This window comes from Erpetoichthys calabaricus, chromosome 10 (genome assembly GCF_900747795.2).
Source record: "Erpetoichthys calabaricus chromosome 10, fErpCal1.3, whole genome shotgun sequence".
Classification (NCBI taxonomy): domain Eukaryota; kingdom Metazoa; phylum Chordata; class Cladistia; order Polypteriformes; family Polypteridae; genus Erpetoichthys; species Erpetoichthys calabaricus.
In genome coordinates, this window is record NC_041403.2 from 48,703,113 (window position 1) to 48,775,201 (window position 72,089).

The window sequence follows — 72,089 nt, forward strand, 5'->3', positions numbered from 1 at the left end:
TGGGTTTTTACTGTATTTGAACCTTATGACTGAATACCAAGTGTATATAGGCTATTGTGCTGCTCACGTAAATAAAAACACGCAAATCCCTACTCGAATTATTGCTGTAAAAAAGTTCCATCTACATCGCTAATATACCGAAGTTACTAAATTAATGTTTATCCATCCATCCATTATCCAACCTACTATATCCTAACTACATGCCCCATAAATAAAATAAACATTGGTATTTGGTTGAATAACGTACTTCCATTCAATGTGTCTGTAGGTTGGTTCAGCTTTTCACGACACGGGTGGAGAGGATTATTTAGGGAATAGCCGTTCCTGCCTTTCACCAGGTGCACTTCGGATCGGTTCCGGCTACGTGCGACCCTAAATTTGGATTAAGCATATTCAGACTGTGAGGAAATCATGGCCCTGTTTAGACACTAGAGCACGGAAGTATCAGTCACATAGCTGCTGAAACAACTACTGGTTAGAAACGTAGTTTGGAATATATATTTTATATCTGTATAAAACAGAAACCTGATAACATGATTGAATATTAACACAACATGCTTGCGTTCGTGTTTTACATCTACGCTATGTGACATTTAACTAAGACATTAATTTTAACCGTTCTCAGATACCCTCAGCCTATAAAAGGGTCACGGTGAGCTGGAGCCAATATCGGAGAAACCGGGCGTAAATCTGGAAACAGTCCTGGCCAGATCACAGGGCCAACGCACAGCCAGTTTTGACTCGGAAGTTAACTTGACCTGCACCTCTTTGGAGATGAGGGAAGAGACCTCCCGTAAACATGGCAAGAAAGTGAAATGATCTCACATTCAACAGCCGACCTCCGGATTCTTGTCCAGCACCCTGGTTCTTCCGTGAGGCAGCAGCAGTAATCACAGGGTCATCGCAACGCTTATTTTATATGTATGTATGTATGTATGTATGTATGTATGTATGTATGTATGTATGTATGTATGTATGTATGTATGTATGTATGTATGTAGTTATTCCAGCCCGCTCGGTAAACCAACCTGAATGGAATTTTTGTATAATATTGAATGTGCTGTGCAATTCTTTCGCGTATGTATGTATGTATTATTATTATTATTATTATTATTATTATTATTATTATTATTATTATTATTATTAATAATAATAATAATAATAATAATACTTTGGTGCAGCTGTTGAGAGTTAAAACCAACACCTAAAACACTGAACGTTTGATTCAGGAGATGGTAAGTTGATCTACTTTAGTGTGATCATAGAAAGAAAAACCGTGTCCTGTGGTAAACTAATACAAAAAGATGTCGGATGTTTGTCTATTTATTTATGTGTAAAACATAACATTTCAAACCGGTATACAGTACATGATTATTCTGCTCGCGATTAAATTGATGACCAAGTGTATTTATTTAAAACATCAGCCACTGCAAAGACGTCATGAATTGATTTTCTTTTGTTATCGTCTCAGTGCACGGGTGTATCTCGCGATGGATTTACAACGATCGCTCCTGCTTTGAACCTCAGACTACCAAAGCGACCTTGAAAGACAAAGTGGATACAGAAGGTGGGTTGTTAGTTCAGCTTTAGTAGTTCAAAAACCAAGTAAAAGGAGTACAATATATCTTACTTCCACTAGAGGGAGGCATTTCTACATTTATTTAAAAAGAATAACTAGTCTGTTGGATTATACAGTATTGCAGCTTTCCTCGATTGCTTTGGTGCAACTCACACATCAGAAACGTAATTCTGCACACTCTTAATGTAGCTGTGAAATCAGTATCTCATTTTCCTTCACAAATCATCATTCCTCATTGTGTTTGTGCAAACTGCCATTGTGCCTACACATTTCACTACAAAAGACGCTCTGTCATTGTGTTGATGTATTTCTCATCTGATTCTGACAGCTCATGTACGTTCGTCAGCCAAAATCACACTCCTATCTCTCACCTTGATACTCTCCTGCTTTGCATTAGTGTTTTCAGTAAAATCACTATACATTTTCTTCAGATAAAGAGCACGGCCAGTCACACGACGTCAGTAGCATCACTAAAATTGTTTTCCATTTGAAAACAAACGTAATTGCATGCTCTAAGAACAGGTTCTATAGAAAAAAATAGAAACTCAAGTTATCAATCTTGTAACACAGATGCTTGTCATGGTGCTGCAGTAATTGCATACAATCATATGTGGATGCCCAGGTTTCACCCACTACATAGTGTTGAAAATGGAGCAGGAAGCAGGTTTTATGCAAGTGAAGGAGGACTTGTAAGTGGATTTGGTGTCCATATGCATGTTATGGCAAGAAGGAGAAGAGCACACAGGATAAGAAAGAGGCAGCGGTAGAGGGAGAGGAGTGAATAGGTACCAGAAGGTGTCTAATGAAATAAGGGCAACAATTGTGGAGTATGTTATTAACAGTGGTCTCAGCTTGGCTGAAGCTGGGTGACGGGTATAGCCTCAGGCGACACGGTCTGCTGTGGCATCTGTAGTATAGACATTCAGGAATGCAAACAAGAATCTGATCTCAGATTTTCATTAGTACTGTATTATATGAAATGTAACACATACATTTCTGTAGTATACAGTACAAAGTAGAATCAGCTGGTTGCCACAACTCAGTCTGTGACAATATACAGTACGATAAGTAACGTATTATCGTATATCTCTTCCAGAAAGAGACAAACTGAAGTCCACCCCTTAGTTGCTCAACACAAATTGAGTCAACTGACTCTTTAATCAACAGTCTTTTTTGATTAAAGGGCCAACGTAGGCTGGATATTTTGGTGATGGCCATATCAGAGTAGATCTGTTAAAATTTTAATTCATGTAAACCCCAAGAAGGATGTAGTTATGGATGCACTCACACAAGCACCATTGGACTCCACCTCATTTTGGTATTCAAAGCTAATTAAGCATTTCTTTTTGATCACTCACTGAAAAAAAGCATGTTATATTGAAATAAAAAATGTATATAATTTGAGTATAACAAAATTGTTTTAATCAAAAATTATTTTATTTTTCTTACTTTTTCTCCATTGTCTGTATGTGCTTTAGCCAAATTTAGTCAAATATTACAAATGTGGTGATGTAGTTATGAAAACGTCAAGTGCATTCACTGAACTTTGTATGATTTCTCATTCATGTCACAGAATTATTTCCACTTTTCACAAAACTAACACATGGAACACACAACTTGCAAAATAGTTTGTACAAATTACATCACAGAGTACTGTTTTCACCTGACAATTATTTGTTTGCAGTCCTTTCATAATCTTCTCAATTTAGAGAAATCTGTTGCAGCTGTGTAAGCTCGTATACTCTCTTTGAGATGGCAGAGGTACAAAGCTGTTGATTTGGATTTCATTACAAAGTCACACATAAAGAGGCACACCAGGGCAGTCACTTTGATCAAATACAGCAGAGCTTGTAGGCATAGGCGTAGGCGCAGAAGTAGGGTTATGAAAATGCAAGGTTGGAAGAGCTGGACAGGATCTTCAAAGACAAACTAGATATGTATCAAAAGAAATAATGGAAGAAATCATTGATAATGATAATTAACCATGGGCTGACTTTGAGTGAAGCAAGCAAAAGGGTTAAATCTAATCTGAGCAGATCAAGAGGTGGATCAACACAGACCAATGAAACAATTAGAATATTTATATATATATATATATATATATATATATATATATATATATATATATATATATATATATATATATATATATATATATATATATATATATATATATATATATATATATATATATATATATATATAATATATGTATATGTATGTATGTGTGTGTACGTGTGTGTGCATATACACACACATTATGGTCTGAACACACACCAGAATGAGTAAAAATGCACCCAGAACGTGTATAGTGGTGAGTGGGGGGATGCAAAAACCAGTGTGTCAATTTGTGTTGGTTCCACACCCAGATAAGTGGAGAGGGTTATGTCAGGAAGGGCATCTGGCGTAAAATTTCGCCAGATCAATATGCGGTCAACAATATAGATTTCCATACTGGATAGGTCAAGGCCTGGGTTAACAACGGCTGTCACTAGTACTGTTAACCAACAGGATGTTGAGGGAATTTGGGTTACTGTTAGCCAAAGGAGGAGGAAGTGTAGGAAAGTGGAAGTGAGGGTAGGAACTTTGAATGTTGTTAGTAAGATTGGTAAAGGGAGAGAGTTAGCCAATAGGATGGAGAGAAGGAAGGATTATGCTGTATATTGTTTGTGCAGGAGACCAGATGGAAGGCGAGGAAGGACAGGTGTATTGGAGGCAGGTTCAAATTATTCTACCATAGTGTTGATGGGAAGAGAAGTAGACTAGGGGTTATCCTGAAGTATGTCAAGAGTGTTTTGGAGGTGAAAAGGAAATTGAAGGAAGGAAATTGAAGGTGTGATGAAAAATGTTGTTACTGCATACACCCCACAAGTTGGGTGTGTGATGGATGAAAAAGAAGATTTCTGGAGTGAATTGGATGAAGTGGTAGAGAGTGTACCGAAGAGGGAGAGAGAGTGGTGATTGGAGCATTTTTCAATGGACAAGTTGGTGAAGAGAACAGAGGTGATGAGGGGGTGATGGGTAGGTATGGTGTCAAAGAGAGAAATGTAGAAGGTCAGGTGATAGCGGATTTTGTGAAAAGATGGACATGGCTGTGGTAAATAAATATTTGAAGAAGACGGAGGAACACAGAGTAACATACACAGTTGCCCACAGATAGATTGTATCCTATGCAGGAGATCTGGACAGATGGAGATTGGAGACTGCAAACTGGTGGCAGGGAACAGTGTACTTAAGCAGTATAGGATGGTGGTCTGCAGGATGACGTTGGAGATCAAGAAGAGAAGGAGAGTGAGGGTAGAACTAAGGATCAAATTGTGTTATTTGAAAAGACTGTAAGGTGGAGTTCAGGGAGGAGGTAAGACAGACACTGTGTGGCATTGAAGAGTTATCACATAGCTTGGCAACTACAGCAGAAGTGGTTAAAGGGACAGCTAGAAGGGTGCTTGGTGTGACATCTGGACAGAGAAATACAGGAGAATACACAGAGGAAAAGTTCGGAGAAGATGAAGTGGAATAATCAGAGAGATGAAGAAAGTAGACCGGTGTACAAGGAGATAAAGCATACGGTGAAGAGAGGGGTGGTGAAGGCTAAAATAAGGTGTTTGATTAGTTCTATAAGAGGCTGGACACTAAGGAGGAAGAAAAGGACCTGTACGGATTGGCTAGACAGAGGGGCCGAGTTGGGAAACATGAGCAGGAGGATAGGGTGATAAAGGATTATGATGGAAACATACTCACAAGTAAAGAGAGTATGTTGAATAGATGGAAGAGTACTTTAAGAGGTTGATGAGTGAAAAGAATAAGACAGAAAGAAAGTTCGATGATGTGGAGATAGTGAACAAGGAAATGCAATGGATTAGCAAGGAGGAAGTAAGGACAACTATGAAGAGGATGAAGAATGGGAAGGCTGTTGGTCCAGATGACATACCTGTGGAAGCATGGAGGTATTTGGAAGAAATGGCAGTGGAATTTTTAATCAGATTGTTTAGTGTAATCTTGGAAAGTGAGGGAGTGCCTGAGGTACCGATTTTTAAGAATAATGGTGATGTGCAGAGCTGTTTTAACTACAGAGAGATAAAATTGATCAGTCACAGCATGAGGTTATGGGAAAGAGTAGTGGATGCTAGGTTAAGAAGGTAGGTGATGATTAGTGAGCAGCAGTATGGTTTCTTGCCAGGAAAGAGCATTACATTTGCGATGTTTGCTCTGAGGGTGCTGATGGAGAAGTATAGAGAAGGTAAAAAGGAGCTGCATTGTGTCTTTGTGGACCTGGAAAAAGCATATGACAGGGTGCCTAGAGGAGAGTTGTGGTATTGTATGAGGAAGTTGGGAGTGTCAGAGAAGTATGTAAGAGTGATACAGGACATGTAAGAGGGAAGTGTGACAGTGGTGAGGTATGCAGTAGGAGTGATGGATGTGTTCATGGTGGAGGGGGAATTACATCAGGGATCAGCTCTGAGTTGTTTCTTGTTTACAATGGTGATGAACAGGTTGACAGAGGAGATTAAACAGGTGTCCCTGTGGACTGTGATGTTTGTGGATGACATTGTCATCTGTAACAAGAGTAGGGAACAAATTGAGGAGACCCGGGAGAGGTGGAGATATGCTCTAGAGAGGAGAGGAATGAAGGTCTGTAGGAACAAGACAGAATACATGTGTGTGAATGACAGGGAGGTCAAAGGAATGGTAAGAATGCAGCGAGCAGTGTTGGCAAAGGTGGATGAATTTAAATACTTGGGATCTACAGAAGAGACTAATAGAGAGTGTAGAAGAGAGGTGAAGAAGAGAGTGCAGGCAGGGTAGAGTGGATGGAGAAGAGTGTCAGGAGTGATTTGTGACAGACGGGTACCGGCAAGGGTGAAAGGGAAGTTCTACAAGATGGTAGTGAGACCAGCTATGTTATATGGGTTGGAGACGGTGGCACTGACTGAAAAACAGGAGACAAAGGTGGAGGTGGCAGAGTTAAGGAGTTGAAGATGCAGGGAGTAGTGTTGGCAAAGGTGGATGAGTTTAAATACTTGGGATCAACAGAAGAGAGTAATGGGGAGTGTAGAAGAGAGGTGAAGGAGAGAGTGCAGGCAGGGTAGAGTGGGTGGAGAAGAGTGTCAGGACTAAGGGAAGGTCTACAAGAAGGTATAATACGCTACCGTGGCTGTCTGTTTGTCTGTCCAGGATTTTAAATCACCTGTAGCTCGCAAACCATTTGACCTACTGACCTGAAATTTGGTACACATATACTACGTGACATAGTGCTGAGCGGTATGACCAAAATTCTATATCACGGTATTTTTCAAAATTATACCAGTTTCACGGTATTTGACGGTATTTTTTTCCCATGCATGAGTAGATGTTAACCACATTTTCCACTGCAATTACTGGCTAAGAATAAGCTATTCCACTGTCATGAGAATTGTACATTGTACAAAAAAACATTTTAATGTGCACATAAGTATTAATACAGGTTTGTATGGCCCCATAAAGTGATAGTTTTCAAGGTGGTGGCATTAATGAAGAGAAGGAATCACATTGCATGACAGATGCAGTCAAAATATAGAGCCTTTTTATTGAACAATGTTTGCAAACAACTTAAACTAAAATTTTGACAACATGTTTTCAACCATCCAAAGAGGCATTTAGACTTAGTAAAATATCCAGAGGTGTTTGTCAAAAGTTGTATTGCACTGAACATGTCTTAGAAAAGGAATAAATAGTAAATATTTTTTGTAAACCATCTACACTTTGTTAATGTTAACAATCTCTGTCCACTGACATGTTAAAGTGACTTTTTAAACATTTTTACCATCATTAAACTACATCATATTTAAACTAATAAATAATAAAAATAAAATAAATAATAGTGCAACTTCCAGTAATAATACTATTACTTCCAAGACTTCAAGCCCAGGTGCATTACACAGTATTCACCAAATTAAAATAAAATAAAATAAGTGCAGCTTTACCAACTGGATCATCATTAAGGCAAACTGCATTAATATGGACCTTGCTTCATGCTAAGCTATATACATAAATAATAAAACTGCAACTTGCATTTATGATGCTATTTGTGGTGTAGCCCTATGGAAGCGTATTAGGTCCACAGTGAAGAAAAAAACATATGGACAGTGAAGAAAAAAAAACTATATGTCGAGATTAAAGTCGACATTTCCACTTTATTCTCGTAGTTTATTTTGTCATTAAAGTAGAATGTCGTAAACTAAACTTCATCCTAAAATCAATGTTTAATTCACTAGATTTTTCTCAGACCCATCATAAGTTGTGTAGCACATTAAATGCTTTGTGTTAAGTGTTCCCCGACCCAGTTGTTAATCGCTGCGCTCTTCTTAAACTGACTTCCTCTTGCACTAAGAGGCAGCGATCGCCACACAGAATACATTCACTTCATGACATTCCTGCTCTCTGAAAATGTAGAATGCTAAGATTTTTCATGATGAAATGCATTAAAGCAGGTATTAAACGTGCACGGTAGTGTGGCGGTAGTGCTGCTCCGTCGCAGAAAGGGGTCCCCAGGTGTACGTTCAGTGTAGAGAACTTTATGGCAGGTGTGACGAGGCTCCAGAAAACTGGACGTATGAATGGGTATCGCACAAGTTTAACTTAAATATTGTGTAAATGTTGGGTTTGTGATCTGGTGGTTGAAGACACGAACATAGAATTCAATGGATGTTCTTCTGAGTGGGCTTTCTTTATTGCATGCGTGCTGTCTCTTTCTGATGTACCAAACTCCCAGCTCCTATCCTTCCTTTTTCTTTCTCCACATAACCACTCGCCATGCGATAAACGGCCTTGTGAAATTTAAACTAGTTATAAACTTAGACCACAGAGTGTTCAGAACTTTAAAAAAAAATCTTCGTTATACATGTTTAATTATGTCATCCATTCAGGGTTGCGCCCATCCCAGCAAGCACTGTGTGCAAGGCAGGAGGAAATCCTGAACATGGGGCCAGCACAATGCAGGGTGAATACGAGCAATACATACACTAGCACGGTCAATATAACAGAACAAAACCCGCCATCCTACATGATACAAAGGAAACTGAAGCACGCCGAGTAAACCCACCAGAAAAACATGCAAATTCAAAGCAGGGAACACCAGGGACCACCTTGCTGCGAGGCAGCAGTGCAACCTCCACGCCACCGTGCCCCCACATGATTAATACATGCTTTAATGCATTTCATCATGAAAATTATATCAAGTATTTATCTTAGCATTCGAAATGTTCAGGGAGCAAGAATAACATGAAATTAATGTATTCTGTGTGCTGTCTACGCCTCCTCTTAGTGCAAGAGGAAGTCAGTTTAAGAAGCACGTAGCAATTAACATGGCTCTGGGAACACAACACAAAGCATTTAATGTGCTACATAACTTATGATGGGGTTTGAGAAAATCTATTAAATTAAATATTCATTTTAAGATGAAGTTTAGTTTACGATGTTCTACTTTAATAACAAATTATGAGAATAAAGTAGAAATGTCGACTTTATTCTCGTCATAAGCGTCGAGATTAAAGTGGAAATGTTGAGAATAAAGTCAACATGTCGTCACACTATTACACAGTACCCAGGTACATACTGTAACACAGTATTGAAAAAAATAAAACAAGTACAACTTGACTTGCAGTATTGTCCAGTTGTATAGAAACAGTATTCACACATTTGAACATAATGGTCCACATCCGACCTTTTAAATCCAAAGTTTCTTCAGACAACAGACGTAACTCCTTTTTCCAGCAAAAGTTCTTCTGTGTCATCATGTTCAACTTTATCGTCTGCTACAGTTTCAGTTTCGGAATGTTCTCTGTCCATTTTCACCGTGCAATACCTCCACTAACACATGTACTCCGTTGTATGCTTGTTTAGTGGTGTAGCAGTGAAAAAGAGCCCCCGTGCAACACCTCCACTAATATATGTACTCCATTGCATGTGTTTAGCAGTATAGCAGTGAAAAATGTCCCCCTTAAACAGTTTCCCGCTGCGCCACGTTGCGAACGTTGTTTAGGCAATTTAAACCAGTGTTGCGGTATAAGAAATATCCATATCATAACAAAAATAAAAAACTGTTTTCGATATGAACTGGTATACCGCCCAGCACTAATGGGACGTCTACTATCCGCTTTCGGAGTGATGATTGACCTCTAACCTCTATAGGCATTTTTATGTAAACATTTCATGGCTTGTGTAGACTTCACACCATCCCCCTGTATTTCTAAGTGACTTTTTCTCTGAGTAGCTTATATCTCAAAGCCCTGCATGGTGGGTATCTTTAAATCAGCTCCGTATGAGTGAGTGAGGCTTTATTCAAGAGAGATTGTCTTTGAACACACTCGGGGCTCTTGTTCTTCATCCAATGTTGCTGGTTTATATTAAGCAGCTCTGAGAATAGATGAATTACATGAGCTTGAATATGTCAGTTACTAAAGTTGAAATAATAAGTACTCAGTACTAAGAAGAACAGCATAAGAAAAAACTTTCAAATTTTTCTTTATTCTTTGACTCTTTATTACACACATCAAATTATACGTGATAAGCAAATGTTAATTACAGAAATACTGCATGAGGCATGGAAGCCAAAACACTAATAGAATACATATGGTGTATAAATACATAATTGTTAACCTCTTATAAGATTAGTTTTTATTGTTGTAATAGGCTACTTCATTTGGTTAAATTGTGGGGTTGTCCTCTGATATCCTGTTTTACTTTGCACAACTTCTTTTTGTCACTCTGCATCAAAGTTTCCTTCATAAAGCTTCTCATTAGCAAATTGAGATGGCACTCTGAAAAAAGGAACAAAAATCAGTCATCTGTCTGATAGGATGAAGTTTCTACCATCATCCTCATTGTTTGCTTTCTGTTTTCCTGTTGAAATTCATATTAGGAACACACTGAGCTGGACTTATGAGGATATCTCATCCACATATCTACTGTATCTGCATTTTTATTTGACTCTTTAGCTAACCCAATGCTTTTTGAGAAACAGCAGGTGTTTTTAAAACAGAGAGGGATAACATTTTCAAATTTGGAATTTAATTGAGTATAAATGTATTCCGAGGAGATTTTTTTTTTTTGTGTGAGAAGATTTAAGAATGATTTGATAACTTTATAAAGCTTGCACCTCCAGCACATCTCCAGCTGCGAAAAGGAAAAAAAGTCCTTAGACCTTCAGGGATAGATTTGCTGCCTTGGTTTATTTTACATGCATTTTTATTCTTCATTTTCATTAATACAAAGTCATCCTTATGTGTTGTGTTATAGACACATCGGCCATGGAAACCATACAGTCATAATAAAAATGTTTTGTTTAATTGAACTAAAATTTTTTAAATTCTTTTTCAAAATTTTAATGTTTGATGTTTATGGAAAAAAAAACTTACCTTTCATTAAAACGCTTCTTTCCTGAAAAAGAAAGTGACCAAAGCCATTATTAATAAACCGTGGAAGAGGTAGCTTATGACATTGAATATAAAGTCATTCATTCACACTTCTAAAGCATTTTTTCCAGTGGACAATTGGTTGACCTGAATGCAATTTGAAATTGGACAGGAGAAAACTTTGACTATTCTCTGCAAATTGGCACTGAAATGCTATCCAAAGTATTCAGCCATGTTAGATGTGTTGGATTTGGTCCTTCAAAGGATACCATCAGCTGACTCTGCGGGGGCATAATCAGAAGGCCTATCTGATCTGATCTGTATGGAAATTATTTTGGGATACAAGTTGCTTTTACTGTAAGTGCATCTGGTGTAGATCAATGATTGACTTTTTAGTTATGTTGTTTGATCAGAGGAAGTACGTTCTGGACACTTGAGTGAAGAAAGGAGCTGTCAACCGATCACCACTTGGTAAAGAGCTGGCTCAAATCAGTGGAGCACCAGTTTGGCACATCTAAAACACCACCCAAGTAGTGAGGGTTTGCTGGGAATGACTAATAGATGATTCTGTTCAGAATGAGCTCAACCCCTGCCTCTCCAGTATCTTGAAAGAGGTCAAGAATGTTTTGAATTTTTGTCAAGATTTCATTTATTGAGTTATCTGAAAGGAAATGTGTCCAAATTCTTTTGTTGCAACTTTGCAAAATGGTTGTGGACAGCAGCAGTAACTGAACTGTCAAGCTGAAGGAAATGGTCTTTTATGCAATAATAGTAGGTGGAACCCAGATTTAAATGAGAGGTAATGTCATGTCAAAAATGTGGAAGCTTCAACGAGGTCTGAAATGGGTGAAGCTTGGTGAGGCCATAGACAATGGTTTTTGGACAGCTGCAAACCATTTTGCAATTCAGAAAAAGTAGTTGGGATATCAGCCCGCCATCTCAGTAAGAATGTACAAACACTGACCTTAACTAGGAATATCATTGAAAGGTGGAAGTAGCACTTTGAGGATCTCCTAAACCCAATGAATAAGTCCTACTTGGAGAAGGCAGTGTCTGAGGCATCGGATGGTGTTGGGCCCTTTTCTGTGACTAAGGTTTGAAAAGCTCTTGATGATTAAAAAGCTCTGGATGAAAACATTGAATATTGTGGGGGGTATTGTGCCCCTTGGGACAGGCAGACTTGAGTCAGAATGTGTGTTTTGGGTACAGAGGGATTACACTTCTCAGTCTCCTGGGAAAGCATATTTTAGGGTACTGAATCAGAAAACCCATCCATAGTTGAACCTCATATTCTGGAGAAGCAATTTGGATATATTCTGGCTGTAGAACAGTGAACCAATGTAAATGTGCTTTGTGTATTTGGATAAAGCTCAAGACCTTGTACCCTGCAATATTTTATGGAAGGTGCTTGTGAGAGTGTGGAGATCCAGAGTAGGTGCTGTATGCCAGTTTGTCTCTGCATTTACAGAGCAGGAGTTGTGTTTGTCACGCATGCTTTTTAGTCAAAACTATTCAAGGATCTCACAGTGTAGCCAAGGTTTGGAAGGTCTAAGAACATAAGTGTCCCATCCCATATGTTTGAAAATGCTGGTTGTCCTTTTGGCCTCATCAGACTGTAAACTATGGCATGCACTGCAACAGTTCTTAACTCATTTTGATGCACCTAGTATGGGAAATAGCACCTTGAAATCTGATGTTGTGTTTTTTTCCTGGAAAAGTATGACTTTTTCCCTGTGGGTATGAAGTGAACAATTCCTCAGGTGGAGGAGTTCATGATCGTGGCTCAATAGTAGCACTTGTCTTCATACTGTACTGGTGTGTTGTGATAAAGTGGGAGCTTGGTGTGTTGACTTAGTCAGTTTTCAGCCTCTGTTATCACTAATGGTCAAGAATTCTGAGTAAAGACTGCCAAATGATATTGTAAGTGCATGCAATCAAAATGAGGTTCCAGTGCAGGGTTGCTGGATTAACTTTCTATGATAGGGTAACCTTTAAATCTGTCTGTGATTAAACAAGCAGTGAAGGGCCGTAAAAACTGATTAACGTACAGAAAGTTTTCAAAACTCATATTTTTAAATAATGCATCTGCACAGTCTTGTTCGTATTAACTGAGAATATCTGAGAGCATATTTTAACAATAATTAAATTATTTAACTGTAAAGCCAAACAACAAAATCATTTAACAAGGACTTACTTTTTCTGTATATCATCAACAGAAGAAGTGTCACAAACGAACCCACAAGAGTGGTGGTGGTTCCTCCAATGACAGAGAGGGTCATGAATCTGACAGGAGAAATTTCACTTTGAGCTGAAAATAAGAACATATGAAAGATAACTTAAGATTGGAACATTAAGGTCTAATGCAAAATGGAATACAAAAACACTTTTTTGAGAAATATAGTACAAGGCATAAACATTTTTGGTGCTTTTGAAACATTAAGGGGGGAATTTGTATAATTGCTGAGAGGCCAATGGCTATTATTTATTAATTTTCTACAAGATAATGAATGAGAATAAGAATGATGCACACCTACCAGAAGTCAATGATTGTTCATACTTTTGGCATGTGGGCACTGGCAAAGACCATTTTCCAGATGCTGTGCACTCTGTCACATCATTCCCAATTAGAAGAAAGCCTTCTTTGCATTCAAATGTACAGTTTGTGGTGTAGGTAAAGTTTCCAAAAGGATGAGAGCAAGTCATGGTGCCATGATCAAGTGTCTTCAGAATGCTGCACGTTACAGCTGTAAAGCAGAAGAAAGCAGACAATAAGAGACTTTGTTGTGTAAAAGGAAAAGATCCAGGAAGATGTAACACACTTACTCAGACCTTTATTTTTTCAGTGTACTCCGTACCATTCATCCAATCATTTTCTTAACTTGCCTTTTCCTTTACATATTCATATATAACTAACTAGGGTTTAGTTCAGCAGCAACAGCTTTAAGACATTGTCTGCTTTGCATTTTTTCCTAATATTCTTGGCTTTAATTATTTCCAACTTACATTTATTTTATTATTTTATTTACTAGGTTATTTTGTTCCATTTATTTTTTTACACAAAACATTCTTTCCATGTTGGTATAAGAGAGTAATTGTGTTTGAGATGTAAGCAATTAATGTAAGTTCATCAAACTGTCTACCCTTGCGCATTTGTAGTAAACACTGTCTGAGCACCTCCACAAAGAAAACACCACAAGTAGGAAACAAATCTGGATCCAAGGTGCTTTAACAGTAATGGGACATGCCATTCAGATCAAAACTGAAGTTTAATCTGAAAATGGCCTGGAAGTAAATCCTGTCTTTTAAAATTTCAGTGCTGTTGACACTTCTGTCTGCTAATCATAAAAATATGAACACAATTGTTTCCCACTGCAGTCCAAACACATTTGAGGTTAAGTGAATTTGTGTTGCTAAATTAGTGTGTGTGTGTGTGTGTGTGTGTGTGTATGTCCTGCAATGGACTGGCTCCCTGTCCAGGGGCCTCCTTTATAAAACTTTGTGTGGATTTGAGCGTGTAAATATCTGTATGGCAAAAAAACAGGTCTCCAAACCGTCCAACCTGAGCTGATGCTCTAATATACTCATTTCTAATCCTGCTCATCCTCATCACATCCAATGCAAATCTTTAACATCAGGAAAATGCAGAAGCCAAAAAAAATCAAATTTATACAACCTGGCAAATGCACTTTTCTAGCCAATTTACCCTTTATAAATCACAATCAACCTAGTAAATATATGTATGGGAATGCACTTTGAACGATGACATCTATATATGGAGTATGCTAATCAACTTCATACATATGCAATCACAATGCTGCAGAACTTCATTGGATGATAGAGCAACCGCAGATACATTGAGACTCCATGTGAAAGAGAATATGCACTATCAAGCCCCGTCTACAGTTGGATGCCTATCCGAGACTCCTGCCTTCATGTCGATTTGGCTGCAATCCGCAAACGAGAGCGCAAGGTCATGCGTGCATTATAGCGCCTCATCTGTGTCCTCTGGGGGTCAGGGAAAGGCGTATGGCTGAGTGGGTAGCCCCAATTGTCTGGCACATGTAATGACAGGATTGCTGTTACAATGAATAGTACTTCTACTTCATCTTTCAGCTGCTCCCGTTAGGGGTTGCCACAGCAGATGATCTTTTTCCATATCTTACTGTCCTCTACATCATGCTCCATTACACCCACCACTTTCACATCCTCTCTCACCACATCCATAAACCTTCTCTTAGGCCTTCCTCTTTCCCTTTTGCCTGGCAGCTCTATCCTTAGCATTCTTCTCCCAATATACCCAGCATCTCCCCTTTTGCATGTGTCCAAACCAACGCAATCTTGCCTCTCTAGCTTTGTCTCCAAACTGTCCAACCTGAGCTGATGCTCTAATGTACTCATTTCTAATCCTGCTCATCCTCATCACATCCAATGCAAATCTTAACATCTTTAACTCTGCCACCTCCGGCTCTGTCTCCTGTTTTTCAGTCAGTGCCACCGTCTCCAACCCATATAACATAGCTGGTCTCACTACCATCTTGTAGACCTTCCCTTTCACCCTTGTCGGTACCTGTCTGTCACAAATCACTCCTTACAGTCCTCTCCACCCACTCCACCCTGCCTGCACTCTTTTCTTCACCTCTCACTCCCCTTTACTGTGTACTGTTGATCCCAAGTATTTAAACTCATCCACCTTCGCCAACTCTGCTCCCTGCATCCTCACCATTCCACTGACCTCCCTCTCATTCACACATATGTATTCTGTCTTGTTCCCACTGACCTTTATTCCTCTCCTTTCTAGAGCATATCTCCACCTCTCCAGGATTTCATCAATCTGCTCCCTACTCTCGCTGCAGATCACAATGTCATCCATAAACATCACAGTCCATGGGGACTCCTGTCTAATCTGATCTGTCAACCTGTCCATCACCATTGCAAAAAAAAAAAAAAAAAAAAAAAGAGAAATGGCCCAGAGCAGATCCCTGATATACTGTAATCCCACCTCTACCTTGAATGCATCTGTCACTCCTACCGCAGATCTCACTACTGTCACACTTCCCTCGTACATATCCTGTACCACTCTTACATACTTCTCTGCCACTCCCAACTTCCTCATACAGTACCTCAACACCTCTTGAGGCACCCGGTCATATGCTTTCTCCAGATCCACAAAGACACAATGCAACTCCTTCTGGCCTTCTCTAAACTTCTCCATCAATACCCTCAGAACAAACATTGCATCTGTAGAGCTCTTTCCTGGCATGAAACCATACTGCTGCTCACTAATCATCACCTCCCTCCTTAACCTAGCTTCCACTACTCTTTCTGACTTCTCTCGCATTGGCATGTCACCCTCGCCATCTGTGGACAAACTGCTCCTCCAGTAAAGTGTAACTGATCTGCTTAGGCTTTTGCAATTGCAGTGCAAGTAGCTGATTATGGGAGTATTTAATACACCACATTTTCATTTACTCAGTGTCTCTTACTGTTTCAGGTGTTACAGACATAAGGACCTCTTTGCTACTCCATCCAAATTCGCCACCCATTTGTAGTGGAGTCAAGACAAATCGGCACCTAGGTTTGCGTGCATTGCAATTCGTGGATAAATTTAAAATACTTTCAAAATCCATTTATCCGATTTCTAGTGGATACTCTCAGTGACAAGCCAGAAATCAGATCAATTCTAATTTTAAATAAGACTAGTAAGTTGTAAATAAGTTCAGAAAAGAAAAAAAAACAGTGAGAAATACAGAGCTTCTGTAAAAAGGCTGATGCTTGAACAGCACCTAAAAGTAGAATTATACCTGTGACTTATCGTTTAGCTGGTTTGGCTGTATTTCCCTACATGATCGAGGGTGTCCTCACTTCCCATTTCCTCCAAAATGCTGCATATGTATGGGTCAGAGTTGCTATAAGTATACACATGTTCCCCCATAAAAGTTTCTTCTATAAATCCTCATATTTGCATGAAAAATTGTGCATGCACATTTCAAGCCTCTTTTTGTGCATACGCAAGCTTTATAAATGAGGCCCATGGTACTGTTCCTGATTGTACACAATGATTGCTGATATCAGCCCAAAATACCCCACAACTGTGCCCTAGATAAGCAGGTTAAGGAAATTGATGAATGGATGAAGATAAGAACTCAGAGTCAAATACTGAAGAAGTAATGAGTGAAAGGGGGTCTAGACTGGCAGCAAGGATTGTTTTCACCCTCATTCTCCCAGGGGACAAACCTGAATTCGTATTCTACAGGTTGCACAACGTTTTACAAAAGATCTAGCAATATGAAATGATCCACACCACAGAGAGAGCTTGGGGGGCTCATTCCAAAGCTTTGCTTTAGTATGTCTGCTGAGAAGTTCTTTGTTAAATCACGTTTAACCCGATATACAACTTTTTAGAATAAAATATATGAAGTTTACCAAAAACATTCCCTTTTTTCAGGTGTTGCTGCAGTATCTGTTATAGATATGTCTAGAATATAAATTCCAGCTCACTATAACAATGGATGGAAGATGTGCTATGCTTAAATCAATTTTACTCATTTGCCATTTTTTCCTATTATCATTGTCCTGGATAATTTCATATTTCATGAGCCTTTTATTGATTCTCTTATCATTTTACATGCGCAAGACTTTCTTTCGACCTTTGCGCACTGGCACTTCTGCAAAGGCTTTACCATTTGTCCCATTCTGTTCAATTTAAAAACAACCCTTCTCCACATTGAATTGGCGTTCCAGCCACCATAAAAAAACAAAACAAAAAAACTTCACACTGTTCCATGCCATCTGAACTAGTGTGGTGCTGAGGTGTCAACTGTAGCATGGCTGCACTCAGGTCCTAATCTGGGATCCTGAGTTGGTTTGTCATGCGGTGTGTGCGGCAATGTGCTGTATCAGCTCAGTGGTGTGTGTGGCAAAGTGCTGTATCAGCGCATGCTCCTAACCTCTCCTCTCTCTCCTCCTCTTCACATTCAAAGATAAATACAGAGCCACAACTGAAGCATCCAAAATGATGAATGTAATCCATACTACTGAGGCTTTATCAGTGATTCATGGTGAAGTAAAGAACTGCTACACCACGTTACCTTTACATATCTGATTTTGTCTTTAGTGAAATGGGTGGGCTCTGTGTTCATGACAGCTGACAACCAATGACTGCTCATCCAGGAAGTACAATGCATAGAATGTACCAACCAGGAATAAGGAATGCTGGTGTTTTGAACTATGCAAATAAAAGAGAAGCTTGTCTTTCTGAGGCCTCATGTTTTACATACTGAAACAAAATAGAAAATAGAAAAAATGACAGAGACTGAGGTTGAACTTATCATTAACCTGTTAAACTGTTAGCACTTTTGTGCAGCGCTGGCTCTGTTAGGCAGCACTTTGGTCTTTGGACCTTACAAACAGAGGAAAAACTCAACTGTCTGATGTCTCCTGTGTTTTACATACCATGACAGAATGGAAAAAAGGAGAAAAGGAGCCAAGATTTCTTCTGAACTCACTGCAGCTGTTAACCCTTCATTCATCACCAGCTCGCTAACTAGATGTCAGAAAAATGGGCAAGCATGACAATTGTGGAAGATCAGCGCTAGGTCAATAAAGTAGACACAGGTAGTGATTTTCAGTTGTGTAAACTGATATGGTCCAGCAACAAGATCAGAGACTGTGGTCAGCAAATCTGATATACCCCATAACTAGAATCTGTGTAATGTGAGATCAGTTTAAGAGAAAGAAACAATATTTCAGTTGAGTAGTTGGATGGATGGATGGATCCCATTTATTGTCATTGTCACTTTTACAAAGGAACAACGAAATTGAAGGTGCAGTCGACTCAGTGTGAGGCATAAGAGTTAAAGTGTGAGGCATAAGAATTAGTTGCACCAGAAGCTAAATGTTGTTCCCATAAAAGCAGCAAAGAGTATTTGTTGAATGGCTTAAACAATAATGTTTCATGTAGTAAATGTAATGGGTTTGAAAACACAGTGGGAGATCTGAAACTTGAAAGTACATCTTATGAAAAGGACCTAGAAGTCATGATGGACTCATCACTATCTACATCCAGACAGTGTACAGAAATGTTAAAGAAAGCTAATGGGATGTTAGGTTATATATCACGATTTGTGGAGAACAAGTTAAGGAAGGTTATGCTTAAGTTCTATAATACACTAGGGAAGCTTCACTTAGAGTACTGTAAGCAGTTTTAGTCTCCATATTAGAAAAAACATATAGCAGCACTAGAGGAAGTCCAAAGAAGAGCAACTAAGCTGATTCCAGGACTAAAGGGTATGAACTATGAGGAGCTATCAAAGAAGTTTAATGTTTTCAGTTTAATAAAACAGAGATTAAGAAGGGGCATGATTGAAGTGTTTAAAATTAGGAAAGGAATAAGTACAGCGGACGCCAGCAATTACTTTAAAATAAATTCTACAACAAGAAAATGGGGACATGGCTGGAAACTTGTTATGGGCAGATTTCACACAAATGTTAGAAAGTTTTTCTACACGCAATGAACCATAGACACATGGAATAAATTACCAAGTGGTATGATGAAGAGTAGGACTTTAGTTAACTTCACATCTCAACTTTGTTATTTTGGACAATCTTAAGCAATATTTAGATAAGACCAGTGGAGGAGGCAATGGGTTAACAGCTGCCTGTGTCATTTAGTATCCTGGACAAAAGTAATGCCGGGAAGTTGTTTGCATAAAGCCTCTTCAAAACCAGAGGATATCTGAGTTTGGGGCTTGGAGAAGAGTTGGGGATAAATATTTGATTAATGGAAGGAAAAGAGGCCAGAGTGAAGGAAAGTAACAGTGATGAGTGATGGGTATGAGGAATACATGGGTGACTGGGCAAACAACTACTGTTAGCATGTAATTGTAAACTGCAAGGATGGTTGTTCTGTCTCTACTACTAATCATTAAATGACTGTAAACAAAAGTTACTGAATCTGTTTGAACTCCAAAAGTAAAATGGAAAAAATTGTACTATGTTCTGTATTTGTAAAGCACTTAAAAATTACAGTATGTTCACTGCAGAAATGGGCTACATAAGTGATGGTTTCTTTAAATGTATCCTCTGATTGAAATGTTCCATAAAATCATCTCAAAGTAAACTGCTCATAAAAACAAAGTTTTGTGTACTTGTTTTGCATTGAAATAAAACAAACACTGTCCCACCTTGGCACTCAGGCTGCAGAGTAGACCATTTTCCAGATTCTGTGCAGTACACTGTTCCATCGCCTTTTCTGATGAAGCCTTTGTTGCAATCAAAGTCACAGCTGGAGTTGTAGCTAAAGTTTCCAAATGGATGAGAACATTTTATGCTGCCATGATTAGGTGTGGTTAGACTTGTACACACTGACGCTATCAAATGAAAACAAATCAGAAGCATTCATTACTAAACCTCTATAATGGAGGGATTGTAAAGACTGCAACAGCTTTAAGGATTCACATCATAAGTCAAAGCACAGACTAAAACCTGAAACTACTGAACACCCTTACAGGATCAGACATTCGCTAGTGCAATTTAGTAAAATTTGCAAAGTGTGACATCAAGGCTTCTGTCTTAGACTTCTTGCTGTTTTGCCATTTTTGTTACTAAAATAGATAGTGTGTTACATTCATCTTCCTACAGCAAATATTTTTTTTTAGTTTAAATCTCTTTATCGAGTTTTTTAAGCATTGCTTTAACATTTGATGTGTTTTCATTAATGACACAATGACCTCTGCCAGTTCTGAAGACTGTTACTTTCAGCAGTAATCAGCATATTAATGTTATATGGGGGAAATACATCTTATAAGTCTTATAATGTAAATATGCTATCATGCACTGATAGTTGTGAAAGCATATAAAGCATATGGGAATCAAATTTTCACAGGGATCTGAATTTTTCACTACTCAGTCCTTTTGCAGAATTCACCACTGATGCGCACATGCGCAGTATAGTTGAAGGTGCTGTGTCATATGCATTTTCAGGCATTTCAGTACGGCCAGGGATTCTTTTGAAAATTATTAGAAAACTACAGTGTGGACAGATATTGTATTTGTTTAAATCTCAGTTTTTAAATGATTATGTGATAGAGTGGACATAGCCAAAGACAGAATTGTTTTAAGGTGCATTTGCATGCAGTATGAAAAGCACCTACTGTTGGTGTCACATCTGTCATTATAAAAAACCCAGTCTCAATGGACCAATCTGTTCAAATCTTTACTCTTCAAGGACATTTCATTAGAAAGTTTACTTCTGTTGAGATATCACAAACAGAGCTTGCTGTATATATTTTTGAAATTTCAAAACCTGCCATGATGAATTTTTAAATTTGACTGATAAGCGCTCGTGACAACCAAACAGATCACAAACAAAAATTGGTGAAATACCCAAAGAGTCTTGGCAATGACAGAGGTTTGTGCCTAATGCTGCACATAGAAGCATTGGCAGTGACTTGTGTGAATCTCTGCAACACAAACTCACTTCTCTTGCTGCTTGAATTTGTGCCAGTCTATGTCAGATAAATTATCTTTGTGGCCATAATAGTAAAAAATGCAAGTAAGGCAAGCAAAAACTCATTCAACTTATTCTAAAAATGAATAAGAAAAAATATAAGTTATGTAAGTCTGGCTCTGTAAGCACCGTGTATTTAAACATATACTTATTTACATTGCATATAAAACAACCCCATGGCTGTATTATCAGCAAATTGTAATGATTCAGTATTTCTCTAAAACTACAATTTATCAGGGAAGTGTAAAAACTATCTGCCATCCATTATAGCCTATCGTAGCCAACAATTTTAGTTTGAGACTTCAACAGAGATTTTAACTCTCCATGATTTTATGCTTAAGAAATATGAACTACAATTAGCCATAAACTATTCTCAAACAACAATTAGCAATAGTATAAAAAATTCAATTTTTAAATCCCTTGAGTTGTTGCCTTTGATAGATTTTTTCCAATACCAAGCCTATATCCTCCATGTTTAACTTCATGATACTATTAAATGCTATTACCAATCATGCGTTTTATGCTTTTTACTAACACATGTAATTACATGTTAATATTATTGTTGTTTTTGAAAGAATATTTAATAAACAGTAATGTGAAATCTGTCTCTTTGATGAAGTCAACAAAAAAAATTAAAAACGCTCCTACTTTCAAAACAATTGCCTAAGTCCCTGAATTGAACTTGTTTTGTTTTAATTGAGATAATTTCTTTTAATAGCACAACAGTGTTAAATGATACTTTTAATATGTAAAATTTCATTTTGGTGAATGAGTTAAACATTTATCCAACCTTGGCATGCAGGTGTCTGGCCAGACCACTCTCCAAATTCTGTGCATCGCAATGTTTTAGCACCTTTTCTGATGAAGCCATCATTGCAATCAAAATTACAGCTGGAGTTATAGCTAAAATTTCCAAACGGATGAGAGCAGTTCATGCGCCCATGTGCAAGTGTTGGTTGACTGGTGCATGCTGATACTATCAAATAAAGAAAAGAAAGGAAGAAACAAACATTACCAAACTTGTATAAGGGAAGGACAGACTTCAGTAGTTTAAAGGATCCATGCAGTAAATCAAAGTGCTATTCCTCTAAATGGCTGCTCTCACATTACAGGGTAACTAACAGCACAGCTTTATATTTAGAATAGCTCCAGAACCCACCAGAATACACATCAATCCAACATTCAACTTGTTTAATTCATTTTAGGGTCACAGGGGCAGAAGCCTATCCCAGCAGTATAGAGTTCAAGGCAAGATCCAACCATGAATAGGGCACATAGACTTGCTCTTATGGAGCAAATTAGGGATTGCCAGCCCAAACTCACCTAAAGTGTATATGATTGGGATGTGGGAGAAACACTGGACCACCTCAAGGAAAAAAAACCTCTACAGGTTCAGGGAGAATTTGTGGTGAGTAGGCCTGAGTTAGAAGCCTTCAGTAATGAGGCAGCAGTGCTAAATACTGTACCACAGTGTTGTCCTGATATAATAGTAAATTGTAGTTGTCACATTTAGTTAAACATTAAATTAGTATACTTAAAGTTTAAAGTAGTACTGAGAGAATTTATCTGAAATTGACATCTGCCTATGGTATTTAGTGTCCTACATAATTCATTATATATGACATTGTCGACCATTGCAGCTAAAGGAATACTGGAGGGAGTACTGTTTAAAAGAGTTAATCTGTCCCTTTTATGGTTCTAGATTGGAATTTTCCAATTCAATGTTTTATTTTTTATATTTACAGAATCATTAGAACTTGGGTCAGGTCTAGGAATACTGAGAAACTATTTAAGAAAGAGTAAAGCAGGCTCTTTTTCTCTAGGAGACTGCGTTCCTTTAATGTGAGTAGGGATATCCTTCACATCTTTTATAACTCTGCGATGGCCTCTGCAATTTTCTATGCTGTGTTGTGCTGGGCTGGTAACATCTCTTCATGAAAAGCCCACCGAATCAACAAGCAGACTCAGTTATGGGATGTACAATACAATACAATACAGTTTATTTTTGTATAGCCCAAAATCACACAGGAAGTGCCGCAATGGGCTTTAACAGGCCCTGCCTCTTGACAGCCCCCCAGCCTGGACTCTCTAAGAAGACAAGGGAAAAACTCCCAAAAAAAACCTAGTAGGGAAAAATGGAAGAAACCTTGGGAAAGGCAGTTCAAAGAGAGACCCCTTTCCAGGTAGGTTGGGCGTGGTGGGTGTCAAAAGAAGGGGGTACTCTGGATACCCTGAAGGTAGTAGTGAAAGAGAGAATTTAAACAAAACTGAGTGCCATTATGAACAATGCTGCACATCCTCTGTGTCACAAACTAACACTGAGGACTTTTAGGCAACAAATTATTCAGCAGAATAAACCCTATGGCGGCTCCTGTGACTGTGTCTGCTATATCAGAGTTTTCTTTCTTTTTAAATTTTCTTCCTTTTCTTTCATCCTGGTATGTGTTCTGACCATTGTGTGTGTGTGTGTATGCATGTATTTATCTATATACTTATATATCTATTTATTTATTTAAAGAGTTTCTGTAAAAAGCCAAATTTCCCCCCGGGGACAAGTAAAGTTCTATCTAATCTAATTACCTCTTTGCATCCTGGGTAACAGGATGGCTGAACTTGGCTGAACTTCCTGTCACCCTTTGCTGTACAGTAAGTTGGTTTTGTTGCCAATAAATAGAGTATCTGTGGTTACTTATAAGTTCCTATTCATGCTTTCTTCATATGCATTCATTCAACAAGTGCCATTTATTATCACTATGAAACATTTTATGTTGATTGCACATACTGGCCATGACCTTGTAATCAGCCATGGTTTATTGGTGTTTCCTGGATCTTCTTTTTTGCTCATTCTTGTATCCTTCTGACTGGAGTGCTTGACTTTATTTGTTTTTCCAAATTGTCATGTTCCTGACTTTTTCCTGACCTCTAAAATTGTTTTCACACGAGCTGTGATTTGTTACTTTGTACTTTTGCCCTACTATCCTTGTTTCTTCTTCTTGTCCCTATTTTAGGCAAATTCAAAAATGCATGCCTCAGTTGGCTGTTCTTTATATTCAGTTTACATCTTGATACCCATTAAGTCCCTAAAACTTAATTAACAATATTTCTTAAACAGTAAACCCAAATGAAGCAACTATATGTCAAGAGAGAATTCTGTTTCTACCACCACCATAACTAGAACTATAAGCGAGTGGCCACTTAGACTACAAAATGCTATACAATTAAAACACAGTTTAGGATGGGCTGCAGTTCTTCTAAAGCCAACGTCATTCATGTGTGCTATATGAAAAAGGTAATGTCTACTACTGAGACAAACAGTGTCCTACCAGCCTTAAATACCACATCAATCCACACTGTGATGTAGATGTTTAGTAGGCCCACTGGCTAGCCCAGTCTTCACTCTTCAGCTTTTACATCCCTAAAGAACCAAACCCTGAAAATGCTAAGCACCATATCAGCATCGGGCAGTCATTAATGCAAATAAGTGGCATGTGCAAGATACCATAACATGTTCATAACACTTCTGCTGCCTTGCAACTTTCTTTTATCAAGAACAAATGATGTGTTTAATTTTGAGGTAACTCTCTTCCTTCATTTCTAGCTCATATTTCTTCATTTGGAGTAGCAAAGCATTTCAGTTATATATTATATCACTAATTTTACTCATCTGATAAATCCAGTAGGTGCCTTCTCTTAATCCCTCCTCGTTTGCAAAAAAAGTTTGTAAGGAAGGCCAGGTCAGTTCTTTGCATTTTATTTGCTTTATTCCCCAGTTTCCCTTTTATGTGACATTTGTTTAATTTTGAAATATCACTTCTAAATAAATACTGTATAGTAGATTTAACTCTCTTTGATAATTCTTAATGTGAATAACTTTTTCACACTTGAGGCTAAAACGCACATTGGACTGAGTAATCTGAAGTATGCCGTGTCCACTTTAGATTTCAACTGATTGCTGGCACTTAGTGTAGACTTTGGCAAGCTGTGTACTCTACTAGTTACAGGCATTTAACAGGAAGCCATGACGATTCAGGTACTGTCCCACTGCAGAGTCGCTAAATGACTCTTAGCAAGTTACTTAACCACTTTGAGCCTCAAGTAGAAATAGTATGCATGTAATGGTAATAAACATCTCTATTTCTCCTTCCAAAATGGTTCACTATAGAAAGACAGAGATTATATGAAAACAAGGTTTGCATTAAAATAACGTCTGATTGATATATACATTAAGTCAAATATTCCATAAAATCAGGCAAAATTTAACTATATACAGTATAAAGATTAATGTGTTGTGATTATGAAATGGTTTTTCATAAAAATACAGAATCTGCAATTGGGCACATGTGCACTTAATGTTATCTCATTCTCCATCCATCCATTCTCTTCCGCTTATCCGAGGTCGGGTCGCGGGGGGCAGCAGCTTGAGCAGAGATGCCCAGACTTCCCTCTCTCCAGCCACTTCTTCTAGCTCTTCCGGGAGAATCCCAAGGCGTTCCCAGGCCAGCCAAGAGACATAGTCCCTCCAGCGTGTCCTGGGTCTTCCCCGGGGCCTCCTCCCGGTTGGACGTGCCCGGAACACCTCCCCAGGGAGGCGTCCAGGAGGCATCCTGATCAGATGCCAGAGCCACCTCATCTGACTCCTCTCGATGTGGAGGAGCAGCGGCTCTACTCTAAGTCCCTCCTGGATGACTGAGCTTCTCACCCTATCTTTAAGGGAAAGCCCATACACCCTGCGGAGGACACTCATTTCAGCCGCTTGTATTCGCGATCTCGTTCTTTTGGTCACTACTTAGCGCAAATAAACGGATATTATTACTCTGTGAAATAACGGTGCACAGTGGCTGGCTGAACTCTCAGTTTTTCATACTGCTTGTACTATTCATTGGAACAATGCTCTCAATTGTTTTTTTTGTTTCAATTGAGGACATTACATTCATCATATGGTACAGCAAATTCAAAAGGATAAAATTAATACTTAAACTTTATTTATGGAATCACACCTTCTACATATCAGTATTTAAGGGTCAATTAACATCTAACGTGACAAGAATTACTTTGACATGGTCAGTTTTTCCTGTGAAGAAGTAAAAATTTGTCCTACCTTGACACTTGGGTAGCAGATCAGACCACTTTCCAGATTCTGTGCATCGCAGTGTTCCCACACCTTTTCTGATGAAGCCTTTGTTACAGTCAAAATCACAGCTGGAGTTGTAGCTAAAGTTTTTAAATGGATGAAAGCAGTTCATGCTGCCATAAGCAGGTGCATGTAGAATGTTGCATTCTGATGCTGCCAAATGAAGACAAAGAGGAAGGATACATTAAAACTCAATAATGGAGGGAATAGATAAGTGGCAGGTTTAAGGATTCTAAAGTAACTCAAAGTGATAGTCCTCTGAAGGATAGCTCTCACATTATGGGTGATCAAGTACACCTTTATGATTAGTCCAGCTCCAGAAGCCATCAGAATTTACTTCCATCCATCATGTAATCTGTTTGATCCCCTTTAGAGTCACAGGTCATAAGTCTATTCCAGCACAATGTTTTCATTAGTATGAGTATAACCAAAATTTGAACATGTCATGAAATCACCATAAAGGTAACTATATATAAAAGTTAGTATTTTATGATTATGAAAGGTATTGGCATAAAAAGTTGCTCATATGCTCACTATATCACCTCATTGTCAAATTTGTTTTATCCAGTTAAGAGTTGAGGTGTGGGTATAAGTTGTTGATACCAATTTATAGGATTCACTGCTTAAGCAAAATCATCAGTGTTAGATTAATAATGAAAATATGTACATATGGAAACACTCATTCCGTAAATACACTTTAAAATGTTATTTAACTTGATAAAGAGTTAATTTGGCACTGGCAGTTTTTCCTGGAATGGAGTAAAACATTTGTCCCACCTAGGTACTTGGGCTGCAGATCAGATTTGTGCATTGCTATGTTCCAACACCTTTTCTGGTGAATCCCTCATTGCAGTCAAAAACAAAGCTGGAATTGTAGCTTAAGTTTCCAAATGGATGAATGCATTTCATGGTGCTATAATCAGATTTATTTAGAACTAGCCAGCGCCCCACTCCTGACGTCATGCTTCCCCCTCCCCTTGGGCCGCAGCCTCTGTCTCGGATCAGCGTGAATATATCGCCCCTATAGTGAACTATGATTCTTAGTGTGATGAGAGAAGTCACAAAATTAAATGGAATTTTCAAGCAAATTATAGAAAAAAACCCAATCTAAATCCATTAAGTAGTTCTCTTGTGAAAAGCGGACAGATATACAGACAGACAGACAGACAGATATTGGATTTTATACATATAGAGATGTTGCACTTTAATTCTGTCACATGTATACAAAGCAGAAAAATACATAATTACACTCCATAAATAAGAAAATAGGAACAATGCAATCGATTCAATGATGCATTACAACAAGTCAAAATGCAGTACTTCTACACAGCAGCTATTACATTATGGGTTCACATATTCTTGCTCTCAAAGCCATCAAAATTTAAATCCATCCATCATCTAATCTGTTCAATCCACTTTGGAGTCACAGGACAGAAATCTGTCTCAGAATCACGTTCTCATTGGTATACAAAATTTGAATATTTCATAAAATCAGCATAAAGTTAACCATATATAAAGGTTAATATGCTGTGATTATGAACTGTTTTTGTATTAAGATATAGCACCTCCAATTGGGCTTGTGCTCTTTATCGTCATTTCATTCTCAAAGCTGCTTTATTCAACTTAGGATTGAGGGGTGGGTACAGGTTGTTGATAACAATATGTAGCACTCACTGCTCAAGACAGAGTTTACTTTTTTGCTTTAATTGTGAACATTTCTTTAATTATTGAACACAGCAAAACCACCTGTTTTGACACATTCACGTTTAAGGATTATTTAAACTTTCAAGAGTTAACTTGGCACTGGCATTTTTTCCTGTGAAGAATAAAAACATTTAGCCCACCTTGACACACGGGCTGCAGGGCAGACCACTCTCTAAATTCTGTGCATCTTAATGTTCCTACACCTTTTCTGATGAAGCCTTTGTTACAGTCAAATTCACAGCTGGAGTTGTAGTTAAAGTTTCTGAATGGATGAGTGCAGTTCATTCTGCCATTAGCAGGTGTATGTAGAATGCTGCATGCTGATTCTTTTAAATCTATGCAAAACATAAAGTTACATCATTACTCTTTCACAAAGGTGGAAATGGATGCAGAACAGTGGGTTCAATGATGCATTATATTAAGTGAAAATGCAATTCCTCTAAAGGACAGCTCTCACGTTATGGGTAAGCACCGCACCTTTATATTTACACTAACTCCACCACCCATCAACGTTCCATTAAAATTTACAGTACATGTTTTCATTACATAACCTCTTTAATTCATTAGAAGTATTGTGAAGGCCTAACATTGAGTGCAAGGCAGGAATGAACCCTGAATAGGACACCAGTACATCATAGAGCCCATCCATAAACACAGCCACACTAACACTTACAAGGCAATAGCGAATGGTCAATGATCCTAAAGTACATTGCATTTCCTTGTGAGACAAAAAAATAGGTAACCTGATGGCAAACCACACAGACCCTGTAAGAATATGTAGACTACACATGGGTGATGTCTAGGCTATGATTCAAAGCCAGGACTTCAAAACGATATCAACTCTATGTTTCCAAAAAGGAGAAACTCAATCTGAAACAGTTTATCATCCAGCAATCCATTTATTCATGTTTACATTGTCAAGTCACATGAAGCCCAATCCTGTTTCAGGTGCAATGGAAATCAAATAGGAATCAATCTCGCTAAGACATTAATTCATTAGATAGATAGATAGATAGATAGATAGATAGATAGATAGATAGATAGATAGATAGATAGATAGATAGATAGATAGATAGATAGATAGATAGATAGATAGATAGATAGATAGATAGATAGATAGATAGATAGATAGATAGATACTTTATTAATCCCGATGGGAAATTCATTAATGGTACACTGACACATTGGACTACCTTTCATGTTGCTAGTTAACCTGACAGCATGTAACAAGAAGTGGGAATGCAAAAATGACAAAAGAAAAACTATAGAAACTTGATAAGAAATTGGGCAATTCCTGCTAAAGGCATTTCAGTGGCAAATTAACCTCAGATTAATCAGTTCACTCACAAATTTTCTAAATGCTGCACTCAGAAATGGTGGTATAATTTGCAAGAAACCAATTTAGTGAACCAGAATGGACATGTTACCAAATAATTACATTTGCATGTATGTTACCCACTACCACAGTGCTGTATATTAAATTCACCATACAAAGAAAGAGTCACAACTTCAAATGCTTATAGTGCTGCTGCAGAACACCCAAAGTGTTTTAACATATCATTCATCAGTTGTCAATCAATACATTGAGTAAGATTAGAAATAACTATTAGTTTTCATGGGACTGTGAGGTCAGCACAAAGTATTATGGAGCATGTTAGCTGAATGGATGTTTCAGTTGAATGGCTGGCAAGAATGTTTGCAGGAAGGCATCCATTTTTTGGGAATGATGTGAGAAGACTAATGGAACACCATGGATGGAGAAACAATTTGTACTCTATGAACTAGAATGTCCATTGATATTCTTCACTACTGTTGAAGGTAAGGAGCACTCAGCAGCCTTTCCTGAAATCAAAAAAGACCTGAAATAAGCCAAAAATTATTAAAAGAAGATGGGTTTATGCAATGCTTTAGAATTTATGACAAAAAGGAGGGAAAAACAATCTACTGCTCCCCAGCACCCTGTATAAATGATGCCGCTGTTAGGTGTAGAGTGTTTAGTCTACTTTTGCAGAAATATTACACAAAAACAGTATCTGCTTACCTTTCTTTATTACTCATGAATTTTATCTTCACATCTTGGCCTTAAACTTCTTCCCAGTGGTTGAACTCTTGCCAGATGCTCGCCTACAACTCCAAGTTCAATGACCACATAACTGGAAGGAACTTTTAAACCCCAGGGATGAATTTTCTCTGAGTGTAAACCTGGAATTGATTCCAGGATCCTGGATGCAGGCCCGGTCTTAGGTATTATGGGGCCCTAGGCGAAAGGGGGGTCCAGAGCCCCCCTGGAAGCTCTGTGAAATGCGTGAAAATTAGACCAAGGAGTCGATCCGGGGCCCCCCAGTCGCCTACTTCGCCTATGCCTAAGGCCGGGCCTGATTGGGACAAATAATGCTGTAGTATATTTAAGTATATATGACATTGCTCACTCGGACAATTTGTTTTGGGGGCCCCCAAGAAGGCGGGGGCCCTAAGCTATAGCTTGTGTAGCTTATACGTAAATCCTGCACTGCCTGGATGCTATGTGAAAGCCCTGTGGCCATCAGTCTAGACCTGTATGGGTGCTCCTACATTTCTGTGCCACATCCACCACAGAATGTTAGTGGTGAGCCCGAAAATGTTTGCCCTCATGAGGATCCTAAGGAAAAGAAATATATAGCAAAGGAGCTCTGCCATGCTCTCTGCTATTTTAGGTATTCCAATGACATTAAGGGGTTAATAATACTATTAATGATTTTATTGGTTTTATATTATGCTACTTTTTAGTTATAACTAGTCCTACTACACTGGACCATCTATACTATCTATAAAGATATGGTATCTTATATGTATCAACAGGTAATATGGCAGACACTGGAGCTACTGTAGAACTTGCAAAGTTGGGTCATTACAGTATCTGCTTTAGACTAATCACCACTGAGGATTAATCTTCACTGGTGCTGGGCTGGAGAGGACAAGACTGCTGTGGTTAGATTTTGGTCATGTTAAGAGATTAATCCTGCTTGTCTGTTGGGGCAAATTGTTAGTAACAACATCTATGGACACTGAATGGTGCAATTCTGACAATAATCACATACGGTATATTACCAGAATATCAGATATTATGGTATGGGGTCGCAACTCATACAATAACAGAGTGTTTAGTTTGTCAGAGGTCATGTCCCAAGATTTTATTTTTTATCAGTTTTGAATTGGGTTTCCCTGTTTTTGTTACATTCTACTCTTTATGTTGTATTTCTGTTAATTGTTTTTTATTACAGGTTATATACTGATGTTTTCTTTCATTAGTTTAACTTCCACAGTTCATGTCTTGATAATTTAGATAATTTATTAATTGTTAAATTGTGGAGTGAGACCCTTGATTTGGTAATTGACCCTCAGTGCTATGGCCATTGCAGGCTAAAGTAGCATTTGGTCTCCATTCTGTGTTTTCTGCTCTCTTTTTCAGTCATTTCTAGTTAAGCACTCTTTTGAACATTTAATTTGCCCTTCCAGTATTGAAATGTTGTCCTTTTTAAGATGGAATCTTTGGACTTTGTTATTTGGAGTTTGTTTTTTTTTTTTTTTTATTTCATACCTTTTTGATATTTTGCTATTGTTTCTTTAAAATCTCTTCTTTGTCTTTTTGATTCTTGGATTTATTTTTGTATTTTTGGTTTGTACTCTTGTTTCTGAATTTTGCATTTTGATTCTTTTATTTTGTAAATGAATATTTTGATAACTAGATTGCATCTGTATTTTGTACTCTCATTTCCTTTTTGAATTTGCATTGCTTTTGTTAACTATTTAATTAATAAATTAAATAACTCAAATTTGTGCTATTTTGATCAGTTTTCTATCTACTCATTGGCATTTCACAACTTTTGCTTATTGTGAGGGACAGTTTAACTATACAAAGAAACGTCATGAAGATGCTATCAATCAAAAACACCCTTTTGTTGCAGACCTAGATGATGTCATTTTCCAACATAACAATGCCTGACAGCACAGGGCAGTTATCTCTACAAATGGAAATGCTGTATTAGCAGCCTTCTGTGGCCAGCAGCGAACTCAGACATGTGCCTGATAAGCAGAGGTGGCCTTAGGGGTGTGCTGGGCCTAGGGCTGACCAAACCCATGTGGGGCTGGGTAACATCAAATGCTGTTACAGGTATTGGTAGACTGTATGAACTTGCGCGCAAATTTAATAAAAAAAGATGTTAACATACACTGGATTTTCTCATTACGGTATTCAGCTAAATTTTTGCAAGATAACATGTGGCATTTATCAAAATATAACTGGAGAATATAACTTGACAAGTCCGATCGAACGTGACACGCAGACCTCAAAAGCGGGGCCCTCTTAGGTGTGGGGCCTGGGGCGGTTGCCCCACTTGCTACCCCCAAACGCCACTCTTGCTGATAAGGCATGTGTTCTTGAGTGCCAGTTACAGCCCATCCTGCACCCTTTGGGACCTTTGATGAATTGGGGAGGTGGAGGGGGGGGGGGGGGGGGGGGGTGTACAGCTGTACATTACTTCTCAGATATCCAACAATTATTGATTTAATGCTTCAATACACAGCCAACCATTTCAACAACAAAGAAGGTTATAACTATAATTTTCTCTGTCAATTGACCATTCGCTGTTTAATTATGAAAACATTTCTTTCATGCAAGTCACTTACGGTTGATAATTGTCTTTAAACCAATGCTGCTGTAATACAGTAGACTCTGTCTCCCATTAGCTAATCAAGAAAATATAATGGATGGCTGGATATATGGAAGTGACTTAGTCTATATGTCAGTTATCCTGCAAAATGGAAAACTGTTTCCGTGCAAGTATTTCTTCTTCATAATTTATATATTTTATATTTTTATTTAAAATTTACAGGTGATCGAAACCCTTCTCAGCTATATTGTAATATGAATGTTACTATATGGAAACAAAGTAACTGTTGTTTTGTCATGAAAGGGTGGCAGGGAAAAATAAACAAATATTTCATTATGGACTACAAATCTTTAAGACACATTATTTTCAATTTTTAAAAAAGTCATTTTTATACTTTGGTAAGAGTTATATGGTATTGTGGTGATCCATTTTCAGCTCCACTTGTCTTGATCAGGTGGCAGAAGGCCAATATAAAAGCATCAGGAGCTCAGTGTGGAGGAGATGCATGACCAGATTAGAAATGATAATTTACCAAAGTGATCCATACTACTTTATGGAAGAGAAACTTAAATGCCTGAACACAGGAAAAAAACAGCAAGAAAAACAACACAGGATTTAGGTTCCTGCCACTTTTTACAATTTAGCGTTATTTACAAGTGAAATTCATCCAACCTGCATCTTGAAAATTAGGACATTTTTTTTGAGTTAATTGCTTAAAGAAAGAGAATAGCAATATATTCTTTGTATTGTAACTGGCAATGTACATTTCACATAACAACCACTAATCACAATCCTACCAAAATACTTTCCACTTACACTCAAAAACACAAAGTTTTTTAAAAAAAACAGCTGTGTATGCATACTTACTGTACTGACATATAGGTCCAAAAAATCCTTCATGGCACCTGCATGTGTAATTGTTTATTTTTTCTTCACAGACACCATTACCACTGCATGAAGAGTTGTTGCAGTCAGCTATGAGATAAACAAAGTACATTTTAATTATAAGCCATTACTAAATGTTTGGTGATAAAGAATTATTTGCTTTTTAAGATACACTGATGGAGCAAACCCCACTTTATGCATTCAGTTTTTTTTGTCTTTCTATTTTGTTAATTAGTTGTTATTAATAATATGTAACATGTGAACCCTTCCATTGTTCCATAGCAGCATTTATCACAAACTCCTAATATAATTTAACTGTGCATATGACTTCTTGGCATACTACATTCTTAATTTAACTTTACCCAAGCCGTATACGTTACATATTGGTTTGTAATGCGCTGTTGGATGCAGGTGGACTTTAACCTCCTATACTTCATAGTCTTCTTTGACCCTAGTATTTATTATATATCACCTTTCTGCACCCTGAACACCCCCAGACACACTGAGCTGCACTTAACTGGGAAAGCAATATTTGAAGGTAAATATTTCACCGAAAAAGATTGCAAGGCAACTTTGGAAGGTCATTGTCACTGCACACACATGGCTGGTTGAAGATCTTGCAACTGGTTGGTGCTCTTATTATTTCTTTTTACATAATTGGTTACCTAAAGATAATTTTATTAATACCTCTCATCCTGAAAACCCTTCTGGACTGTGTCTGCTCTATCAATCATCTGAATGCATTTTATGTAGTATTAGAGTATTTTGTAAATTGATTTACTTTTTATTATTGAGTTGTTGATCTGACACGGTTTGCCATGACATCACTGATCATGATGAGTACAATCACACCATCTATCTGTGCTATTAAAAAGCAATGTTACATGTGACCATTTATCGCAGAGGCCATTTATCCCTACCACATATAGCAGGCTTGCACAATTTTAAGATACTTAGGAGTTTACGACTAATATCAAGGATTAATCAACTGACTTTGATCAAAACATTACAGTTCAGTTAGCATGTTTAAAGAGCAAAACAAATGAAAAGTCACAAAACAGTGACAGAGTACTCTGTTTTCAATCTTGTGACCAAGAATGGAAGTTCTTCTTTAAAAAGGTGCTTCAGAATATGATTCCTTAGCAAGGCCTTTATTTTTGCAAAGTTCTGATGCCAACTGACACAGAACAATACCAACTGCAAAAGGGGGCAGAAGTGTAAAGTAAGACAGAATCAAAAGATGGATTGAAATATTAAATTACAATCCTAGGTCATAACTGGGAAGACGGGAATGAAATAAACAGGCCAGGATGTGAGACAATTTTGTAGACTGAGAAACATAATGAGTTAACAACTAAAATGTTTCATGTAGCTTGAGTCAATATACTGTAACTAAACAGTAAAAAGTTTGTGAGGGATGTTGTATGTGTAACAATAGAAACACTTTGTTTTCCCTTTGTTGCCTTTTTTTACATTGTAAATAGAGGAGCTGGATAAACCTCTTGTGAAATTGAAGATGCTATTAAATCCTTACAAAGCATAAAAGTCACAGGCCAATCAGGGTATCCAGCTGTATTCTATGTGGCACTCCATTAATGCTAGGTATGCTTAAGGAAACTAGGAAATAAAATATACTATCAAAACTATGATACAGTGGAACCTCGGTTCAACTAATGTCTCGGTACACGTACAAATCAGTTTACGACCAAAAAGTTCGCCAAACTTTTGCCTCGGTTCACGACCACACACTTGGTATACGAACAAGCCAGTTTTCCTTTAGGTTTGTGCGTGCCGATAATTTCCACATGTGTTGCATTGTTCTCGGTCAGACGTGTGTGCTTGCACATGCTTGCGTGCTTTCGCTGTGAACTCTTTCTGCTCTATTTCATTTCCCTTCCGGTTCATATGCGCCAATTATTGTATTTAAGCACATGTTCAGCCTCTCCCTGTTCATTGTTCTCAGTCAGATGTGCGTGCTTTACCTGTGAACTCTTTGTGCTCTACAGTATTTTGTGTGCTTTTGCAGTTAACCATGGCTTCTAAGCAAGTGAAGAGTGGTGAGAAGAAAGTTTTGCAGAAAATTGAAATCGAAGTAAAGAAAGAAATTATTGAAAAGTATGAGCGTGGTGTTCATGTTACTGATCTTGCCACCGAGTACAAGAAGTCAAAATCTATGATTTCGACTATTCTAAAGCAGAAAGAATCTATTAAAGCAGCTGATGTTGCAAAAGGAGTTACAGTGTTAACCAGGCAAAGGCCTCAAGTGCTGGAAGAGGTGGAAAAACTGTTGCTAGTGTGGCTGAACGAGAAGCAACTTGCAGGGGATAGCGTAAGCGAGGTGATGTTATGCGAGAAAGCCAGGAAGATTCATGGTGATTTGCTGCAAAACTATCCTTCTATGAGTGGTGAAAGTGAAGAATGTAAAGCCAGTAGAGGATGGTTTTGAAAAGTTTCGCAAGAGAAGTGGCATTCATAGTGTGGTAAGGCATGGAGAAGCTGCTAGTTCCGATGCTGAAGCTGCGAAAGAATTCGTGAAAAATTTCACAATATTATTGGAGGACGAAGGCTACATCCCGCAACAAGTCTTCAACTGCAACAAGACCAGATTGTTCTCCACCCAGTTCTTCCTCACTTCATGCCAGAACTCAACTCATGAAAGGTTAGTTTTCTTGGTGGTTTATGGTTAGTTTTTGTATTACGGATTTTTCAAATGTTCATTTCTCAATTCGTAGTGTGAATTGTTGCAATGTTACTTTTCTCTTTTTTCAAATGTTCCTTTTTCCCCTGTGCTTAAAACTCATTTAAAAAGAGTGTTTACAGCGATTGGGTTGTAAGGCTATTAGCGTGAACTCCTGCAATGTTACTTTCTTGGTGGTTTATGGTTGGTTTTATAAATAAAGTTTGGATTTGTTCAAATGTTTCTTTTTTTCCCAGTGCTTAAAACTCAAAAAAAAAAAGTGTTTACAGTGATCGGGTCATAAGGCTACAGTATAGCGCGAACTCTTGCAATGTTAGTTTTCTCTGTTGTTCAAGGTTTTCTCAGTGTTATTCAATGTTTTTACATTTAGTTTACTATTACGCTGTGCATTCTATGGTTTAATTAACTATATTTGTGCTTAAAAACTTAAAAAAATATATATATTTACAAACAGTTTGTATGGTCTGGAATGGATTAATTGTATTTACATACAATCATACGAGGGGAATTGCTTTGGTTCCACTGTATTAGGTGTCATGCATTGTTCTTTCCAAAGAATAAAAAACCCTCATAATTTGCAAAATGATGACTTTGCTGGCCAAAGATAACACAATTTCGGTGAAAACATTAACTAAAGGAATACAGAAAATACCTTATCTGTAACATTATAAGATTGCCCAGATTTGTTAAAGGATTGGGCAATGAAGAATAAATGTCATAATTAAATATATATAAATAAATGTTTCAATCCAACAAAGTATTTCTTTGTAGGTTTGGTGGGGGTGGGTGTGCAGGCAGCAAAGCTGAGCCGCCCCTCAGTATTGATGGGGAAATTGGCTGATTGCGCACTCTTGAAGATGGTTTCCATTTTGGCGCTCTGTAGGTCATTATCAAGGCTCTTGCAAGTACACAGTATAAAAAAGCCTGGGAAAGAACTAGGAAGGGAGTACCAGAAAGGTGGATCAATGGAAAAAGAAAGAGCGTGAAGGCAAGAAAGTATTACCAGAGGTAAAAAAAAAAAATCAAAGGATGGAGATAAGAAAGAGACAGTTAGGGCCAAGACAGAGTCAGTGTGGCAGAAAGAAGGCATGACAGTTGGAGAAGAAACCTCATGTGGAGCAGTAGTTCTCTGGGAGTAGGGTCGCTCCTGCTGAGCAATAAAGTAAAGCAGGAGCAGGCAACCACTCCGGGAAGTTCTGTGGACACTGAGGGGGATTGGGAGAAGGGTGGAAGGCTTTCAGGGTCCTCCACAGACTCTGAGGAATGGTGGTGGTGACATGAGCTAGTAAGCTATTAAAGGGATGACCACTCTTGCCGGAGGCCATCACCTGCTGCTGACTAGACATTAAGGATGAGCAGTAGAAGAAGATGGAATCATTCGGTAAGGCTCGTGATTTTTTCTTAAAGAACTCATCATGACTATTGTCACACACGTGCACTTAGGAGGAAGCTGAATGGACCTAATGAAGATATTTCTTCATCAGGTCAGAGGGATGCAGGGTTCACTAAACCTTCTGTTATTTCTGGTTCCGGACCCCAAGAAAGATGTCACTTCTGATTCCGGACCCCAAGAAAGACGTCACTTCCGTTTCCAGCCTCAAGAGTGACATCACTTCCAGTGACATCACTTCCTTTAAAGACCTTTAAAGCCGCCATCTTTAGCTTAACTAATCAGTTCAGTTTTGGACTCCAACCCATGCACATCAGTGCTCTTCATCAAACCCTTTTGCAGCCAGAAAAATTATACGGGTGGTTGCCCCAAACCTTTTTGAGTGTGTCGAGTCTGGTTATTTCACACTATGTATTAACCTTGATTTTAACGGAGCCAATTTAAAAGGCCTCTCTGGGTATAGTTTTGTTTAACATGAATCAATCAATTTTTATTTGGGGTAATATAAATTTGAAAAATTCCTTACAACAATTAATAGAAAATGCCTCTATGAGTTTTCAAAAAAACCTCTTGATATTTTTAATCTCCTTTTACTGCGTGCTTTCAAAAAACATTTGTCTTTTGTGTGGTGTGTATATTAACATATACAGTATAATGTGTTTTTTCTTTTTAGTTTTAATTTGGTAACTTCAAATATACTGTATATCTGTCTAGCTAATCCTACTTAAAGTAGCTCAAGGTCAGATAAATTAATTTTATTCTGCAACACTTCAAATCAAGTCATGATCCTAGAAGTCTAGCCAGCCACTTGGAAAAACAGTCATCTCTAAAAGGAATGTCTTGTATTGCATCTGCAGCTTTGAGAGGAATTAAAGTGAGAGAAGATATAGAACTGCTAAATGACACAAGAAACCAATTACAAGAAAACAGAACTGCTGATTCCTCTCTCTCTCTTCAGTGTTTTTGTTTTACCAGGAATTGGCTAATTTATTTAATCTGTCACAAGGATTTCAGCCTTACTAGACATAATCTTTTCAGAACATCTGCACAATTTGCCCTTTATAAATCACAATCATCTTGTAAATGTGCATTCGTGAAGGCACCTCAAACGCCACCCGGTTCCACCCACAAAAAACCATATATGAATCATGCTAATCAACCTCATAAATATGCAATTACAATGCTACAGACCTTTATTGGCTGGTAGAGCAGCCTCACTCATGACGCATCCAGTAGTGTGAGACAGAAGTTCTCATCTCAAAATTAGAGGCATGCAAAGAACTTTTGAGTCAAATGAGTCATCATTTACCTGCTTTGGTCAGCAACAAGCACAAATATGTTAAATGGCAACATGTTACTGCTGCTGTAAATGCCATGATATCCAGCCACACCACGCCTGATATAAAAAAAGATCTGATCTCACTAGTCACTGACAGAGTGTGCGTGTAACAGGACGAGGAAGAAAACACATCCTATGTACTCTGTTTTCGATCTGCAAATGTAATCTGTAATTGGAGATGCTTTTTATGCAGCATTATGCTAAAGCAGTGCTGACGATTGTCAGTCCTATCTTGTCATCACTGATGACTTGCATGTTAATAGAATGCACCTGCTTACGGTTAACAAAAGCAGCTTCATTCTTGCTAGGTGCCCTCATTGCAATATGAGTGCATTAAAGTGATCTGATTTCTTTAGGAAAGCAGATACTGCTGCAAATTGCATTTTTATGTTGGTAACAACAAGTTGTGTTATATGTATATGCATCCACAACATGGGTGGGTTTGTGTGTGTGTGTGTGTGCCCTGCAGTGGGCTGGCGCCCTGCCTGGGGTTTATTCCTGCCTTGCGCCCTGTGCTGGTTGAGACTGGCTCCAGCAGACCCCCGTGACCCTGTGTTAGGATATAGCGGGTTGGAGAATGACTGACTGACTGACTGACTGACTGACCCACAACATACAAAATCCGCATGTAACACTTCGTCAGGTAGTTAAAGACTCCCAGCAGAGGAGGCATGACAAAGTAAAGTTTGGCTGCGATATTCCTGACCTGTCAGCTGATTCTCTGCGAAGTGACAAGAAGCAGTCTAAACTGACAAAAAAAATTTCTTCAGTCCAAATATGCAGCATTGGCCCTCTTACAATGGAACTAAAATACAGTCAGTGCATCATATTCATCACCCATGAGCTTTAATACGTTTATCATGTCAACACACATTATAGTAAAAGCTTGGTGATATGAATTATGCATGTGAGTCATCATTTATCTGATTTGGCTGCATTTCCCTACTTCTGGCAAAAGAAGAATGAAACAATTTGAAATTCTATAAAAAATGTCATTGTGTTAATATGTATGTAAGAACAAGTTTTGTGAGGGTTGCAACATATTTACATGTAGACCTCATCCTGAAGTTAAGGTCACTGCTGAAATTAATTGCACAATTGCAACATTACGAAACCAACTAAGACACAGTGTATGATATTACACCGTGAATCATATACATACAGCTTCAGATACAGATGAAGATAGATAGATAGATAGATAGATAGATAGATAGATAGATAGATAGATAGATAGATAGATAGATAGATAGATAGATAGATAGATACTTTATTAATCCCAATGGGAAATTCACAAGAATCTAAATCTGCACCTTTGATTTGGATTGTAAATGTGAATAGGTGTTTTGATTTAATATTTAAAGGGTACAATTTATTTGCTGCTCCTTTATGCTCTTTCAGTCAGTATTGTCCTGAATTTCTTTTCTTGAATTAGTTTTTTAAAAAGTTGCAAATGTCATAGTTTAAAGATATATTTTTTTATTTTTTACACAGCTATATGCTGAAGAGGACAAGGATTCAGGGTTAAAACGAATTTGCAATTCTGAATGATTTGAAATTCGTATGTGAATTTGCATTTGCAATTTGCTACTTTTAAATTAAATCATGCGGATTTCAACAAGACCTAATGATTCTCAAGGGAAACTGGACATGGAAAGCATGCTTAGAAAAGTAACAATCCACATAAGACACATTCAAATAATTAACGTGCTACTGTAGTAGGCAGCATGATAGTGCACTTGTCGCTGCTTTAACTTCATGGATCCCAAATTCCTGTTTTGAAACATATGCTTGTTTGCAGTCAGTGTGAAATACTCACATTTTACCCATAATCTGTGTGTATTTTTTCAGAGTACAGTATTCCTGTTTTCCTCTGATATCCCAAATATATCTACCCATTTTAATGCAAATGGTGATTCTCGATTGAGCATGTGTAATTAAACAGGCCCTGTGATATATTTACTAGCTTCTCTCACCTTCTCCACAGGGGCTCAGAGTCAAATCAACTATTTACTGTACTTCTGCAGAGGAGAAGCTGACAACGCAACCCAACAAAATGCTTGTAAATACACCAAATTCTTACTGATTCTGCTACAAATGCTCAAACATTATGTTTGCCTTGGCAGCTAACAGTGTAACTGTGGAACTTTCTTATGTATAAACGGTAGTCAGGTGCTAAGCACGAGTTTCACCTAACAAACAGGAATACTTCTCTCAAAGTCATTAAATAATCATAAATCTCATCTAACTTCAGCAATAGCTAAAGATGGAACTTTTTCCTCCTTTCTTCCTTCTGTTGAAAGCTTTTCATTACAGCAACTAAAATGTTTCTCTGTATCTTCCACTTGAAGACATTCACTTGTTAAACATCTCAATAACAAATCTAGCAGCCCCAATGGATTTTGGCTTAATGCAAGCCTGAAATAAATTCAGTGGTTTTGAGAATGTTACTGTATATTATACTACTGCTGCATGCTCCTCTCAAAAACAATAAACTACAAAACACAGTTATGCTCTCCTATCACTTAATAAGAGATAGCTATTTAAAGACAGGGCACGTTTACTTGCCAGTACAATAACGCAAGTATCAACCACTTGTTGAACTCATTTATAAAAGTGGAATTAACAATGAGTATTGTGTAATTCTTCTTTCTCAAGACCGTGCACAGGGCAATTAAGTCGTTACAGTTAAATTGTGAAAGATCACAAAGAAATTGTGAAAATAGAGAAACAATTATCTTTACCTTGACCCCAAAAACACAGTTTTCATAAGACCTCACTCTAAATGCCCAGTCAATTCTTAACAGTAATTATTGAATCCATTTAAATAGTTCAGGCTCATAAGGGTTGTGCTTATCTCAGCAGCATTAAATGTTAATCCTCTACACACAGGACTTGCTGTGTTGCATTTAAAACTGGTACTGATTCCTGCACCTTTAGATACCATTATAAATGGGTATTTTTTTACTGGGTCTTTTAAAATATGCAAATGGCTGGAAAAAGCAACAAGAGATCACAGCAAAGAGTGCAGGGCAATTTGGAGAAAAGCTGCACGTCAGGGTTATACTGTCCTGGCATGAAGTCTAAACATGAAAAACAATCCGAATGCACTTGGATGTTGATTGTGATAGACTACAGTTAGGCATCAGCACAGAATAGGCACAAGAGAATATTCTCAGACAACCAGCTTAATCAAATTAATGGTTGTGGGAGCTGGAGCCTGTTTTTATTTTAGTATATCTGTGCAGTGCTCATAACCTGACCAACAAAAAAGGGTTTTATGTATTAAATGAACTGCCTTAAATATAAAAATGTCTAGCTAGTCCTTGGAAAGTGTACTTTCCTAGTATTATCCACTTCAGAATTTCCTTCCCTTTTGAAAGAGAACACAGATTCCTAAAAGTAAAAAACAGAATATTACATCCACAGAATTCAGAGATTAGAAAAGAAATCTTTGCATCAAACATGTTTTCACATCCCTAACTGTTCAAATGCATATGCCCTGCTTTGCCACACAGATAAGCACCACATTTCTTACCTTGGTAACAAAGGGCGTGCTTTTTTATGGTGCAGAGTTCATCATTCCACTTTCCTTGATCTGTGTTTCGCTTGATGTAGATTTCTACACAGTCCTCCCCTAACTTTTGGTTATTAGGTTCCCTAGAGGCCCAGTTTTCTGCCTCTTTTACTAAGGGTTTCTTGGTCCCTACCCAAGTCCAGATGCCATCTATCTTCCTGAGGCCAATCCAGTAATAAACCTTCATACGTGGGATCACTTTGTTGAGATATTCAATTTCTTCCTGGTTTTGGATGGCCACCAGGTCTGTGTAATTTTCTGTGCACCATTTTCTTGCATGATCATAGTCCATTGTGTCTTCTGAATAAAAATATTTCCAACCTTCACAGCACCCTAGCAGAGCAAGCCCGGAAAGCAAGAAGACTGTGTAAGCTGGCCTTACATTGAACCATAGCATTGTATAATGGACACAGTAGACCATTCAGCTATCAATCTGTAATCTGGTGTGAGGGTTGCACTTCCAGCTAGAATGAAAAGTGAGTAATACCCTGTGAAGTGGCTATATAGGAACTGGCAAGAAAGGGGCAATCCTACATGAAGTCATCTGACTAGGGCAGTGCAGAAAGGAGGAAAAGCAAGAAGTGTGATGAATAAAGTCTAAGGGAAGTGCCAAGAAAAAAAGTAGAAACTTTAGCTGCAGCCCAAAAACTCATTATATCTGAGTGCTTAGGAGATGAAGTTTTTTTTAAATGTGTTTTCATATAAGTTTTATTGTATCTGTTTTATTTTAGTGACATTCATTCACATAATGAGATACAAGGAAAAGAGCTTTGTTCATCACTCACCCATCCATCCATCAATGACTTTTTCAACCTGCAGTTATCTTTAATCTGATCAAACTATTGCCATTTTATTCACAAGTTTTTCCATGTCAAAGCAAGGAGTTTTGTTGCAATATTCCTTATAATGAATTATTGTAAGAGCTGGTATCCCACTTATGAGGCTGATTCCTGCTTTGCAGATTTCCTACTATCAGAAAATGGCTACATTATTATACAGTATAATACAATTACTGAAAATGGAAGTAAAATTGCAGTGTAAACCTAAGAAAAATGTATAATTAGGACTAGTACTGTAACTTAAAATTTACTTAGAGTCCTAAAACTTCTACTGAGAACAAACTAAAGCTTTATTTATCTTATTAGCAGCTTTTCTCAGTGGGTTATTAAAAGTGTCTTTACATTTACAATAACAGACAAATTAAATGTTTGATTTAAAACGTAAAGAGCATTTTTTTACTGGATTTTTTCATTACAGAGACACAAATAGCTGCAGCCTGTCCAGGCAGCATTGGCTAATAGGCAGGAAAGCAACCCTTGGCTGGACATGAGTGTATAGCAGAGTGATCCTGCACATCCACACATACACAGACACACACCTCCCTGCAAGACCAGTTTATACATGTTGATTAACGTGACGTGCACAATCACCAAATGTGTGGGGCACTTGGGACAACCTGACTTTGACACTGAAGTATCCAACAACATAGAGGATGGGATGGGATAGAACAGAGTTAAGTGCGTGGCTGCTTCACTAACCCCTATGCCATTCATTTTGAAAGGTAATATCAAGTGTGAAATAAGGATTGTTTAATTGCTTGATAGACAAGAACATTTTCCAAGCCCTTGGCTCAACTGTTTTCTGTTGTTTTGTATGCTTCCTGTTTTTAACTGTTCTTTCCCATTCTCAGGGTTTTGTACATTTCCTTCAGAGCTACAATGAAGAGAGATTGATGGTGTCTGCCATGTACTGCCAATTCATAATGCAATTAAAGTACGGAATAGGTGTCAATGCTTGGTCAGAAGGGATTCAATACTATATATGCAGGGCCGGATTTTCCTATAGGCTAACTAGGCTTCAGCCTAGGGCCTCAAGATCAAGAGGGGCCTACATTCAAATTGTTAGCAAAATTTTATTATCTCTCATGTAATTTACAAACTTAAAAATGGAAGGTGAAAGGGCCTCATAAGTGGAATAGCCTAGGGCCTCTTTTCATATAAATCCGGCCCTGTATATATGATTTTAATCTGCTTTTCTGCAGGTGTTAAGCACTCATCAGAGCACATATTCAGCATTTTTTGGTGTGACTGGTGACTTACTGTTATGTCTTATTCACCAGTATCTTCACACTTTATTTTTAGTATTTGTCATTAAAGTATGTTTCACTAATAAGCCACACTGTTACACCTATTCATTTGATTTAGATTAAAGATTGGAATCTTCATAGCCAATATCAGGTCTACTCAGCGATTAAAAGCATTCTTTGAGCTTAGACACAGAGCACACATACTGTAACAGAATTTTAATGTACAACTTATCTTTCATCAGTTTTGCTCATATTGGATTTTTTCTAGTTTGGTCGTGAGGCCTGGGTTTAGTTTGCACCACAGTTGCTGTATGGAGTTGGCATGTTGCCCTTATGTCAATGTATGTTCTCATGTGGTACTCTGGATTTCTCTTCCATCCAGACATATGTATATTAGGTCAGTGGTTTTCAATCAAGGGAGCCCACTAGGGGCACATGGAAAATTGCCAGTGGGGCTACATGATGCCTTAAAATAGCAGCAAAATGCTTAAACCACTAAAATTCAAGCTACAGCCTTTAAAGAGTGTTTTTACTACACATTGCACCCATATGTTGTAGCTCTATTACATTTATGCTGGCATTAAAACTTGTCTATTGTCCGCATCATCTCCAGATAGAGATCAGATGAATTCCCCACATGTGCACAGCTACTTGGACAGCATAGTGCACTGCAGCCACTAACCTGTAGTTAAAATGACCCAAAAATAAAAAGTGGAAAAGGGTGATGTGCCCCACTGGCACAGAGAAGTTTAACATTTAAGCAAGATGGCAAAGAATTGACAGCCTCATTAAAGAAATGGTAACTCGACTTAACACATACCACTACTGCTGTTGTGCTCACTTTTTAATGCTGCACAGATATCAGGACTGGCCACCTTTCTCTGGCTTACCTGACTGCAAGCCACAGCCCTACATGAAGACTTTTCTGAACACTCAATTGTTGCATTTGGAAAGAAAACATATTTGCATTTCCACTTATGTTAAATGTGGCTATTGCCGATGGAAAAGCTCTGGTACTGAATTCTTGAATGGCCTATTCATTTTGTATTATGATTTAATAACAGACAGACAGTGTAATAGCACTAGCATCAAATATGTGTTTGTTAATAAATTTAAGTTCAAAAACAAACATATTTGTCAAGACTGCAGCATCATTGCAAGAGGGTAAATATTATGGCCCATGTAGGGAGAGTTCTTGCATATTCTTGTGGTACACTGAAGGGCCTTGGAGGAATAAAGGTTAAAAATCACTGTATTAGGCGATATGAAATGTGAGCATGTCCTCTATATTTCCTCCTTTTCTGCACATTCCTAACATCTAATACTTTAGAGTCCCAATATTGAACAGCAGGTTTGCACTGCAAGTAGAGAAGCTGTGCTGCAGATCTCAGTTTGATCTGCAGCACACGTGACAGTGAATGTGAAATGAAAGTTGTCTGTATCCTCTTCCTGCACACTTCTATAAATATCTTGGCTGTTTCAAACTATCCTGCAAACTAAAAGGCACCAGCCCTTTAATCTAAATATGCGTGATGTGAACTTAAGAGACTTAACAGACATGGTCACTTGAGGACTGTATCCTTCTGGGTTGTTACAATGCAATGTGATGTGCGTGGGCACTAACCTGTCGAAAACTGTGCAATTCCCATCCATTGTTGTTCACCATCATCAATGAGTTAGTGATTATACTCTTCTCATTTGTTGTTATTGTATTTTTACCATTGTGACTTTTCTGTGGCACTGCTCCAGTATTTCTCATTATTTCTAAAGGTAGAATTGAAAAAAGGACTTGATGTTTATGTAATAATAATTCTTTGCATTTATATAGCACTTTTCTCACTACTCAAAGTGCTTAGCAATTGCAGGTTAAGGGCTTTGCTCAAGGGCCCAACAGAGCAGAGTCCCTTTTGGCATTTTTGGTTCTTATGGTTCATAACTAACTTTTTTAATTTGCTATTTTGTAATGGTTAAAAACAAAGTTTCATAACAATGACTAAGATAATTGCTTCATCATCTAACTCCAAGCCTGACAGCATTGGTTGGAGGGCTTTGTATGATATTTTGTTGGGGGGTGGGGGGGGCTTAGCCTGGTTAAATGACCCCTTGATGTTGGGCCTGACATCAGTTTGCTCACCAGCCAACAATCACGCCTAATACCAGAAAAACCTTTAGGAAAAACTACAAATACAAAAGAAAAAGGGCAGAAAAGAGTGAGCACAGTGGATAGACTGGTGACCCAAATAGTAAGTTAATGTCAGCCCTCCCTAATAGAAGTGAAGTACGTCAAATACTGTGCAGTTTACTCACCAGATGATGTTCCGTTATCATTAAGTGCTTGTTTATTTTTTGTCTGACAGAAATCTTACAAAACAATGGGAGTTTTTTGATATTTAGTTACAGTACATAAACCACAAGTTCATGACTAAGTTTTATTTCATTAATATAAATTGCAGAAAAAAAAACACTAATAGAAAACCTTTCTGGTGAGCCTGTGCGTGAAAACAAAAAGCAGTTAAACAATAAATATATGTTTATTGATATTGTAGTACCTTTCCATGACAATACCCATCTGTACCTGCCAGCACTAATCCAGCAGATTCTCACCCTTAACATCTCTCTTTTAGGTGGTTCACTGTCCTTAGAAAGAGTCCCTGCTATTGCTGCACAGGTAGGAATTTGTGTGATTTTGCAGGCTTGCCAATTTTATAGACTCTCCAGCAGCTGGTTCTGAAGCAGCTCTTTTAAAAGACAAAATGCAAACTCATATGGTGGCTCCTCACCAATGCCATCCCCAGTCTGAAGCAACTTATCAGGTTTGTTACATAGTGCGTCCTTCAAAGATAGGCTTATGAATGGCTTATAGTTAATTTCTGTTTATTGTTACAGCTTTGGAATGCAATGTGCAATGTTGCTAGTTAAAACACACCAATGATTTAATAAGTAAATGTTAGTTTTCTCATATACCGTGTACTACGGTATATATATTTACAGTGGATTCAGAAAGTATTTAGACTTCTTCACTTCTTTCACAATATTACTGTGTTGTAGATCTATCTATCTATCTATCTATCTATCTATCTATCTATCTATCTATCTATCTATCTATCTATCTATCTATCTATCTATCTACTGTATATACAGTACTGTATTCCTTATTATATATATATATATATATATATATAATAAGGAGAAAAAGCAGTTCATGAAGATGTTGGGCATCAAAGTGATTCCCATACAATTGCTAGATCTTAAATCAAAGTACAAAGCAGCTGGGAAGCAGAAGAGGTTCATGTGACTTGAAACTGGAAGAAATGCCACAGGTGGCCAGAGAAAGAGTAAAGGTATTAATTAACACTGACTCATTTGGAATGAAATTTCAGTCAGTTAAGCCCTGAAGTTGTCCCCTAATATATATATTGTATGTGCCAGAGAGGAAGGACAGGCCATAATGGAAAGAATAGCCGAATGAGCTCACCAGGAACAGATCATTCCACCACACGACAGGTGGCAGTGCCCCTCCGCCCTAAACCTGATTAGGATACCTGCAGGGTGGCATGGGAGTTGGAGTCTGGAAATGAAGCCCTGTCGGGGTCTTTGGGGACCACCAGAGGGAGCTGCCGGGGGAGGACTGTCCTGGTCCTGGACAGTGGGCAACACTCAACTGGAGGACAAAAGGAGGAAGATTCATTGATTTATTGTAGATTTTATTTGTGGTTGATTATTGGAAACAGATCTGTGGAAACATGCTTTGGAAAGGATAAAAGTCCTTTATTTTATTCATATATTTTCTACTGTATTGCCGTTTCTGTGGTTTGGGGCTTTCTGGAACCTCCTTGTGGTTATAATATATATATATTGTCACAGGTGCCTGGGGGGGGGGCGACCCGGCCGGGACGCCCCGGAGGACCGGAGGAGGGGTTACATCTCCCCCAGACCACGTGGGGGCGACCGCCCTGGTGGCTATAGGGACCACGGGTACAGCGCTTTGAAGCTCAACCCTGTAGGGGCCCATGGTCATCGCCAGGGGGTGCCCCAATTCCTTTGGAGCCCAGGACCTCAGCACTTCTGCCACACCCGGAAGTGCTGGGGGGAAGAGGATCGGGGACACCCAGAGTGTTTCCGAGTGCACAGCCGGCACTTCCGCCACACTGGGGAGTGCCGGCAAAAGATTTTCGGGAGGCACCTGGAGCACTTCCAAGTGATTATAAAAGGGGCTGCCTCCCTCCGTTCTGGGGCTGGAGTCGGGGCTGGAGTCGGGAGTGAAGGAAGGACGAGGTCTTGGAGGAAGCAAGGTGGTGGCCTGAAGAGAGTGAGGCATTTGATAGTTGGCCTGGACTTTTGGGGACTTTGGGGTTTGTGTGTCACTTATTGTAAGTATGGCTAATAAACGTGTTGTGGGTGACTTAAACGTGTCCGCCTGTCTGTGTCCGCGTCAAGCTCCACAATATATATAGTTGGAAGTAATCATCAGAAGTTGGGACACCTATAGGAATTGTTTCCATCAATTTTCAAAGCTTAATTAACTTTCTTTTCTACAAAAAGTTGTGAGTTGTTGACCCATTACTTTTTTGCTGAAAATGTTTTTTTGTATAACTCCAAAAATTATCTTATTTTTCAGCTTTTGGTAACCTGTGCTTTTTTTTTTTTACCTCTGGCAGTTCCACTGTTCACATAGCCCAAAATATTAGTATTTGAAGTTTTATCTGGACTTTAGTTAAGGAAGCTGTTATTTCTCAGCTTCTTTGTTTTCGTATCAATTCAGAAATCATAAAACTGAAATATATCATTTATATATGTTACCTTGGGATAAATTTGTATATTTTGTGTTGTGGTTTTTAAAATGTCCATCATCATCATCATTATGATTTTCGTTCTGCTTTTCTGGGTATTCCAGTTATTTAAACCATTATTTACTGTTGAGTACACTAGTGGCTAAGACATTGAAGTAGTGGCAAAGCTTTCAGTGTTCAGTGTGATCTGCCTGTGTGTCTATACTACTCATCGTTGTCATTAATTGGACAGAATTGGAGAAGTAAGCACTACAGAAAAAAATGTGAATTCATAGAAACATGACAAAAGAGAGTTAAGAATTGAAACTATAGAAAAATACATTTCCAAATTTCCTACAAATGCAAATTGTGTTTTTTTCTGAATGCAGAATAATTGAAGGAAAAAAGACTTTCTAATTTAACAATGAGGTCAATTAAAACGAATAACCATAAGGAAATATTTTTCATTGAAGTGCAAACATAATATATTGATTTAAATTGAATTACAGCAGTGAATAACAGGTACTTCTGTGTGAAGCATTGTAATACGTCACAAAAACACAAAAACAAACTGGATGTAATAATTAATTTTTTATTGTACTCTGTTGTATACACAAAATGAAAAAAACAAATTGAAATAAATAAATAAATACAAAATTCATACAAATCCACAATATATACAGTGTATTAAAGTATAAAACACATTTTCAGTACAGTACCATTAAAACCTGCTGCACAGGCACTAAAAGTCATGTCATCATATAATGGGAAAGAAAATGCAAGAATCTACTTGCACTTTTTGTTTCATTGGAGACATCACTCCATTGCTTATGATTAGAAAAATCTTTGCAATAAATACAGTATTACTCTACAGTTCATGCCCTGAGCATCATTTGGCTGCTACAAGAGTTATATTCTCAAAGAAAAAATGGATTCATTGACAAAATTAAGAAAGAACACTGTCCAGCAGTTACTAGCACACACAAAATAAGGAAATGGCCAGTGCCATCACAACCAGATGCCAACGTGCTGAATTTAAGGCTTTACCTACTAAGTGACATCTGCCAAAAATAAGCACCTTGCATTTTCACATTTAGCAGGTCAGTCTTCCATGTTGACAGTACTTGAAAGCAAAGTCCTTAGTATTTAACTTGAGCAGGCTCAAAGTATTGTTTTGTAGTTCAGCATTAGTTTCATATTGCTCCATTCAATAATTTTAAATACTGCATGTTCCTCTTTAATATTCTTTTAGGGAGGTAGCAATAAATCTGTGAATCCCCATTATTTTTGTAACATTCATTTTTAGGAGAAAGAACTCTGTAACATAAAAATGACACAAATATGTAAGATTTTAAAATGTTTATGGTTTTGTAAATATATATATATATAAATTTAAGAGATAACATTGGACACACCATACGGAAATTATTTTATAATAGATTACTTTGCATATGTTAAAAATGTGTCCTTTAATTCCATATTTTTTTAGTTAATCAAACAAGCCAAAATGTAAATGCACATTTTGAACACATTTCTAAACAAGTATTGTTTTAATCTTTAAAAAACTGCAAGGAAGAAAATGCAAAGACCCCTTACCTCCTTAAATGTGGCTGAGCAAAGGGGATGTTAAAGGTGCAGTTTTGTATGTGCCCACACCAGCCTTATTTGTAAAGTTACTGGAAAAAAAAGTAAACACAGAAAACACATTTTTAGTTTGTCAAGTTTTAAAAAATAAAATGAACAACTGTAATATTATAGATAGATGGATAGATAGATCAACATCAATCAACATACCTTTCTAAGTCGAATGTCTTGCCTGCAAAAAACAATATTTAAAAAATTAATTGGTAAACTTTGAATCTGCAGTTTATAGAACTACAGTATTTATTACAAAGGCTTCTATATAAATTTATAGGTATAAAGCACGTTATTGAAAAGAAAGACTAAATTGTATTAATTCATACAATTTCAAGATAAACAAAAATCTAATTACAATACAGCCAACTCTATAATGGAAGCTAAATGCATACATGCAGTAATAAGGTTTTGGAATATGATAATCTATCCGCAGGGCGGTAGGGTGGCACAGTGGGTAGCGCTGCTGCCTCACAGTAACGAGACCTGGGTTCACTTCCCGGGTCCTCCCTGCGTGGAGTTTGCATGTTCTCCTCGTGTCTGTGTGGGTTTCCTCCCACAGTCCAAAGACAAGCAGATTAAGTGGACTGGCAACATTAATTTGTCCCAAGAGTGAATGTGCATGTGTGAGGATGCGTTCCCCTGTGATGGACTGATTGCCCTGTCCAGAGATTAATCCTGGCTTGTGCCCTATGTTTACTGGGATATCCTCCAGCTCCCTGCAACCCTGCTCAGGGTTAAACAGGTTTGAAATATGGTCATTAACTTGTATAAGAAACTGTGGCATGTATTGTTTATAGAAAAATTTTAACACTCATATAATTTGTTGTTGAAAAGATTAAGGTTAATCTTGAGTCATTTCAGTACTGAATTAAATGTATTCATCTTTGCAAAAATATGATTTAAAAATAAGACTAAAGATAATTACCTTTCTGACGAAGGCGCTTCATGAGCCATGCTGCAAACATCAGTCCTGAAGACAGAATGGCTGGAACTACAGCCAGACAAACAGTAGCAGTGTCCTGGATCGAAGCAGGTGGTAAATGAAGGTCTGCGTAAGAATAGGACTGGTATTAAAGCAACACACTGTGCAGATGAGCATTTGATTTACACATCTACCTCTGCATTGTTTTCATAGGCATACTGTACATGATGAATTGAAAAGTAGGAATATGCAAAATGTATTTATATTGAATACACTGAATGGAAAGGATTTAGTGTGTATCCTTCCTAGAACAATGGCAGAGCCAATGCCAACTCACCTTCACAAGTGGGTACTTGTCCTGTCCATTGGCCAGAAGCAGTACAGAGTATCATCTCATTGCCCATCAATGTGAAATTGTTTTTACAAGAAAACTCACATCTGGTATTATAGCTGAAGTTACCAGCAGCAGGAGAACAGTTCATTATCACATTCTCTCTTTCAGTTGGTGCCTCACACAATAAAGCTGTAAAGAAGAATATGAAGCACTTAAATTGACTCGCAGATGCAAGTAGTGGACAGAACAATCAAAGAGTACCAAGAAGAAGTCATGAACTCAGTTATTGACAATTCTGTTCAAGGTGCTTTAGGACAGACAAAAACAGACTGAAATGCAAAAACTGGAATACCTGGAAGAATATCTGGAAAATCTACATTGTTACAACATGCAGAATGCACATTGATAGTCACCAGGTTAGCAATAAAGCTTCGCCCTCGGAGGCGTAAAGAAATAGTCTTCACCACTACGCTACCAAGACACACTTGGGTGAAACCTTTTATGCTCTACTTTTACAACACCGTGACATTTATTCAATTAATCTTTTGTGACTTATGCGGCCTACTTACTTACTTTACTTCATTTTTCACTCCAGTTCACTTCATGCCTCAACCTTTAATGAGGAGCATTTAAAACCCCAACCTAGAGCTATTTTAAAGGAAATCTTTAGAATTACTTCAGGGGTAAATCAAGTGACTACAAAATCCCATTGGAAATACTGCTTCACTGAACCCTCTTAAGACACCAGGCTGCTTGCTTTCTGTTCATCATGGAGAGAAAAATCCAAGATGGCCAAGGTGGGATCCATTTACTAGTGACTGGCCTATAAAAATTCAGCTGTCTCTGCTGGTCATTGTTGTGGGAACTGTTCTCAGTAGATGACCTCCCTGCACATTTCTGAGTATGTACGTATGTATACAGAAGTACTATGTAATTGACTACTGTATGCATTGTTAAAACATTTCTATTAAATGATATTCCTGTTTTTTTGTGTCTTTTTTTACCTTTGCAATGAGGCTCTTCTGCAGACCACAATCCAGACGCTGTACACTGAAGATTATCTCTTCCGCTCAATGCAAAACCTTTTTCGCAGCTAAACTTGCATGAAGAGTTAAACATGAGAGCATCTGTGGGTTCAGTACAGTTGACAATCCGGTGTGGAGCAGGATTCGGCCCTTTACATCTGACAGCTGTACAGAATGACAGAATGATTTAATAGCTAACTTCAATAAAAGCTTGGATATTGAATGGGGAAAAACTACAAACAAATTTTTGTATGAATGTGAGAAGTGAAATGTTACAAAGGCCTCAAATAAAGTATAATGTTATGCTGGAAAATTAACCAAATAACCAACTAATCCTATTAGTAAATAAGGATAAAAAGAAAGAGAAAAAAAATGTAATAATCGTAATCAGCAAAGGCAAATCACTCCATTACAAATTAATGTCTGACAGAGTTTTAAGAGTTTCTGTTTATTAATGTAGCCTGACTATTACATTTTGTCTCTTGTGACTGGATTTCATCCATTTTATAGTCTGTAGCTGTTACTTACTGACAAAGCTCAACAATTTAAAAGGATGGTGTAAGCAATTTACCTTTGCAGGCTGGTGTCTCTCCAGACCACTGCCCAGAGGCTGTACACTGAAGTTGTGACGCTCCTTCTAACACAAATCCTTCTTCACAAGAAAATTGACAGGTTGAGTTATAAAGAAGATCTTCATCTGGATTTGAGCAGTTTATGAACCCGTTGTCAATAGTGCGTAGACCTCCACATTTAATAGCTGCAAAAATAGGAAAAAGTACAAATGTGACAAATTAACTTATTGAACATACAACATATTAATAGTCCATCAATATGTAAAATACATTGCATGATGTATGGTCCCAGAGTGTACATTTTTTAAGCCAAGAGCTCTTTGATATATTGGGCTTAGAAAACATCTAATAAAAATTATTAGTTTTCTTAAAGAAAGCTATTCTATAAAGAAACAGTAAATTCCTTAAAATCTATATTTAGTCCCTAATTATATTTACCTTTACACTGTGGTATGTTTGCAGACCACTGGCCAATAGCTGTACATCTGAGATCTGGCACACCAGTTAACTCAAAACCCTCCAAACAACTGAAATGGCAACTTGTGTTATATCCAAATTCCTCAATGGGGTGAGAGCAGTTGAAAATTCTCCTTGTATCCTCCTTTGGCACATCACATGCAATGGCTGTGGAAATCATAAAACAGGAAAAGTTCAATTTTATTTAATTTTTTTATTATTTAAAAAAAGAGCTGCGGTGGGCTGGTGCCCTGCCCGGGGTTTGTTCCTGCCTTGCGCCCCGTGTTGGCTGGGATTGGCTTCAGCAGACCCCCGTGACCCTGTGTTAGGATATAGCGGGTTGGATAATGGATGGATGGATGGATAAAAAAAAGAGTGACCTAATTTGAAATACTATGTATATTTTCCATAATACACAGAGACCAGCCTGTCTTTTGCTTATTTAATTGGTAAAGTCCCTACAATAGATTGTGTGTATTTTACTATAAGACTGAAGCCACATAGGCTCACTGCAGTAAACCTAAAAATTACTTATTTAAAAAACAGTTTCCTTTCTAGTTTGTTTGATCCATTGTAAAATGCTGGGACATTTTACAATGAGTTAGATTTTCCAAATCACGCTTCACATCACATGCCTACTCACACTACATACTGTAAGACTTACGATGACCTTATAAGCTTACAAGAGGACCCTTCAGGTGTCTTACCTTCACATTGTGGAATGCTGTCTGTCCATTCCCCTGATTCTGCGCAGCTAATCTCAGATTCTCCCTTTATATAAAATCCATCTACACAACTGAACTGGCAGCTGGTGTCATAACTAAAGTTCCCATTAGGTGTGTCACACTTCATGACGCTGTTTTGTGGTTCTTTCAGAGGGCTGCATGTTATTTTGAACTGTTAGTCTACAATCTGATTTCACGCTATGCCCTGTCTTTGTAAGTTCTAGAGCATTTGAGGAATTTCTTGGATAAACTTAGATGAAATACTATACACAGCATAGTATATATAGCATTTAGTACTTTAAGTTCTATATTTATACTTTGTTAATACAGTACCTTCACATTTGGGTTGCTCACTACTCCAGGTTCCTTCAGCACTGCAGGATATTTTTCCTGATCCTTTCAGTCTGTAACCTTCTTCACACTCAAATGAACAAGCAGTGCCAAAGCTAAAACTGCTGATCGGGTGAGTACAAGCCATTTCTCCATTCAGTGGCCTAGTTAGTTCAGAGCATTGGTTAACTGAAAGACAAAAAGGCTTAATTAATGATTTATTTTAGAATTTTTTATATATACAAGATTCATTTAGAGTTTATTTGGATCAATTTGCAACTCCTTAGTGCACCACATAGTTTTTTCCATAGAAAGTGGTCTGACTCATTCAGGCTCTGGTGGAAGTGAAACTGGGAACAATGTGTGTTGCAGTCCAAAATGTTTACAATAAACACATATTAAATATAATCGATTTTTACATAAAACAAAAAATAAAAATATAGCTTTAATGCTACCTTTGTACACTCAAGGCTGTTATGTCTAAAAGTGTTAAAGGAAACAATTACCACAAGTGAAATACTACATAAAATAACTCTTTTCAGATATAGCCATTAGTGCATGTAGTAAGCAGCTGCCTAATGACAGAGTAAACTCTATTACATTTTCTTCCTTTTGATTGAATATTATCTTAATTTAAAGTCTGCAGTTGGTACGTACTGACAAAGCACATCAATTTAAAAGGACGGCATAGGCAATTTACCTTTACAGGCTGGTGTCTCTCCAGACCACTGCCCAGAGGCTGTACACTGAAGATGTGACGCTCCTTCTAACACAAATCCTTCTCCACAAGAAAATTGACAGGTTGAGTTATGAACAAGATGCTCATTTGGATTTGAGCAATTGATGAACCCGTTGTCAATAGTTTGCAGACTTCCACATTTAATAGCTGCAAAAACAGAAGAAAGTAAAAAATTGAAAAATCGACCTATTGAACATACAGAAATATTAATATTACTTTGCATTTCATGTATATGTCCATCAATATACTGTACAATATATATCATATAACGCATCATCGTTGAACATAATTTTTAAGGTAAACACTCTTTGATATATGGGGTTTAGAAACTTCTAATAAAAAATTAACCTTATTGTTTAAAGAAACATATTGTATAAGGAAACAATAAATTCCTTAACTGTGTTAGTCCCCTAATTATATTTACCTTTGCATTGTGGTATGTTTGCAGACCACTGGCCAGAAGCTGTACATTTGAGATCTGGCTCACCGGTTAACTGAAAACCCTCCAAACAGCTGAAATGACAGCTTGTGTTATATCCAAATTCCTCAATGGGATGACTGCAGTTGAAAGTTCTACTTGCATCCGCCTCTGGTGTTTCACACTTCATGGCTGTAACAATTATAAAATTGGAAAAGTCATAATTTATTCATTATTATTACTTTAAAAAAGAGTGAAGTAGATTTAAATACTACACACATTTTTCAATAATACAAAGAGACCAAGTTGTCTTTTGCTTATTTCATTGCTGAAGTGCCTATAATAGAGCTTGTGTATTTTACTATGAGACTCAAGCTACTTGAGTTGATTGAAATAAATCAAAACATTATCTGACTATCTAAAAAAGCAGTTTCCTTTCTAGTTTGTCAGGTCCATTGCAAAATGCTAGTGCTTTTGGCAATTACATGGATTTTCGAATTCACCCTTGTCATACATATTACACTGTATACTGTTAGACTTACAATGACCCTATACACCTATAAGAGGACCCTTCAGGTGTCTTACCTTCACATTGTGGAATGCTGTCTCTCCATTCCCCTGATTCTGTGCAGTTGATCTCAGTTGCTCCCTTTATAGAAAATCCGTCTACACAGCTGAACTGGCAGCTGGTGTTATAACTAAAGTTCCCATTAGGTGTGTCACACTTCATGACGCTGTTTTGTGGTTCCTTCAGAGGGCTGCATGTTATAGCTGTAAAATTAGTTAAAATGTCAAACTTTACATTTACAGGTAACTTATTTTAAACTGTCACACTACAATCAGATTTCATATTATGCCCTGTCCTTGTAAATTCTAGAGTATCTGAGGAATACATTGTGTCAACTTTTATCAAATCCTCTTACAGCTTTAAGAACTAGAGGTATAGATTGTTAATACGTTACCTTCACATTCAGGTTGCTCACTACTCCAGGTTCCATCAGCACTGCAGGATACTCTTCCTGATCCTTTCAGCTTGTAACCGTTGTCACATTCAAATGAACAAGCAGTGCCAAAGCTGAAACCGCTGATCAGGTGAGTACAATTCATTTTTCCATTCAGAGGGCTAGTTAATTTAGAGCATTGGTTAACTGCAAGACAAATAAGATTAATTAAAGCTATGTTTTTTAATTTTTCTATACATATAAATATTATTTTAGAGCATATTTGGAGCAATTTACAACTCCTTTTTTTATCATATAGTTGTTTTCTATAAAAGTATAACTAAAGAAAGTTGTGTGACTCATTCAAGTTGGAACAATCAATTAGTACTTGGATCTAACTGGGAATATTGTGTATAACAGTCAGAAATGTTAGCAATAATCAATCAATTTACCTAAAAAAATAACATCCATTAATTTTATCTTCGCACACTGGAGGCTGTAAGTTATAGCTGTAAAATTAGTTAAAATGTCAAACTTTACATTTACAGGTAACTTATTTTAAACTGTCATACTACATTCAGATTTCATATTATGCCCTGTCCTTGTAAATTCTAGAGTATCTGAGGAATGTATCGTGTCAACTTGATCGAATCCTCCTACAGCTTTAAGTACTAGATGTATAGATTGTTAATACGTTACCTTCACATTCAGGTTGCTCACTACTCCAGGTTCCATCAGCATTGCAGGATACTCTTCCTGATCCTTTCAGCTTGTAACCGTTGTCACATTCAAATGAACAAGCAGTGCCAAAGCTGAAACTGCTGATCAGGTGAGTACAATTCATTTTTCCATTCAGAGGGTTAGTTAATTCAGAGCATTGGTTAACTGCAAGACAAAAAAGATTAATTAATGCTATGTTTTTGAATTTTTCTATACATATAAAAATTATTTTAGAGCATACTTGGAGCAATAAATTCCTTAGTGTATCATATAATTGTTTTCATAGAAGTATAACTAAAGAAAGTTGTGTGACTCATTCAGGTTGGAACGATCAATTAGTACTGCAATATTGTGTATAACAGTCTGAAATGTTAGCAATCATCAATCGGTTTACCTAAAATAATAAAAACCATTAATTGTACCTTCACACACTGGAGGCTGTGATGTCCACTTCTTGGAAGCTGTACACTCGACTGTCTTTTCCCCTTTAATGCTATAACCATTTTCACAAGTAAAGTCACAGACTGATTTATATGAGTAATTTCCAAAAGCATGAGAACAGCTTTTAAAGCCTTTTTCTGGATTCTCCACCGCATCACAGTGAACAACTGAAACACAGAATTTGAAATGTGGAAATAATCTGTGTGATGTTAAATTTATAACAGGAAATATACTTTTTAAAGTAAACTATAATCAGTCTTACCATGTTCACAATTAGATCCATAAAATCCATCATCACATTTGCATGTGTAGTTGTTAATTGTTTCGATACATTCTCCATGGCCATTGCAAGACAAAGGCATGCAGGCAGCTGTAAGACAACATGTTTCATAATTCTTAAGTCAAACACATTCATGTTAAATCTATAAGATATATTTATATACTGTATGAAATACAAGCATGCAAAATGTCCATGTATCTATTTTCTGTGACATCTTTGTTCAATTTGTGGCTACAGTGTCTGGAAACAAAGTCACTACCACTAGGTGCAAAGCAGAAACTAACTGAGGATAGTTCTCCAGTCTATCATATACATAAAAGTTCAGTATTAATTTATTACTCTTAGGCAAATGCAGAAATAGAACAAAACAAATTTTAGAAATCTCTCTCTTCTTATTTACAGCTAGTACCCACCTGTATAGCACAAGGCTGTTTTACTTTTAGTACAGTCCTCATCATTCCATTTTCCTGCATCTATTTGTCTTTTGATGTAAATTTCTACACAGTCCTCATTGTTTCTTCCATTGTTGGGCTCATTTTCTGCCCAGTTCTCTGCCTCTTTAGTTAGAGATTTATTTGTTCCAACCCAGGTCCAGTTTCCTTTCATCTTGCGAATCCCAATCCAATAATATCCTTTTACTTGTGGGAGAATTTCATTTAGATAAGCAATTTCCCCCTTATTCTGGATTGCCACCATATCAGTGTAGCGTGTTTTACACCACACTCTAGCCTGATTCCACGTCATTTTATTACTAGAATAATGATACGTCCAGCCTTCTACAAGTTCTGAAACAGAAAACAGAAATGGGGCTAGTAAACACATGCATCCATTATCTTGATTTTAACAGTAATGAAAATAATTAGTGTTTCTCCTGTCTCACTGATTTAATAATTAGTAAAATATATGTTTCTACTCACCAAAATGCAGAAGGCATAACAGCAATGCTTTGGTTACAGCTTGGAAGTTTAGCTTTGAAGCCTGTTCAAATGCAAAATAAAGACATTTGTAACACACTTACATTTATTTAAAACAAAAAATCAAAACTGATATACAAATTAAACAGTGAAAACACCAGAAAAGAGACATACAACTTATATTGACACATTTTAGTTCCTAACATTTAAAACTTCTTTGCTATATTTTATTTTAAGAGGCAGTAGAGTTTAAAATGAAGTTACTTTCTCTAATTCTGAGCAAACAATATCTACAAACAAATGGACTAAATGATTCCTTTCAGGTCCTGTTTTTTTAATAGTAAAGAAGTCAGAACCAAAGCTGTGAAAAGAACTAGTCTGCCAAGAATGGACTTAACTAAGGCATTGGTGAAAATAATTCTAAAATAAATTAATAGTGTGTTCTGCACTTACCATTTTGTGAAGAAATGCTAGGAGTTTCTAATTTCCAGTCTTCAGCACACTTCTGTTTCCCTGCCACTGATTTCCATGGTTATTTGGCAGCTTTATATTCTCTAGCTTGACATCTTTTGCTCTTTCCCTGGAATCCCCCATGACGCGACAATTTCAACACAGGATCTTCCTTTCAGGAAAGACTGTTTTTCCAAATTGCTGGCTGGAATTTCTGTAGCTGGCCATGGTAAAGTGTTGTATAATAAAATTAAATCATCAGACCTAAAACTACTTTCAATTGCATTAGCAAAACAGATATACTGTGTATTTGTAGTTATCAACCTAAAAAGAATAATTATTAACTATCTATTAATTATTAATAATTGAGAAATATATTCTGATATTATGAGGTCAAAATAGTTAAAAAATATCTTTTTTTTAAGAAATACCTGGAGAACTCATTGCAGATGTCTGCACACCCATGGTTAAATTGCATTTATCACTTAATGAAATTAATACATTCTCCACGGGGCTCAAATCTAAATATGAACATTGTAATGCTTGATTATGATCCAATTGGTGAATATTAAAAACAGAAAAAAATAGCCCAGTTCTATCCATGATATTAATTTGAGAAATTACTTCTGTGTAAGTCAGTGAGCCTGTAATACTTTATTAATACGTATATGATTAGTGTCTGCATTCATGTGACTAACCCACATTAATGGGTAGACTGACTGATTTGCCCCATGCTGTAAACTAACTTGCCTACTAAATGAGTCCTAATTGCTGTTCAGATTATCCAGGACTAACACTTCATTGTAAATTAATTACAGCTCCTACATAGGATGAATAAATAAATCCTAAAGGCAATAAAAAAGTATAACAGATCTAGCAGTGGTCTGGTTTATTACAATTAAGCTGTGTTCCATTGTTATGATTTTGCCTTACAGTTTTTAACTTATTTTAGGTTCCTGTAGTATTATTATTTCTTTTTTCTTGTTCTTCTTTTTTTTTTTAGTTTGTGCTGACTATTAGGAACCCTTCAGTTCCTTAGGTTTTATTGTCCATTGGTCAGAACTTTACAAAGTATGTGGGCAGTTCTAAGGAGGACAATCTCCTGCACCTCAGTGGCACTTGCTTTGTCTATCAGTTCTTCAAGAGATTTTTGGAGACCTAGTTGAGTAATATCAAGTGCTCCAACTATGACTGGAATTACATGAGCCTTTGTGTTCCACATGCACAAAATTGCAATCTCTACATCTTTGCATTTACTATTTTTCTACTTGACTGAGATGCTTGCATTATTTGGAACTAGTAAGCCCGTGATTTGCTAGCGAATCGGAAATCCAAGAATGGCAATCAGTTTCTGTTCCGTCCGATATCTGGATGGATGACATATCATGGAGGGTGGGTGCGTCTGGGGAAATGTCATTTAACTACATAAGCATATCTGTAGTAAAGTGGTCTCGTTTTGTGGAGACGTGATTCCGTTGCCTGTGCTGACACTGACTGCTGGCAGAGTTTTGCACATCAAGTTCAGTTTACAGGTTGTGGTGTTCGTGTGCCAGCCACTGAGTGTGGGAAGCCGCTGGGATAGAGTCTGTGACCGTTATGTGATCTATATTACTGGCACAGTGGATTAGAGCAAGTGTAGCTCACAGGTTGTGTTGTTTGGGCGCCATGTACTGACTCTGGGAAGCCACTGCATTTGGCGCCACCTACTGACTCCGGGAAGCCGCCGCGGTTTGGCTGACACCGACTGCTTGAACAGGTTGTGTTGTTTGGGGGCCACCTACTGACTCTGGGAAGCCGCTGCGTCTGACTGTGGGGCGAGTGCCACAGCGCAATATGCGCCTCGGTGAGAAGCCGCTGTGTGAAGACATATCATGGAAGGTATATGCGGTGGTGTGGGCGGTCGCGTCCGGGTGGCTGTACAACCCAGCGTGCACGCTTTACCCCAGGTGTAGTTCACAGGTCGTAGTCTCGTTTCTGTGTTTTGTTTGGTTTGAGCCGTGACTCCTTTCGCAAGTGCGTTGTAGGCGCGCGCGTTGTCACAGTTGGTTTGAGCCGTGACTCCTTTCGCAAGCGCGTTGTAGGCACGCGCGTTGTCACAGCATGGACCTGTGGGGATTCCGTCCGTACTGTAATACAACCTTCGAATCCTCTCGTTTCTTTTTTTGCTCTGTGGCGGGCGGCAGTGCGCGTGCGCCTCGATGTGCCCAGCGCCCAGCGCCCTGCGTCCATATCCGGTTTACAACCTTTGGTTAGTAAGATGGATGTCTGTATTGATAAGTAGACATCACCTCTTGAGAATGATGTCCAGTTGTTTAACTCACAACTATACCATAGATAACAGTGGTGTTCTCCATCTAAATGACCATTTCAGGCTGGTGATCATACCAATGATCAGGCAGTGGGAGGCCAAGCTTATGGAGTATTGACCAGTGCAGGCAGCTACCTATCTGATTATGCCAATGAGTATATTCTTTTGGTGCTAGCACTGTGCTCTACTTTTTGCTGACTTATCCATTCTTGCGATCAGCAATCATCTTAAGAAAATTCTTCTGATGATAGTGAAGACTCTCTGTTTGGCCCTTCAGTCATGTAGCAGAGCCTCGCAACCATTTAAAGGTGAATTTCTTGTTGACATAGTCGTTTGATGTCCATGGAGTGGTTTTGATAAGAGGCGGTTGAAGTTTTCGTCCTACTCTCGACAGCCTCGAGACTAGGTGCTATTGTCTCGGGCCAAGTATCAGGCTTTACATATCAGTGCTTAATTTCTTCACTGATTTTGACAAAAGAGTACTTTCTCTTCTGTTTTCCATTTCTCATTATGAATCTGATATTTTTGTTGTTTCTAGGCTTGATGTTTTTGCTAAGGCAGACAATTGTACTCTTGTATGCACTCTCCACCTCAATGAATCCATGGTCAATACGTTTTCTGAGATGTACATTCGGTTTACTTTAGATGTATTATTATTATTATTATTATTATTATTAAAAAACTGGAAAAACTGTTTCTGTAAATTTTACTGAGACAGAAAGTTCTGTGTTTTTTATTCAAACTTGTATTAAAAAAATGCTTGTACAGTGGTCTGAGTTTATCAACAGGAAGAACACTTATTACAAATAAAATGAATATGACTAAATTCACATGTATTAAAAACTTCAGAGACATTAAGTTATAAACATCAAATAAAAAGTCTGTAAAAAGCTTGTGAATGCATTTAAAAATAAGCCAAATATTTTTGTGCCTTAACAACAACATTTATTTGTCCAGCACATTTTTAAGTGTAAAAGTAAGTGTTTATAAGTGACAAAAAAAAGTTATGAAAGAGGTAAAAGTCACTACTTCTTAAATGGTAAAGGTCCCAATTTGATTACATTTTCTATGGTCCAATAGCGAGAATGAATGGAAAAAATGTAGAAATCATAAAAATGGTTTAATTTTTTGAGAAATAACAGAAGAAAAATAGCTAAGCCAGGCTTGGGACAGCACATGCTATAGATATGTCTGTGCTGTTGCTTGAAAGTGTGTCCAAGTCACATGCCAAGCTAATTAAATATAAACCTGAATGTCATAATGTATATAAAAAAATCACACTTATTCATTGCAAAATTACCTATAACCTATAACAAATTGCATGAAGTTATATTAAAAACTGACAATACACTCAAAAAGCAAATCAGAAAGAGTTTAAGAATTTAATTTCAGTACCACTCAATGGAACTAGATTCTCTTTATTTATTTAAATTTATAGTGAAGTCATAATTTTAAATACTCTGCCAATATCCCAAGTTGCCTTGCAGCTATAGAGTACTGCATTGTAATTCTGACCCATTATTACTATTTGTGCAATTTTCTGAATGTCATTTTGAATTTAACTGACATGTAACATTAAATGGCATCTCCAAATTGGTCTGTGTGTGAATCATCATCCATCCACAACTACAAGGGATCAGGAAATTAATTCATAAATAAATACACTCTTAGCAAATGTTCGATTGTTTTCATCAGACTACCAATTGAACATAACCTGTGTTACACATGCAAGCCTCGGTGTTAAATGGATTGTAGCTCAATGCTTGCTGCCTCCTGTCGTAGGCTCAAAGCAACAAGCCCTCTCACTTACTTGATCTAAAGACCATGACCAATGAGTAGTGTTGTCTTTTCAGGCCATTGAGGGAAACCATTCGATACCCCCAAAAACAAAAGATTGACATTCTTTTTTCCTTGAACTTATAAGTTGTAGAATGACAAATGCTCAAAATAGCATATTTAGAATGCATGGAACAAATTATTAATGTTTATAAATGTTATATAATCACAATAATTTAATGGTACTGACCAATAAATAGAATTTAATATAAAGTCTTCCTTGCACCCTAAAGCAATTTGAGATGTTACCCTTTTTTATTTTCTCATTTGTATGATTAGTGATTAATCCTCAAAAATGATGAAACATTTTGGTGGGGCTTATAGATTTGATATGAAGAAATCACCAAATAGTCTGAAAGATATCGGTCTGGTTATTAGGCAGGACTGTCCATTTGGAGGAAATGGCTTGCATTTACTTTTACTAGATGCTCCCTGGAGTTCTAGATGCATCTTTAAATAAATATATTTTACTGTAGGTTGCAAGCGCAGGATGACAGTATTGCATTTTTTTATTGTCAATGGACAGCTTAAAGATATTAACATGTGATAAAGCTCTGTGCTTTCCACTAAGTATATTTCCTGATGGGCTTTATGAGTTTCCTGTTTAGCACATATTTTTAGATAACAATAAAGATTCAGTGTCAGAAGGGAATTGTATCCAGTAATTTCACTGCTAACAAGAAGGAAGGAACTAAAGTAAGAATGCAGATCACTTGGAGTTGTCTTCACACCTTTCCTGCTCCTGGAGACTTTCTGTCTACAGACAAACAAATGGGAATTACCCAAACAAATCGAGACATGTACAGGTCAAGTGACAAAATAACTTTGCAAAGCAATGCTAAACAAATTAAAGAATAAAGCATTAAGCCCTTCTGCAGAGTTTAGCTTAATCTCAAGTAATAAATTAAAACTTTCAATGCAGTATGGGGCAAATATAATCAATAAGTAGAACTTCCTGTAATTGATTCTTTAAATCGCTATGCAGACTTACACAGTATGTGATTTTTTTTTCATTATTTACAAATGTCTTCATAAATTCAGCTTGGTTTTTTACACACATATAAAAGTATTTAGCTTGTACTAAGAATTTTTGACACATTATATTGGCTATGCAACAATTTTCCTCTCAAATGTAAACATCCAGAAACACTATAAAGGTGAAAGTCATGCACAAAGTCTTTTATATGACCCAGAGCTTATCAGAATATTCTGGCTAGTTTCTATTTGGTACAACCCAGCATTTCTCAGCCTTTAAGTATTTGTGACCCGAGTTTTCATAACAGTTTTAATAACGCCCCCCTAATGTTTTTTTGAAACCCTAATAAAATTTATTCCTATATTTTTTGCTGCCGATACACCGCTACAAGTTTAAAATTTTCTTATGAATAGTGAAATTACGCCACATACGGCAACATTCGTGCCCCTTTTTTGTTACGGGGGGCGCGCCCCACAGTTTGAGAACCGCTGGTATAACCATATCATTTATTGTACTAATTTTTGAGAACATAATTTGAATCAGATGATAGCTAATACACTCTACTGTCTGTCTCTTACAATGACTTAACATATGAGTGCTGTCGTGTTGTAATTCATTAACTTATCCAGCATTTGGACTTTTTCTCCAAACAAAGTCATTGGCCGACACCTGAAAAACCCAGATTTCAACCGAAACAAGAAACTTGTCAATTATCCTGTTGTACTGGAGACTCTTGGTCTGATGATGTCATGCTTTTTTTGTTCCATAACTACTGTTTCTTTCAAGAAGTTAAATCAGCAATAACAAACAGGCTGAGTATGCCTCTTGCAAAATACAGGATAGTATGTTTATAATTATATTTGACTGTTTTTTAAGTTCTTTATGTTTATGCAATAGTGCTCCACATATGAGACAGTGATGTTAAAACTATACAAGCTAGATAAGATCTTCTTTTCTCCTATTATTAAAGGACAATTTCAAAAAATACTGCTACAACTCAAAATAATACTACAACTACAGCCACAAATCTATTCTTAATAACATACATCCTGCTAATCTTTATATTTGCTTGTTTGAGCATGATGTTGTTGTGATCTTGAATCACTACACTGATAAGGAAGCATTGTTTCTCCTTTTTGGGATGGGCCACCATATCAGGATAGTTAACTGAAACGGTAAGATTGGTTTACACTACCATTTCCCACATGATGGTAATGCCTCTGATGTTGACCATAGCCATCTCCCACAGATTGACTAGTGGATATAACTGACAAACATGTTATGGCAGTTTGTATATTCAGTAGAAGTCAGTATTGCATACCCAACAATGATATGGCTGATTGTCTCCTCAGCTTTACTGCACATTCTGCACTTGCTGTTGACCTTCTGCTCAAGATGTTTCACTGGTGGTACCTGGTATTGAGTGCCTGGTCCTGAGGAACAATGATTAGGCTTTCAGTTTCTGTCCTGTGCCTGGGGTCACACTTGCCCTTTCATCCATGAATGGTCTATCAAGATTATGGTAGAAGTGGTCATGTGGAATCTGTTTCCTCAACATATGGATCTTCTTGTCTTCTGTGTTGGTCTTGAACTTCAGTTTCATCATGGATTGGTTGACAGGATGAGCTGGCAAGTACTTGCTCTTGATTTCCTTTGAGACTTCTTTGAGGGTGTGTCTTGCTCTGCTGCATGGATCTTCATGAATTTGGTGAACTTATCTGTGCCAGACCTCAATGTAGTCGTTCAAGGCAGTGTTGGCACCATTGTATGCAGACATGGCTTCAATGAATCCACAGCCACTGTTGCATCTCTTGATATAGAGTTGTTCTACATCTGCTTCTGGATGGTGAAGTAAATGCATGGTGAAAAACTTGGTATCCATCTTCTCATTCTCAAATCTCTTCCAGTAAATGATCTCCAAGCTATAAATGGAGAAAGGAATTACCCTGCTGTTGATGGCTGAGATCTTGTTGTTCGAGTTAAGTTCAGACTTGAGAACCAGATGCGGTCATTGAGAGCATTCCTCTTACATTTACTTATTCGGCTGACACCTTTATCCAAGGTGACTTACAACACTTATGATACAATTGGTTATATTTCCTTGGGTTTTTCCAATTGGAGCACAGGCAGGTCAAGTGACTTGCTCAGGGTCACACAGTGTCAGAAGTGGGATTTGAACCCATAATCTCAGGGTTTGAAGTCAAAACCTTAACCTCTACACCACACTGCCTTTTCTGTTATTATTATAATTATTATTATTTGAAGCAGTTTTGCATGCATACCAAGTCTTAAACAGGAACCTAAAATAATGTAACCTCTATTTTTCTTCAGGATGTAGGAAGTACTCATCAGTGTGATTTCTGCACTTTATAAGCCATAGAGTGACCAAGGAGCAATTCCAGGATATTTTTAAATTCCATCTTAATTATTCAAAGTTCTCCAACTACTTACTGTGTCTGCCTAAAGTCCTTTTGATTTTAACTTCTAGATAGTTACATTATAGTGGACAGCTGTATGGTTTGTTATGCATTCTCACAAACTATGCAAAATTACATCAAAACAGTTAGTGTGGTTTGTTCTGGTCAGGAGGTATACATCTCACATATAATTGCAATCAGTAATGTTCATGCCCATGTCTGGCATATTGTTAAATCAGAAGACTAGCACTGACAGTTGCAGTCATTTGCACACTGTTGATTAGATGTAGCTGGCCCACTTGGTGTGTCAATGGTTCCACTCTGCATTGGCCAGTGACATGTGGCCTGCTATTATGTACTGATTGTTGTATTATACCTTGTTGGACATCACAGATTTGCTGTTGACTTGCTTCTTCAAGGCAGCAAGTGCTGAACTTAATGCTCATTCTCTCCTCTAAGTATGGACTTACATAGCTATGCTTTGGATTCTTTCATCGACAATTTATTTTAAGGTTAATTGGTGCTCTTCACTGTAGACAGGTACAAGAGAGACTACACAGATTTAAAATGTAATACTGCAAAACAAAGTATGAAATCATGCATCATTTGCATTCATCTAATTAAGATCATATATCTATTTACATAAACAGTAAAGATGCTGGGCATACATGGAAAATCAAACACTGACTTTCACCATAATTCCTCAGCTACCCAAACTTCCTACGCAGATTCTTTGCCTTGGCATGTGAACAATGAGCCATCCTCAGAAAAAGAAGAGTTTAAGATGTACATATTGAAATGTTTAGATATTCAGCTTTGGACAAAAGCAGTGCTTTGTCACAATCCACACATTCAAAAGGCAAATAATTAATGGAGGAGATTGTGAAGGATTGCCGGCTTTCTACTCCAGCCCTCACCCCCAGGCCGCCAGGAGGAGCTCTCCCGACAGCATGAACGTGCCCCGAATTCCAGCAGGGCATCATGGACTCTGTAGTTTATATGCACAGCCCTGCTGGATACCATGGGGGCCTCCAGGAGTCGCTGTAGGGAGGTTGTCGGACTCTTATGTGCCCTATAACCTGGAGGTGCGTCAAGATCACATGACAGGAAGAAACGACGTGCCTCCGGGGTGAAGAAGAGTTTTTATATGACCTGGAAGTGTTCCTAGTCACGTGGACAGAGAGGACGAAACACTTCCGGATCAGGACTATAAAAGGACTGTGGGAAGCCCAGAACACTGAGCTGAGCTGGGTGGAAGGGTGGCAACGAGTCTGGGAGTGTGGAGGATTGATTATTGAGTATTGTTTATTATTGAGTATTGTGGAGAGGAGGGTGCTTTGTGCACAATTATTATTATTAATAAATCATTATTTGGACTTTTACCTGGTGTCTGACGTCTAATCTGAGGGTTCAAGGGGTCACGGAGACCTCAATCTATCACAAGATATAAGTGAATATTTCAGCTGTATTCACTGCCTGAGACAAAATGTTGACCCATTCTAACTGGAATTCATTAATATTACACCTTTTGTGTTAAATGCAGTAGAAAGTACTTCTTTGTTGACACCACAGCACTCTGCTTTAGTCTCCTACCAAGGTTCTAAACGTTATTCTTTGATGTCATGTAGTTTTTTAATCTCCTTCATTTCCATTAGGAAGTAGCTCATGGTCTTATTGGCACTCTATTCCCTAATCATGACAGGAAACTTATCTTGGCCAAGTCTAATGTTGTCATGGGTGCCACAGTTAAAACATTTTAAACAGATCCTTTTTCATTTAGTCCACATCCACAATTTTTTCAAACTCTGTATAAAGTTTCTTTATGTATGCTTTGGGATAGTGAAGCACCACTTAAAAATGTAAAAACTTCCTTTTTCTGTTCAGCATTTTTTCTCCCCTGTCTAGTCCACAACTCCAAAGCTGCATTTGAGTATCTTTCGCAGTTACTAGGTTTTGATGGCTATCTAACTTTGTCTTTTGAATAGTTTACCCATTTTAAAAACTACTGTGGTGCACTTATCAAACTTCATTTAGATGTCATCAGAGAATGACAATATCCATAGCCTTCTCCAAATTTTCCTGTTTTTTTATAAACAGTTCATATAGAATGGGTTTTACGTTCTTCACATTCACATTCATGTACTGATTTACAGGGTGCAAAGTAGAAGGACTTGGACAATCTCATAAACATCTTAATTTGTGCTCTCAGACAGAAAGTCGATGGTCTGCAACCCTGAACTCACTTCCAACTCCACCTTTTCCATTTCCAGGACTTAAAAAATCACTTCCAGTTCAAGATAGCATCAGTTATTAGCTAACATTAGAACAAGGCACATCAGTGTGACTTTAATTTAAAATATTACAGAATTTTTTTTCATCACCTTCTTTTACCCTGCTAACAGCTACCAAAACAGGAATTTCCATGAGTTCCACCCACCTTTATTTTGTTTTGTTCTCTTTATTACTGGTAATCCCTTTGAATAACCCTCCTTGACAGCAATTTTCTTGATTTTGATACAACCACTTCTGTATTATATTTCTGTCACTCACTCCTTCAGATGTTATTGTGATTGTTTATAAAACTCTAGACCCCCTTCAACAATGTTTATTATGAAAAGGAATGATACAGTTCTTTTTTTTTTTTTTTAATATTTTTATTTTATTAATTTTCATTGTAATCATACAGTTCTTAATTAAGTAACTGCTGCCGTTAGTATCTTGTACATAGTAGGCAGACATGTGATCGGATAATAGTAGATCTTTTATATCCCTGAAAAAAAGTGGGAAGCTGAGTCTAAATTTGACTTCTCTTGCATGCTGCTTAATCCTTAGTGGCATTGCTAGGTACATTTCCTTAATCATCAAAATAATTTTGTGGTCTTTTTAAAATTTTTTTAATTTGTAGAGGACTGCCCCAAGCCCTATGTTACCTTTGTATTGGTTTTAATGTTAATGGTTCTGTCTAATTATTTGTTTCAATTACATCAATAGGGTAAAAGTCCCAGATGTTGCGCCTAATTAGAAGTGCATATAAAGGGGACCACTCAAAATTCTGCATTTCATTGAGACAGTGCATTAGTTACTCTCAACATGCTAGCAGCCCTCCTTATTAGATTTTTTTGTCTTGATTAATTATTGACTACTCTCTTTAGTTATATATTTGGCATTGACTTAATGTTTGGAGTATCATCTTTGATTTGTCTTAGGCAAATATAATTTTGATATTAGCTGGTTGTCTTCCTAGTTTAAGTTCCAGTATTGGTGTTTTATTGTAGTACAGAGTTCCACATTCCCTTGTTCTTTGTATCCAAGTATCTTATATATAAATGTATACGCATGGAAGTGTGTGTGTGTCTGTCTGGCCCGGAAGTGAGAGGTGGAGTCGGGGTAAGGGCTCCGTCTCCGAGGAAACAGAAAACTTGCTTAGCCACTAATAATACAAGCGAGGCCAGCACAGCAGCAAAACAAAACTCCGAAGAAAGACAAACTTGCTTAGCCGCTAACATAGGCAAAACGGGCATCCCTTTTACTTTTCCTCCCGCCGCTAATGCACAAGCAAGGTGAGCACGTTGGTAAAATGAATCTTCCTAAAAGGGAGATGCCCAGAGTGGTTCCTTTCAATTACCTGACATCTCCACATTTCAATTTTTTTTCTAACGATTTCAATAGTTTCTAGGACCCCGGGCTTTTTACAGTACAGGCTTACGCAGCTAGTATAGAATATTTGTTGTCCATTTCATTATTTTCCTTTCTCCTCTTTTTCTTTATTTATTAATTCTTCTCTATTTTCTGATAATTATTTATAATTATACTTATTTAAGTGTTGAAAATTATTATTAGTTGGTAAAGATTACTTTTGATTATCCATCCATCCATTTTCCAACACGCTATATACTAACACAGAGTCACAGGGGTCTGCTGGAGCCAATCCCAGCCAACACAGG

At 37.5% G+C, this 72,089-nt stretch overlaps 2 protein-coding genes across 5 annotated transcripts; both read right to left on the reverse strand.

Moving 5' to 3' along the window:
* Positions 1–10,063: 10,063 nt before the first annotated feature.
* Positions 10,064–43,352, reverse strand: LOC114658990 (L-selectin-like). Of its 2 annotated transcripts, XM_028811159.2 has the most exons (10): positions 42,810–43,351; positions 33,830–33,937; positions 28,454–28,648; positions 26,577–26,762; positions 22,269–22,454; positions 20,154–20,339; positions 13,506–13,715; positions 13,166–13,279; positions 10,975–10,996; positions 10,064–10,377 (listed from the first exon to the last, which is right to left on the reverse strand). In XM_028811159.2, the coding sequence occupies exons 1-10, from the start codon at positions 43,267–43,269 to the stop codon at positions 10,320–10,322; spliced, it is 1,725 nt and encodes a 574-aa protein (XP_028666992.1). In that variant the 5' UTR covers positions 43,270–43,351; the 3' UTR covers positions 10,064–10,319. The 2 variants fall into 2 exon arrangements, with proteins under 2 accessions (XP_028666992.1, XP_028666993.1); XM_028811160.2 differs by lacking the exon at positions 26,577–26,762 and having other exon boundaries at positions 42,810–43,352.
* A 6,934-nt stretch (positions 43,353–50,286) lies between these two features.
* Positions 50,287–60,685, reverse strand: LOC114658991 (E-selectin-like). Of its 3 annotated transcripts, XM_028811161.2 has the most exons (19): positions 60,612–60,685; positions 60,162–60,222; positions 59,658–60,029; positions 59,227–59,334; positions 58,946–59,131; positions 58,503–58,688; positions 57,825–58,010; positions 57,448–57,633; positions 56,869–57,054; positions 56,406–56,591; positions 55,709–55,894; positions 54,633–54,818; positions 54,194–54,379; positions 53,602–53,787; positions 52,601–52,786; positions 52,267–52,389; positions 51,498–51,519; positions 51,300–51,379; positions 50,287–51,020 (listed from the first exon to the last, which is right to left on the reverse strand). In XM_028811161.2, the coding sequence occupies exons 1-18, from the start codon at positions 60,612–60,614 to the stop codon at positions 51,304–51,306; spliced, it is 2,811 nt and encodes a 936-aa protein (XP_028666994.1). In that variant the 5' UTR covers positions 60,615–60,685; the 3' UTR covers positions 50,287–51,020; positions 51,300–51,303. The 3 variants fall into 3 exon arrangements, with proteins under 3 accessions (XP_028666994.1, XP_051788972.1, XP_028666995.1); XM_051933012.1 differs by lacking the exon at positions 58,503–58,688; XM_028811162.2 differs by lacking the exon at positions 57,825–58,010.
* Between the last annotated feature and the right edge of the window lie 11,404 nt (positions 60,686–72,089).

What these genes read in the sequence shown, in the direction of transcription:
- LOC114658990 (XM_028811159.2), bottom strand. Translation starts at nt 43,269, where the DNA reads ATGGTCTACTGTGTCCATTATACAATGCTATGGTTCAATGTAAGGCCA. An exon ending in TGAACAATCATTGACTTCTG is followed by an intron (nt 13,280 to 13,505) that starts GTAGGTGTGCAT and finishes TCTTATTTTCAG; the next exon opens with CTCAAAGTGAAATTTCTCCT. An exon ending in GTTGATGATATACAGAAAAA is followed by an intron (nt 10,997 to 13,165) that starts GTAAGTCCTTGT and finishes TTTCTTTTTCAG; the next exon opens with GAAAGAAGCGTTTTAATGAA.
- LOC114658991 (XM_028811161.2), bottom strand. An exon ending in CAGCATTCCACAATGTGAAG is followed by an intron (nt 57,055 to 57,447) that starts GTAAGACACCTG and finishes TAATTGTTACAG; the next exon opens with CCATGAAGTGTGAAACACCA. An exon ending in AGAAGAGCCTCATTGCAAAG is followed by an intron (nt 52,787 to 53,601) that starts GTAAAAAAAGAC and finishes TCTTCTTTACAG; the next exon opens with CTTTATTGTGTGAGGCACCA.